Source organism: Ambystoma mexicanum, chromosome 11, assembly GCF_040938575.1.
Source record: "Ambystoma mexicanum isolate Mex_15411 chromosome 11, UKY_AmexF1_1, whole genome shotgun sequence".
Lineage (NCBI taxonomy): Eukaryota > Metazoa > Chordata > Amphibia > Caudata > Ambystomatidae > Ambystoma > Ambystoma mexicanum.
In genome coordinates this window covers 486772046-486844134 of record NC_090934.1, presented here as the reverse complement: position 1 = coordinate 486844134, position 72089 = coordinate 486772046, and positions in this window count along the sequence as shown.

Sequence of the window (72089 nt, the reverse complement as noted above, 5' to 3'; positions counted from 1 at the left end):
ATGGACAATACGGACAGCGTCCTCAGGACACCCCCATTTTGTTTCTTTACGAACATTTCAGGACACCGCGTGTGTTCTTAGAACAGTTTCAACTTGCCTGTGAACAATACGGACAGGCATAGCATCCTCAGGACACACCCATTTTGTTTACTTACGAACATTTCAGGACACTGCGTGTGTTCTTAAAACAGTTTCAACTTGCCTGCGAACAATACGGACAGTCATAGCGACCTCAGGAGACCCCCATTTTGTTTATTTATGAACATCCCAGGACACTTGATGTGTTCTTAGAACAGTTTCAACTTGCCTACGAACCATACGTGCAGGCGTAGTGTCCTCAGGACACCCCCAGGGGTGCCTGCCACCTAAATAAATACAACATTTACCCATCTCTTACTCCCCCACCCTCCCCAAAAAGTCTTACACGCCAACACACTTTATTAAATAGTATTTTTCCACCAAGTTTCACTGCGCTGTCCGCAGATGTCTGCGAATCCAAGATGGCGGGCATTTCCAAAAATCTGATGCACTTCACGCTCTTCACCATCCAATCACCGAACATGTTGCATGCCCGCGGACATGACACAAACCGATTAGCCAATCAGGACACTGTCCGCGGACCGAACATAGATATCATGAATTTTTTGTGACCTACTTTTTGCTCATTTTAAAAAAAACTACTGGATGGATTTTCACCAAATTTGCACGCTTTTGGGACCAAGCCGCTGCTCTTGGTCCAAATTTGGTGAAAATCCGTCCAGCGATTTGGGCTGTAGGCGTGAGCAAACAAATTCAGAGTGACCCATATACTATTTTTGCCAAGTTTAGTGAGGATTCGTCCAGGGAGAGTTATAAGCCACCCAAAAAGGGCTCTTCCTATGGAAACAGCAACTTAACCATAACTACACAGCCACTACTGTGGCTGTGTAATATGTATATATATATATATATATATATATATATATATATATATATATATATATATATATTATATATGTCTTTTCACGCCATGCCATAGCAGCCGTGTAGTTATGGTTAAGCTGCTCAACTCATAGAAAGAGCATTTTTTTGGGTGGCTTGCAACTTCTCCCCTCTGGATGAATCACCACAGAACTTTGCATAAAAAGTATATGGCCCCCTCAGAACTATTCTGTGAAGTTTAGTGCAGTGTCGTCATGGGGAGGCAAAGTTATAGGGGGACCCACGATTTTTTGAAATCCTCATCGACGGAATGTAAAAACAATTTGCTCATGACTACAGCCCAAACCGCTGGACGGATCAGTCCAGTCGTTTTTTTTAAATGCCAAAAAATAAGTAAAAGCAATGTGTGATATCTAGGTCCGGTCTGCAGACTCACTTCCTTATTCGGTACACGGACACTCCCCTGGGCCAATCAGGGCCCGGCGTGATGTCCGCAGATATTGGATGGACCTGCTGATTGGATGGCCAGAAGCGTGAGGTGCGTCATATTTTTTTAAACGGTCCCCATGCTGGATGCCTTCGTCCGCGGATAGTGCAGTGGGAGAAAAAGTCTGGAAAACACATTTGTGGTTATTTGGTGGTCGAAAGAGGGACTGGAAAGGGTGGGGGACTGGAATAAAGATGATAAGGGGCTGTTTTTCTATGTGAAAAAAGTGGGCGTGGGTGCTGCTCGCTCTGCAAAAGCTGCGTTAGTTCGTGGACAGTGACTTGAACAAACAGCTTGGGAAACACATTTGGGGTTATTTGATGGCCAAAAGAGGGTGTGGAAAGGGTAGAGGAGTGGAATGAAGATGAAATGGAGCTGTTTGTCTAGGTGAAAAAGGGTGTGCAGGTGCCGCTTAGTCCGCGATTAGTTTTGGTGTCCGTGGATATCATTTGGATTGCAGTGGGTTTAGGGCGGATTTTGTTATTTTAAGGTGTATTGTACGTACTTGCTATATGGTTTAATTCTATTGTGGTGGTTGTGGCCAGTGGCCAGATTTCTGGGTCCATGGACCTAGGTCATGGCCACAAGAATCTGGCCACTGGCCACAAACACAATAGTGATATGTGTATAGTAATTGTAGATAATGTAGTGGGAGTATACAGTATTTGTAATATGGTGGAATTATAGCATTAAAGTGTATATGGTACGTATGATTGAAGTCCTATTGTGGACAGTGCTCCATGATGTCTCCTCCACCTTTCAAACAATGTATCCTCATTAAACGGTTAGAGGATACCATTAGCATAGACTGGCTGATTTGTTTTCCTCACTAACCACCCTTACCAGCTGCAACTGGGCTGTTTGTACTCCACCACCTCACTATGTACCTGCATAGTACACCGGGGTTTTATCCTATGATTATGGCTCATCCACACCTATTTCGTCCCTTTGGCTCACCTGATGTCTTTCTTTTTTTTCATTTCCAGTGTTATGTTAATGACACACAGGTTTCCTTAAACCTCCCTGAACTAATTTGTTGTCCTTGTTTTTTATCTATAATTGTCTGACTGCCATCGCGGCATTGGGTGCGGCTAACAATCTGTGTCTTAAGGCCAGTAAAATGGAGATCTTTCTTACTGTGACACCTGTGTCCTGTTTTTCACCTACCCTCTGGCCACTGTCTTTGGGCTCTCTACTCTCACCATCCTATGAGGTCAAAAACCTTGGGCTTATCTTTAAGTCCTCTCTCTCCTTTATTCCTTACATTTTGGAGCTTTTACAGAAAGCCCATTCTTTCAACTTGACCTCCTTACAGGCATTGTACCATTCCTCACCTTCCCCCACAAGCTGAACATCTGTAGAGCCCTGGTCCTGTGTAGGCTGGACTACTACAACAGCCTCTTCCTTAACCTCCCCTTTGTTGTCCATGCCCACTTCAGCTAATCTAAACTAGGGCTGCAAGACTATCCTTGGCCTCAAGCCCAGGGATCGTATTGCTGCAGCCCTAAAACTTGTATGTTGGCTCCTTCTAATTGCAAAGACTACAATATGTTCAAGTTTGTTTCGTTAAATACTGCCCTGCTAGAGCACTCCATTGCTGAAACTCCAATACTCTGCTTGTGAAACGCATTTTGAAACAGAGAGCGGGAGGCATGTGTCTGTCTTCGGCCGGTGCCTGTCTTTGGAACAGTCTTCCTACTCCTCATATACTTCAGCTGGACTTCCTTAAGTTCTGGAAACTTCTGAAAACTCTACTTTTGTGTTCCTATTTTACTTAATCCCTTCCCTGCTAACTCATACTATTGCCACTAGGACTGGTGGCCTGGTCCCTTATGAACCTCACAGGTTCCAGGACCTATATCGAGTTGACACCAGTACACGCCTGCACCCCTTCAGCACTGCCCTGTGTGTCTGGAATCTGGCGGATGGGTGCCATACCCTTGGAACTGCTCTGCCCCAGCAGGTAGCGAGTGGCCTCCCAGTTTGGCATGCCTTGGCACTTTCATTCTGGGCTTGTATGAGCACTTGGTAATCCTTACTCCTCTTTCCATTCATGCACCTCTTTTACTGCACAATGCATATGTGCATTTATAGCAACAGTGTGTACAATTATATTGGGATAAGCAAGTGAAATGCATATGCAAATGATTTGTTGAACATTTTTAAGTGGCAGTTGGTGTGTGGAAGTTTAATATATTGATGGGGTTATATGTAGAGAGTTTTTTTATTGGTGGATACATGTATGACTGTTTGAAAGCAGGCAATGAGGGAGTGCTACAAACATAACAATAAAAAGGGTAAAAGGGCTGTCTTGTGTGATGGTGTGCACGTGCAATCTGGGTTTTTTAATAATGCATGGCATGGAGAGGGGACTTCAGAGACAGCGGATAGTCGTGAAGGGTCATGGATTATGGTCTTTATTGTATGACAGCGAAAAGTATTTGGGATTTTAAGGATTTCAATCAGGCGATACACCCTGGTTGCAGCCTAGTATGCAGCGCACAACGGAAATGCTTATTTTGTTATATGTAGGTTCAAAATTTGAGAGATACACCACTCATATCACACCCCCTTTTCAAATACCCCGGGTCACAATGGACCAGGAACCAGGCTGGTTGGTAAAGATAATATTTATTTACTTATTTAGAAATTCAAGAAAATCACATACCTTTTAATATATGGGGCATCAATCACCTATGGGGTGATAATAAAAAATAGCAACACAGATAGAAAACACCACAGAATAGAGATACTTTTGAATTGCGAGAAAGATAGCACTCAAGTTAGGATTTCCCCGTGCAATATTCCTCAACCCACAAATAATCAAATCTAAATAGATGTAAGGAAGCAGCTGGTAATCAGGAATGAGGAATAAGAAACAGAATTCGAATCCGACCTTCTCTCCCCAAACAAGAGAGAAAAACGGATTTGAACCTTTGCAATCTTAAAGTGACACTCGGAAATGGCTGAATAAAACAATGAATGTGTGAAAAAATCCTTAAATAAGTACAATTCTCTACGGGAGCAACACTGGAAAGTTACAAACAATCATAAGCAATAGATTGAGCAAAAGCATACAATTCTAAAATGAATGCAAGTTTTAAAACAATTGATAGTAAAAATAACACAGGTAAAACCTTTCAAAAATGCTAATTCCCGCATGAAATTAACCAAACGGTTTGTAATAAAAACTGGTGAAATGTATTAAATCTGGATGTGGGGGGGGTTGGGTTGGGGGTAGCTATAGGTCTTAGGTACAATCTGAAAATGAAATAAGGTCTCTAGCTGTTAAATTGAGTGAGTTATGCAAGATCTAGTGAGGTGCGTTTTGGAAAATAAGTGCGCAAAAAAGGAACATAAATCAATTTTTACAAGAACGGTTTTACTTTACACTAGGGCATTGAGGCTTAGGCTACCAATTTGAGACACAGTAATCTCTGGAGTTGATCCACGGGACCAACCCTAGCACCTCCGCACCCGCCCTGGCGGGCCCAGTCCGATTGCCCGAGGGAGGATTAAGGGTTTAGGATTTCACAAGACAAAATTATTAAAGATATTGGCGCTAGAACCAGGAATCAAAAGAAGGGTTTCAGGAATGATTGTGACAATATTACAGTTATCAGGATGAGGATTGGAAGACTTAGAGATTGGAATGGAACAAAGCAAGGCAAGGTTTACTACGTTTCTATGGTTCCTATTGATACTCACAGTCCACTTTTGGTTTGGATTTTAGACAGTCAGCGCTCTGGATCACCACCCGGATCTGGTCTTACACAGGGCAGCCGGACAAACTCAGGGGGCAGAATCAGCTGGGCAGGGACTGGATACCAAAGGATAGTTCTTCTGGACTGGAAGTTCTGGTTACTGGATACTATAGGGCATCAGGATAGCAGGATATCAGGATAGCAGTGAGTGGCAGCAAGCCAGGTAAATTCAGAATGCTTCCCCAAAACACCACAGCGCTTCGCTTGGTTTATGGCGATTATTTCAGAGTTGAGGCCTAGCTGAAGCAGGATCAGCAATTGCTTGGCCTTGCGGTTGAGATCTGGAGTTTAGATGGATAGATGCAAGATGAAGACACAAACATACAGGAACAGGACACTGGCGTAGGAATCAGGAATCAGTGTGTGTGTTGAGTACTAGTCAGGGGCCCTATTTATAATGTCAGATGACATCATTACAGTATATGACAGGAGCAGGATTCACTACCCCCGCCCCTCACAATATGATTGGGCAAGGGCATAGTCTCTGCCTTGCTCACAATTGGCTGGATATCAGAAAAGTGATGTCATGTTTATGAGGTGATTTTTACTGTATCTAGAAACTCCCACATTTCCTTTACTGCAAATCCGATTTTGCCAAAAACAGATATTTATGCAGTTGCCACCTCTTAGTAAATCAGATACACAGGTTACATATTTGGAGTAGCACAGATTAGTCCAAACCTCCAGTCTGTGCGACCTTGCTTCACCTTTCTGACACAAATTTGGTTAATATTACACCTTAAAGACTTTGCCCACGATTCCTCAATTTTATACACAGATGCAAATTGTCCCCAGGGATGTATGTACAAAATTTGACATTTGCAACATGGATGCTTTTCTGGTAATACAACATATGTCACCGTTTCTGTCCAGATTGTGTCACGACATTCTACCAAGGTTTCAAACACAGCCCACAATTCCACTTTTGCACTTGGAAAATCCCACAACTGAGATATGTCTTTCAAGGTTCTTTCTAAAATAGTCTTAAGACAAATGGGAGTCATTGTCCGTCATTTATTTTTCCAAGCTAACACCAACTGGCAGTTTCTTTAAAGCAGGATGGGGGCCTCTCTCTTAATTGAAGGTTTTATTGCCATTCACACTTGACAGGGCAGTGTCCCAGAACTGCTATTGTCCTAGCCTGGAGCAAAAACAAATGTCTGATGAGCATGTGAAATCCCTTTGTCATGGTCCATTCAAAGTCTTTCAGGCTGGCAATTAGTGCTTTCCTGTGCCAGGAGTTTATAGTGTGCCTCTCTTCCTGAAGGAAATTACAGGGCTGTAACTTGAAGAGCAGGTTTCTTTTAATATAGCTTGCCAACTTAGTTTATGAGTTTTAGTCTACATTCTCTCATTTTAAATCTTGACTTAAACAAAATCTGTGGAATCAAAATAGCTCATATGTGTACTTTTACCAGCAAAAAGTCCTTTATATTGCTAAATAAGCAAGCCTTCACCCAACAATTTACTTTTAAATAGGCCAATTTTTCTCCAAACAACAAAAGCACATTTTACCACATGTATTAACAACTAATAACATTTCTTTCTTTTTAAATTCGACTTGGCAGTTTCTGCCTTTGCAAACACTGCCTTTTCCTGGAAGCATGAGTTTTATCAGCACAATGATACATGACACTAACCAGGTGCAGATAGTTAGAAGTTATTTGAAGACAACTGATGTTTGATACATTGTAGAAAAATATGTGCGCCTTTCCGTGCAAGTTAAAGCAGAGTCTTTGGTTGATTTTTAAAAGTTGCTTTTAACTGGAGCTGTCATTCAAATGAGGCCTGGTTCCTCTGAGACATAATGAATGATCCTAGACATGGCAGGGTTTTTTCAATCACAGTAGTTTCATGTGAAATTGATGAATTTAGCGCCAAGTAGCACTTTTAAGGTTGAAAAAGGTGTCATTTTTAAATGGGAATTTTGAGATTTCCAGCAAGGCAAAGCTGCCTCTTTCACTTAATTTGCTGAAAAATATTGCAGAGAACACTGGCACACTCTTGCGGTGTGTACTCTGTTCCTCCTCACCTGAAATGTGTGTGGCAGGGTGATGCAGCCATTATTTTGGTGGTTATAAAAACACCATTTTGAAATCCTGGCATGCACAGGAGTTAGCGCAGCCATTTTGCTGTTTCTTGCACCATTGCAGCAAGTGATGTGGTAAGGCACATCTAAGTGGGTGAATATATCCCACAGATTCCCCCCCAACTTTGTCTGGACTTCCAGTCGTGGGGGAGTCCGGCACGTGGGATTTTTTTTTCTTGAAAAAGTAGGTTCCGTCGGATATGAGTCCTTCTTCCATCAACGAACGATGCAATACGCTCCCCTCGTTGCCTCTGGTTGGAATGTGGAACGATACCCACAGCCTTCTCTCAGGTTTTCTTTTCTGGTGTGGAGCAACACCACAGATTTCCTTGGGATTCTCCTTTCGGGTCCCAGAGGTGGTCCTCCTTGGTAAGGTCGGTGCAACCAGTACGAATCTACAAAAGAGAACAGAAACCGGTTACGTCAATTTTCCACTAACTGTCCTCCAATCGGGATAGCAGCAGTGGAATACGCATGCATTAAGTGACAATTGAAATATTCCTATGCTTCAGATGTATTGTATCCCCCACTGGGTTTTCTATGGACTCCTCTATTTGTTGCAATTTGTGCCTGGGGTGGCAACTCTTTAACTGAGTGAAGTGGACCCACTTCTCTTCTGTCAAGTCACCTTTGGGGATGCAGATTCTGTAGGCGACAGGTGAGATTTTGTCTACAATTTCAAAAGGTCCCCGCCCGTTAGGCAAAAATGTGCGCACTTTGGTCTGGTTCCTTTAGAAATTGTACAAGTAGACCCTGTCTCCTACTTGGTACTCCTTTTTGGTGGTTTTTAGATCATATTGAGTCTTCATGCTGTCTGCAGATCTTTCTAGATTCCACTCAGATTCAGTCTGATCCTTACTGTCTCCACCAACCCCCTCCTCACCTGAAGTCTTTATGGCTGAAGTACCGTCTGAATCAGAGTCCCAGGATTCATCCGTTGGTATCTCCTTTCTTCTCTGTCTCCAAAATTCGTTGGGCTTCTTGTGCGTCCTTACCCCTGGTTTGGTGCGATGGGAATGAGCTCCACTAGAGGCCACTTTGCCAGAGATGCAATTTGCCTGGCAGCGGGGACCCCAGGGAGCCCACCCCAGACCAGGGAAAAAGCCTTGCCGAAAAAACCCTGGTAGGTTATGATTTCTTGCTGGGACAACAAGTCCCAGAATGCACTTGAGAAACTGAAGTATCCGAAAGCTCCACAGAATCCTCGAGAGAGCAGCAGCAGAAGTGCCGGGAGTCAGGTGGGGCAAGGTAGCAGAAGAGTAGTAGGTGCCTCGCAAGGACTGTGAGCAAGGGAAGAGAGAGGGTACCCAAGAGGGTAAGTAATAAACAGCAAAACAGAGGAACAGCCGTCTGAGAACGGCAGAAACTGCAGAGCAAGGCCGTTCGGAAAGCGGCCAGAAGGGAAAAGTAGAAATACACGTGAGCGTTGGATAACACTGTCCAAAACACTGGAAGTTGCAACGCGAGTGCGTTAGCGACTTCCGGAAATATAAAGTCCAAAGACTAGAATGCGCCTTGCGATTCCTGGAATTGAGTCCTTCTTCTATCTCCTTTTTAGTCTCCATCTTAGGTATAGTTTCCAAGGCAGGCGAGTTGTGACAGTATGACCCCTTCTCAGGCCTCCACCTCCTGGCTTTCCGGGGTGAAGGCGATGGAATCTCCGTAGTAAACGAGGAGCAGAAATGTTCTTAACAGGTTCCCATGTGCACTCAGACCTTGGGTATCCCTTCCACAACACCAAGTATTGCAGTACACCTCTTTTGTATCTGGAGTCCAAAATGTTGGAAACTTCGTATTCCTCAGTGGTATTTGTGGTCTTTTGAGGAGGTCCTTTTGTCTTTCGGGAATGAGGGTCCTCAATATATGGTTTAAGGAGTGAGGTATGAAAGACAGGATGAATTCTTTTGAGAATCGGGGGAAGATCCAGTCTATAAGCCACAGGATTGATCTGGGCTGTAATACGAAAGGGCCCAAGATACCTGGGTGCAAACTTTCCTGGATGAACCCATCTGGGTAAGTACTTGGTGGATAACCATACCTGCCTTCCTACCCCCCACTGAGGATTTGGACTTCTCTTTTGATCCGCCCATCTTTTACAGTCTTGTCGTGCTCTTGCGAGATTGGATTCTGATACTCGATGCATCCTCTGTATGGTATCCAGTAGATGATCCACTGAAGGTGTGTTTGTAGGAGGGATACCAAAGAGGGGTATATGCTTTGGGTCATAACCATAGGTACACTTGAACGGACTCATTCCTAGGGAGGTATGTCTTGTGTTGTTATAAGAGAACTCTGCCATGGGCAGAAGATGGAACCAGTCGTCTTGTTCTTGGTTACAAAAACATCGTATGTACTGTTCAAGAGTGGCGTTTAAGCGTTCAGTTTGCCCATTGCTTTCAGGGTGAAACCCCGAGGAAAGAGATCTCTTGATTCCTAATGTTCTGCACAGAACTGTCCAGAATTTGGACGTAAATTGAGTGCCTCTATCAGAGACTATATTGACAGGTATCCCATGAAGCCTGACTATATCCTTCAAAAAGATTTCAGCAGTCTTGCTGGCCGTGGGAAGTCCTTTAAGAGGAGAGAAGTGAGCCAGCTTGCTAAAGGAATCGATTGTAACCATTATGGCGGTGTGTCCACAGGATTCCGGCAGCTCCACTATGAAATCCGTGGATATCTGTTGCCACGGTCCTTCGGGTTGTCTTTCTTGTTGAAGAAGTCCTAGGGGTTTGTGGTAATCGTACTTGTTTTGAGCACACACGGGACAGGCCTTTACATACTCCTTCACATCCTTAGCCATGGACGGCTACCAAAATTGACGAGATGTTAGCTCTAGCGTGGCTCTTTGACCCTTGTGTCCAGCAGAAGGAATATCATGGCACCAGGACATTGCTTGTACTTGGAGTTCTCGGTTTGGTACATACAAAGCTTCCTTTTTAAAGAGAAAATTACCCTTCCCCTTCAAGTCCAATTTTGAACTCTTGTGGTTCTGTTGTTCTGCCTTTACCCGTTGCAAAAATGTGTTTATGGTGGCGATGAATGACTTTCCTGCTAACATGAGTTCCTGTTCGGGTAGATCTCCTGAATCTTCACTCATACTCCGAGAAAGAGCGTCTGCTAGAGTGTTGTCCTTTCCGGGAAGATAGGTAATCACAAAGTCAAATTGTGAGAAGAAGTACGCCCACCTGGCATGTCGTGAATTGCGGCATTCCATCTTTTGAAGGACTTTAAGGTTTTTATGATCCGTACGGACCAAAAACGGTACTACAGAGCCTTGTAGCAGATGCCTCCATTCCTCGCATGCTTGTCGGATGGCCAGGAGTTCCTTTTCTAACACGGAATAGTTGCGTTCACTAGTGGTCAACGTGCGTGAAAAATAAGAGACAGGATGTTCTAAACCGTCTTCCTCCTCTTGTAATAATGCTGCCCCAATGGCACCGAGGGAAGCATCGGTTTCCACTATGAACTGGCAGGTTTGATCTGGTTGTCTTAGGATCGGAGCTGTTACAAAGGATTGTTTCAAAGTTTGGAAGGCTTGTTCTGTGTTGGAATCCCAGAGAAATTTCACCCCCTTCTTTAGAAGATTGGTGATAGGAAGAATAATCTCTGAGAAATTTGGGATAAACTTTCTATAGAAGTTCGCTAGTCCTAAGAATCGTTGGATTCCCTTGACATTAGAGGGTACAGGCCAATTTGTGATGGCATCAGTCTTGGCTGGATCCATCTGTATGTTATCTGCAGACAATATAAAACCCAAATATGGTACTGTGGATGCCTCAAATATGCATTTTTCAGGTTTAGCTAGTAGACTGTTTCTCCTTAAACGCTGTAAGACTTCTGTTACCAATACCCGATGTTCAGCCAAGGTGGCGGAAAAGACAAGAATGTCGTCTAGGTAAACAACCACTGAGGAGTATAGCATATCCGAAAACACATTGTCCATAAATCGTTGGAATTGTGCCGGTGCATTGACTAGTCCAAAAGGCATTACTCTATATTCGTAATGTCCTAGAGGTGTCCGAAAAGCCGTCTTCCATTCATCCCCTTCGCGGAGTCTTAAAAGGTGATAAGCTCCTCTCAAATCCAGCTTGGTGAAGATTTGGGCACCCTGGACAGCTTCAATAATGTCCTTCATCAATGGCATAGGATATCTGTCTCGCACCGTAAGACTATTCAGACCTCTGTAATCTATGCATGGGCGTAGTTCTGTTGTTCCTTTTTTGGGAATAAAAAATAGAGACGCTCCTGCTGAGGAAGATGACTCTCTAATAAGGCCGTTCTCTAGGTTGGTGGCAAGGTACTCTTTCAGAGCCTTCTTTTCAGGTAGTGACAACGGGAACATTCTCCCGCAAGGTACGACTGCTTCCGGTGTCAGATCAATCTTACAGTCTTCTCTGCGATGTGGTGGTAGAAGACGAGGCTGTGTATCTGTGAATACATCTATAAATTCCTGATAAGGAGCTGGTATCATGTTGACACTGAAGGAAGGATGCAGTGTTGCTTGAATAATCGGGGTGTTTTCAGTGGTTAAACAATGTTGATCGCAGTATTGCGATTTGAAGTCAACTGTATTCAAACTCCAATCAATGTGGGGATTATGTTTTCTCAACCAAGGGATTCCCAGTATGACCGGAAAATGTGCCGCCCTGATCAGATCGAATGAGAGGTATTCCTGATGATTAGCCATCTTTACTTTCAACTCCTGTGTTTCGTGACTAATGGGACCTGATGTTAGTGGGGTACCATCGACTCCTTCCACCGGAATAGATTTGATCTTCGGTCGTCTTGGTAAGAGAAGTTCCTTGGCCCACTTGTCGTCCACAAAGTTGCCCGCCGCTCCACAGTCCAACATGGCGATGCACTCCACGGACCCTGTCGGTTCCCACTCTATTATTATCTTGATTACCATAAGACTGTTACAGTCCAACGCCAAAGATTGTGCTAAGTGACAGGGATTTATGGTGTTCACCCCTTCCCTTTCCCTGTTTAAGGTTGGGGTCCTTCGTTTCCCTGTCTTCTGGAGGGAATTTCAGGGCAATCTCTTAATAGATGACTGTTTGACCCACAATACATACACAAGCCAAGGTCCCTTCTTCTCTTACGTTCGCTAGTAGATAGAGGACCTCGGGTAGTTCCGATTTGCATAGGTTCCTCCATAGATCTTTTTTCAGGTATCGAAGAGGGGTTTGGTCCTAATACAGAACTGCGTGGTCTTCTTCTTTCTGCCTTCCTTTCTGCCATACGGAACTCTACTTGTAAGACTAAGGAGACCAGGTCTTGGAAAGAATTAGGCCTAGCTACTCTCGCCAGTTCGTCCTTAATATCTTCGTGGAGTCCTCTTCGGAATATCGTCTGTTGGGCAGTTTCAGGCCATCCTGCTTCTGCTGCTATCCTTTGAAATCTCGCTAGGTACGTTTGGACATCCGATGACCCTTGTCGTATGTCGAGTAGATCTTCAAAGGCGGTATACAAAACCTCCTGTCTTTCAAACCTTTCTTTTAGTCGTTGTATGAATAGACCGTAATCCCTGAGAATCGGATCTGAAGTGGTAACAAAAGGCGTAGCCCATGCCAAAGCGTTGCCTGTCAGATTGGATATTAAGAACCCAATCTTGGTTCTGTCTAACTCGTAAGTTCTGGGGCGAAAGGTGAATTGGATTGTGCAGGCATCCAAGAATACTTTTAATTTCTTCGGGTCCCCATCATATTTCCCACACGACAGGGGAAGGGGAGGTAATTCTCCTCTGTTATCATCCCGTTGAGGTACTTGTTGTCCCAGCTGTTGGACCTGTTGCTGTAATGCCGAGTTGTCAGCTCTTAGGGACTGCACTTCAGCTGTTAGAGCCTGAATGGCGTTTACCATTTCCTGATATTGTTCTAGAGAGGCCATCTTTTCTGGGCGTTGCAATCTCTCAGATTCAGTCTGATCCTTACTGTCTCCACCAACCCCCTCCTCACCTGAAGTCTTTATGGCTGAAGTACCGTCTGAATCAGAGTCCCAGGATTCATCCGTTGGTATCTCCTTTCTTCTCTGTCTCCAAAATTCGTTGGGCTTCTTGTGCGTCCTTACCCCTGGTTTGGTGCGATGGGAATGAGCTCCACTAGAGGCCACTTTGCCAGAGATGCAATTTGCCTGGCAGCGGGGACCCCAGGGAGCCCACCCCAGACCAGGGAAAAAGCCTTGCCGAAAAAACCCTGGTAGGTTATGATTTCTTGCTGGGACAACAAGTCCCAGAATGCACTTGAGAAACTGAAGTATCCGAAAGCTCCACAGAATCCTCGAGAGAGCAGCAGCAGAAGTGCCGGGAGTCAGGTGGGGCAAGGTAGCAGAAGAGTAGTAGGTGCCTCGCAAGGACTGTGAGCAAGGGAAGAGAGAGGGTACCCAAGAGGGTAAGTAATAAACAGCAAAACAGAGGAACAGCCGTCTGAGAACGGCAGAAACTGCAGAGCAAGGCCGTTCGGAAAGCGGCCAGAAGGGAAAAGTAGAAATACACGTGAGCGTTGGATAACACTGTCCAAAACACTGGAAGTTGCAACGCGAGTGCGTTAGCGACTTCCGGAAATATAAAGTCCAAAGACTAGAATGCGCCTTGCGATTCCTGGAATTGAGTCCTTCTTCTATCTCCTTTTTAGTCTCCATCTTAGGTATAGTTTCCAAGGCAGGCGAGTTGTGACAATTCCGCTGAGCATACACAAAAGCATGTTGAAGGTGTTTTCTTAGATTCTCAATTTACCCATGAGTTGTGGAGGCATTGATCAGTGTCTGCTCTTGTGTTCTATAGAGCAGATGCTGAGGAAGCACCATCCTTCGTCCAGTCATCAGCTCAAATGGAGACATCTTAGTTACAGAAGAAGTTGTAGATCTGATGGCCATCAGGACAAGCAGTAATTGGATGTCCCAACTTGGCCCACAGTCTGCCACAAACTTTTTTAGTATGCTCACAATTGTTTTATTGTACCTCTCAACTCCATCACTAGAGGACTGGGGTAGGCAATGTGTAGTTTCCTTTTTACCCCAAGTATCTCCCACATCTTTGTCATCACTTCGCTGCTGAAGTGACTACCTCGGTCTGACTCAATCCTTTGGGGTAGTCTAAAACATGAGAAGATGTGATTGATCATCAGGGCAGTTGCTGTTTCTGCCTTGCAATTTGGGGCTGGGAGACATTCCACCCATTTAGTAAACAACATGTAACTGTTAACATATACTTGTTCCCCCAAGAGATGCGAATCATGGGCCCAATGAAATCTACTTGTAAATCTGACCAAGGTAGTGTCACCCCCCTCATTTGGAGGGGAGCTCGGTGTGAGTGATGTTGGCTGAAATTGTGCACACACAAGACACCCCTTCAAGTATTGGTAGAGGTCCTGCCCCATGTGTGGCCAGTATGCAACCCCTCGCAAGATTTCTAATGTAGTATGAAACCCCTGATGACCGGTTGTGGCCGCATCATGGGTGTGACTTAGCATCAGACTTCGGAATGAGGTAGGCCCACTGGTCAGAGCCAGATATTGATCTTCTTACCAACAAACCGTCTTGGATTCGGAACATTTTTGGACATTTCATCAACACCCTGAGGTCCTCTTTCCCAATGCAATCGGTATCCGTCAGGGGAAAGTTCTGTGTTGATAAAACTTACCAATGATTGGATCCCCTTTTTGAGCCATGATTAAATCAGCATCTGGGGTCCCCTTACTCCACTGGACAGTTGAGAGTTCATTGTGAGCATTTTTCTGGTTCCTAGTGATAGCAGTGACCTGGATTTCCCCCAACAGGGACTCAATCTCAAGGAGATCCCCTTGGATGGCTCCGGTTTTGGCCAGTTGATCAGCTAGGTCATTTCCAGTTTTGTCTGGTCCCTCTATACTGGAATGACCCTTGATCTTTTTCCAATAGATGGTCATCCCGCTAGAGGTGACCAGATCATCAATATTTTGTATTAGCTTGCCATGTTTAAGCGGTTTGTTATTAGCACATAGTATGCCTCTGGTTTTCCAATTAACCAGGTGCTCCACGAACCTGTTCCGTACATAATCTGAATCAGTGATTATTACCAGCACGTGGAGTTGGTGTTGGACGGCAGTGAGGATGGCTTGATGAACTGCCATCAACTCTACCACCTGACTACTATGGGAACCGATTTTGTACCCAACGGAGGGTTGCGGGGCATCATTCACCCAAGCATTCCCCACAACGGCCATCAGTTCCTTTTCCCCATTGTTGTATACATGGTAGGAGCACCCGTCCACATAAACTCTGGACATTCCCTCACACTTGTCTTCTTCATAGACTTTGTGCGGGGAATTCAGGTACGCCTCCATGTTGTCCTGGGTTTTAAGACTCTCGTCCTCGAGACAGTTTTCTCTGACACAATCATGCAAGTCAGCCAGACCTTGCGCGAGGGGACTCTTCTTGTTTTGGCCATATCTGACCTCCACAGGAAAGACTTGCATTGACAGAATCCAGGAAGTAATTCGGGAATTACTCACATTTCCGGCCCAAATTCTGTCACTTTGGAGATATTGCAAAGGCTGGTGTGGAGTCTCCACTATGATGTGTTCCCCCTGGATGAACAGGCAATAATGTTTCAATGCCCACACCGTTGCCAGGAGTGCCTTCTCACAATCATTGAAATTTTCCTCCACAGAGGATAAAGTCGTGCTTGCATAGGAGATTACTTTATTGACCTTGTCATGCTTTTGATATAATACTGCTGTCAAGCATGTATTCGAGAAACCTGTCTCCAGGAAGAACTCCTTGTTTTTGACAGGGTAAGCTAGACAAGGTGCTTGTGAGAGGCTTCTTGTGAGTTGCTTTACTGCCTTGGTTTGTTCTGGACCCCACTCCCACCTGACCCCCCCCTTCAACAGGTGGATCAGCGTAATTGGTCAGTCCAAGGAGGCTCCTTAGCTCACACAGACTTGTGGGGTCTTTTAGTTTCAGGAGTGCTATCACTTTCTTTTCCTGGGGACAGAGACCCTCAGGAGTTATCTCATGTCCCAGGAAATTGACACGGGTCCTGCACCACTGTGCCTTCTGGAAAGATAGTTTTGCTACGGCAACCACAACTGGATAAGAACATAACAGATTTCTGCTATATGTTCTGCCACAGTTGAGCTTTTGATCAGGACCTCATCTACATAGGCCAGGTTACCCCTTTCACCCAAGTCGGGCATGACCTTGTGTAAGAAGATGTTAAATTTGTTGCCGGAGTTGATGTATCCGAATGGAGTCCTGGTCCATGTGTACTGCTGCCACCCCGAAGGTAAAGGCCAGCTTGTATTGGTCCTCCCTACTGACAGGTACGGTCCAGTACCCATTGGTCAGGTCAATGGCAGTGTATACCTTTGACCCTGGTTCTGAGCGCTGAGTCTCCACTGGCCGTTCAGTTTTAAATTCCCCAGCACCGGATTATTAAAGGTGCTGTGGACTGGACAAATTATCCCACGGAACTCAAGGCTTTTGATAATTTCCGTCAGGGACTCCACGGATGCGAGAGGCAAGCGGTGTTGCTTCACAAATACTGGAGTCATACCAGGGTCCGTGGGAATTGTTGTTGTGTGGATTTCGGTGTGACCACAGTCATATGAGTCCACCGCAAAGAGATCTTGAAAATCTAAGAAAACATTTTTCAACTTTTGCTTTTGCTCCAGAGTCTCACAGGCATCATCTAGGTTGACTCTCTCTTCAACCATTTGCCTGAAGCCTGGAAAGACTTCCGGTTTGGCTATTTCAGCGGACTCCTCCAGCTGGGTGGAGAAGTCCCTGATTAAAGTATTGACCCGGACAGAAGGTTTCAGGTGGAGGAGGCAGTCCCTGTGGACCTGGAAGATCACCTCATTCCTCCTGATGTCACAGGTCACCCCTTCCTCACCATAAGGGCAGGAAGAGTACACCAGGAAATTCCCCCCATGCTGGGTGAAGATCATGTCTGGTGTTATGTCATTGTCACTTCAACTGTATACTGCAGCACTTGGGCTGACCGAAATGCTTTTTCTGAATCATCAAAGTCCATGGGATTGCGCCCTAATCAGGACCAGGCTTTGTAATTTATCAGATCCAAATGAATGGCAAAATGATTGAGAATGTCACTGCCTAAATAGAATGCAGCAGGGACATCTCGCATGACCCAACAATTATGTACTATGCTTTTGTTACCTATAGAAATGTTGAGCATACACCTGATAGGCAGGAGATGTTTGTAATTGGGAGTTTCCAGGTCCATTTCCCATTTATCAATCATTTTAAATGTGGGAATGGCTGGATCTTTTGGGAGTTTTTGGAACATGGCTTCGCTGATGAAGCTCTTACCATGGTTCACGCACACTCGGGCGAGAACAGATTCCTTCCCCTCATTTAACTGAATAGGGATGAATAACTGTTCTCTAATTTTCTGAATGTCAGCTAAACTTTTAACTGATTTCTCATCATTTTTGACTATGGAATTGGGATTTTCAGATTGTGAATTGGTATAGAATTCAAAAGTAGGTTGATTGTCAGAAATGGAGAGGAGTTCCCATCACCAGTTTGTTGTCCTACAGCAATTACTGTCACGCCAGGTACTTGGTTGTTCTGAAAATGGAAGTCAATATGATCTGGTTTTTGTTCAACCATGTGGCATGTGCCATTTAAACTAACATGGTTGACACTAAGTTTTAATTTTATCTGTCTGTTATTCTGGGTCCAGAGGACCTTGTTCACACAGTCTATTAGGGGGGACAACCTATGCAGGATGTCATTCCCCAGTAGACAGGGTGGGCCCTCCGGAGTCACGACTATGAGCGGGTGTTTCACCTTTTGTTTCCAAATCCGCAGTCCCCTCGACATTAATTTCATTCCCATCGAAGTTCTGAAGTTGTCCAGGAAGAGGGGTGAGAGGGACTTGATATCTCTCCCCCCTTCCTGAATTCAGCTGATCAAAGGCCCTCTTTGACAGAAAAGTGGCTTAGGATCCAGTGTTCACCAGTGCCGAAAATGTACATTGCCCTTGCACTTGGACTGGGGCATAAAATCGACCCTCCTTCTACTCCAGTGGGCAAAGGTAATGGGCATTCTGGGCAAGTTTGGTGGTCAATTTCCTTATTTTTGACTCTGATACAGGGGTGGCTTGGTCATGATTCGGTGTTGGAGTTTGGGGATCTAAAAGGAGAACTTGAAATAAGGATATGTGGGCAGTTTTGGGCTACCCTTCTTCTGATTTTGGGCCGCCCCCCCTTTTTGGAGGCAGTCCCCGGACTTGGTTTGGACAGTGTGGTTTCCGGGATGCTCATTCTGGGGTTCAGTGATGGGCGATTTTGACTCAGTCCTCACCTTCCCACAGTCTTCATTTGGATCTCTTGGGACCCATTTTTCTCTGGGAGGAGTTCCCCGTCCCTGAAGGAGAAGATTTTTTTCCCAGAATCCTCTGAGGATTCCTCTCCTTCAAATTGGAGGACACTAACCTCCTTCACAAAATGGGTCTTTTTGGGTTCTTTATTTCTCCTACCCGCCCTCTGTTCCTTGGGTGGCAGGTTTTTGGGGGCAGGAGATTTTGGTTCCAGTTCCTGGGTGTCCAGGAGCTTTTTACGGTTAAGGAAGGAAGCTTCCTCCAGGGATTTATACCTCCCTTCCCCAGTGCCCCCTCCTCTGGAACCGGTGCATTGTCGGGGCGTCATGTTCATCTGAGGGTTCTGTTGAGCCCTCAACATGCGACTCCGATCCTGGGACAGGTCTGGACCTGGCGCTCCAGTTGAGACACCCGTTCTGGCTGGTCAACCATAGGTGAGTCACGGGAAGGGTAACTATCTCTTCTCCCATAGTACCCTGGGTTTGGAGAATTTTGGTAACCCTCCACCCTTGGCCTCCCCTCTCCCAGACTGAGCTGTCTGGGCTCCTGAAAGCAGGGAAAGAATGGAGGGTTGTCCTGCAGGTTGGGTTTTGTGGGTACCGGAGAAAGAAACTCAACCCGGCATTTGGGGGATTACTGCCCTCCTGGGGAAAGTTAGGAGGGAAGTTTCCTGGGGTGGTACCTACCTTGTTGTATCCCCCCTTGGGCTGGGGGAGTCCACACATACCCCAGGATGGGTCTGTTACCCTTGTATCGGGGGCTAATATAATCAGGGGAGTTAGAGGTCCCATTTGTGGGATTACCTCCCTGACTACCACCTGTCTGGGATTCGCCCGAGAGCCTTCTGGGTCTTTGATTGGATGGATTTGGTACAGGTATATTTTTAGGCCCACCCCCATTTCCAGATCTAGAATGGGGGCAACCTTCACCTCTGCCACCTTAGCAGCAGCAGGGGTGTTGGCTGGTTTGGGGTTTTTGTTTGTGTTTTTGTTATCTGCAGGTTTTTGTACCTCATAAATGTGGGTCGCCTCTTCTATGACCCAGTCCAGTGATCTTTTCTCATGAAAGTCCCTCACCTGCTGTGTCATTATATATTTTGGGAGGGCATGAAAGAAGGTAGTAATAAACTCCCGACTATCTGTTTGCACCCTCCTGGTGGTCTGTGCAAAGGCGCATTTGAGCTCCTGCACAAATTCGTGTGGGGCCTGATCTTCCCCACACTGCAGATTGTATGCCGAGTTGCGGGCCTCTAGGGGGTTTCTGTGAGCAGAGAAATATTTTAAGATGGCCGCCTGTAGCTGGGCCATCTGGAGTGGTTCTGGTCCTCCAGTCCCACAAAGAAACTGAAGTATTCAGGCGAGAATGTCCATTTCACAAACTGTATGCAATTCTGGCTGTCCTTCATATTAAAATTATCCATCAATTGTTCATATAATTCTAGGTGTTCCCAGACAGAATACTTGGCATTTTTATCATATGGAGTTATCACACTTCAAACGGGCCTGGATCTGCCTAATGGGATCTTTTTGCATAGCTCTCTTAATGTTGTTTGCCTTCTTGGTTCTAGTCACCCGAGTCCAATCATCCTCAGACTCAGATGCGCTTCTACTCGAGGTGCCTTCTTGATCCTCTAGGCACTCCCGGAATTCTCTGAGCTTGAGAAGGGCTCGCAGAATGTTGGGGCCTTGTTTTCCTACTCCTGGGGTGCCGAGAAGAGTGTTCTGACTCTTCCCTGCTCCCAGGATTGGCGGAGTATCCCGCCACTGGGGTCTTCAGGATACTATTTTTGTGCTTTATTTCCTTGCGTGCCCCACCAAATTTCACAAACTGGTCCCTTGGAAGTTGGTATTTTAGTGGATCTAATTCCCTGACCCTCCCCTCATAGGAGTCTACATTGTCCAGATATCGGTCCTAACATTTGGGTATCTGTACAGGGACGCCCGTCCATCAATTTCTGGGGGGCACAGATCTGTCAGTCCCATCTTATCAACCCTATTTAATTATGCCATTCCCATGGCCCCTGGTTCATATGAGCCTATAGACATGAAGCTGGCAGTCTTCATGGTGTTGAAGGTGCTTGAGTCCCTGAGTACAGGGGTCATGATACTATGATCATGGGTTACCCTGTCCCTCTCTATCTGTTCAGGGTCTCTAAAGTTAGAATTCAGTCTATCACCCTCTTTCTCCAATCTTGCTACCTTTTCTTTTTCAGTCCGTATTTCCTGGTGAGTAGCAAAAATCTGAGCCTTTTGTTCATCTATCAAGGCCTTACTGGTCTCAATGATTCGCTCTTGCACTGCCACTTGTTGGTGGAGTCCATCAATCTTTTCATAGAGAGCCTCATTGTCCCTCTGCGCTTCCTGCATGTTTTGGGAGTACTGGATCATTCTCTGTTGCAAGTGATTTATCTCCTGGGTTTATGTGTCTTTGGCTTGGGTGTTTTCTTTCAGAGCACCTTCTACCCATCTGGTGTGCTCTAGCAGCTTCTCATGCTCAGTTCTTAGTTCTTTTAACTCCTGCAGGGCCAACTTACTTTCCTGTAACTCGGTTTGTAACTGGCTTATTTCTTGGTCTAGGGTGTCTTTCTCTTGATTTAGGGTGCCCCTCTGCTCCGCCTGTTCATACCTTTGTTTTTTGATGGCATTGGATTTCTGGTGCTCCTCATCAAATTCTGTCTGAGTGTAGGTCTCTCATAATTAATTGGTTATTTTCCTCTTCCAATTTCTTTATCTGACCTTGTAGAGTTACTATCTGCTCTGCGCAGACCCTATTATATTTTATCTGTTGATTTAACTTCTGGTGACTCGCTTGCAGAGAGTCAACCTTTTCCCTACACTCCTCTTTCAATGCCTGTACTTGGGTGTCTTACTCTGCATTATCCTGCTGTTGGCGAGCCAACTCCTCTTTTAATTTTGTGACATAATCTCTAGATTCTGCCTCTAATGCTTGGCTCTTCTGTAGCCTTTGTTCTGCTGAGTCTAGATCATTCTGCATTTGTTCTTAATAACTCAATTTGATTCTGTGCCAGAACTGTATTTTCAGCATACTTTTCCCGTATCACTCCTAGGTGGAGGTATAGGTAGGCCGCAATTCTGGCAATTTTGCTTTGCTCCTCTTTACCTTTTGGGGCCATGTATGATTCACTCAGAGCTTGGTGTAACAGGCCATTGTCCTGCCATGTATCCATGTTCATGGCAGTGACCTGTTGTGTGATTTCCTGTAGCCAGACCTGTTCATCCTGTTCTGGCCACTCACCTCTGACAAAAAGCTTGTGCATGCGGTGCTCCCTAGCCATACTTATTTCTACTGGCACAGCCATTTTGGAGATGTTTTTTATGTATTAATTATTTCAGGGTTGATTTAATTTTACTTTTACAGACAGGCCTGGTTTGAGAGTATTTGTTTTGTGAGGTGCTTGTACAGTGTACCACAGTATTCCAACCACACAAAGTATTACAACCTTGCAGGTTAGTCTGCTGTGTTAGACTGGCACGGGTGGCAACCAAACTCAATCCCGGATGAGCCCCAAATCTGTTAAGGATTTCAATCAGGCGATACACCCTGGTCTCAGCCTAGTATGCAGCGCACAAAGGAAATGCTTATTTTGTTATATATAGGTTCAATATTTGAGAGATACACCACTCATATCACACCCAATTTTCAAATACCCCGGGTCACAATAGACCAGGAACCAGGCTGGTTGGTAAAGGTAATATTTATTTATTTATTTAGAAATTCAAGAAAATCACATACTTTTTAATATATGGGGCAGCAACCACCAATGGGGTGATAATAACAAATAGGAATTTTAACAATGCTTTTAAATTAACCCTTTAGCAACACAGACACAAGACACCAGAGAATAGAGATACTTTTGAATTTGGAAAGATAGCACTCAAGTTAGGATTTCCCCATGCAATATTCCTCAACCCACAAATAATCAATTCTAAATAGATGTAAGGAAGCAGCAGGTAATCAGGAATGAGGAATAAGAAACAGAATTTGAATCCCACCTTCCCTCCCCAAGCAAGAGAGAAAAATGGATTTCAACCATTGCAATCTTAAAGTGACACTCGGAAATGGCTGAATAAAACAATGAATGTGTGCAAAAATCTTTAAATAAGTACAATTCTCTACGTGAGCTACACTGGAAAGATACAAGCAATCAAAAGCAATAGATTGAGCAAAATCATACAATTCTAAAATGAATGAAAGGTTTAAAACAATTGATAGTAAAAATAACATGTGTAAAAGTTGCAAAAATGCTCATTCCCGCATAAAAAAAAGGTGAAATGTAGTAAATCTGGATGCGGTTTTTGGGTTGGGGGTAGCTATAGGTCTTAGGTACAATATGAAAATGAAATGAGGTATCTAGCTGTTAAATCGAGTGAGTTATGCAAGATCTAGTGAGGTGCGTTTTTGGAAAATAAAGGCGCGAAAAAGGAACAGAAATCAATTTTTACAAGGACGGTTTTACTTTACTCTAGGGCACTCAGGTTTAGGCTACCAGTTTGAGACACAGTAAGCTCTGGAGTTGATCCTCGGGACCAACCCTAGCACCTCCGCGCCCCGATTACCCGAGGGAAGATTAAGGGTTTAGGATTTCACAAGACAAAATTATCAAAGATATTGGCGCTAGCACAAGGAATCAAAAGCAGGGTTTCAGGAATGATTGTGACAATATTACAGTTATCAGGATGAGGATTGGAAGACTTAGAGATTGGGATGGAACAAAGCAAGGCAAGGTTTACTATGTTTCTATGGTTCCTATTGATACTCACAGTCCACTTTTGGTTTGGATTTTAGACAGTCAGCGCTCTGGATCACCACCCGCATCTGGTCTAACACAGGGCAGCCGGACAAACTCAGGGGGCAGAATCAGCTGGGCAGGGACTGGATACCAAAGGACAGTCCTCTTCTGGACTGGAAGTTCTGGTTACTGGATACTATAGGGCATCAGGATAGCAGGATATCAGGAAAGCAGTGAGTGGCAGCAAGCCAGGTAAATTCAGGATGCTTCCCCAAAACACCACAGCGCTTCCCTTGGTTTATGGGAATTATTTTAGGATTGAGGCCTAGCTGAAACAGGATCAGCAATTGCTTGGCCTTGTGGTTGGGATATGGATTTTAGATGGATAGATGCAAGATGAAGACAGGAACAGACAGGAACAGACAGGAACAGGACGCCGGCGTAGGAATCGGGAATCAGTGTGTGTGTGTGTTGAGTGGTAGTCAGGGGTCCTTATTTATAATGCCAGATGACATAATTACAGTATATAACAGGAGCAGGATTCACTACCCCCGCCCCTCACAATAGGATTGGGCAAGGGCAAAGTCTCCGTCTTACTCACAATTGGTTAGATATCAGAAAAGTTATGTCATGTTTATGAGGTGATTTTTACTGTATCTAGAAACTTCCACATTTCTTTTACTGCAAACCCGATTTTGGCAAAAACAGATATTTATGCAGTTTCCACCTCTTAGTAAATCAGATACACAGGTTACATATTTGGAGCAGCACAGATTAGCACAGATTAGTCCAAACCTCCAGTCTGTGTGACCTTGCTTTGCCTTTCTGACACATTTTGGTAATTTTACACCTTAAAGATTTGGCCCACGATTCACCAATTGTATACAAAGATGCAAATTGTCCCCAGGGATGTATGTAAAAAATGTGACATTTGCAAAATGGATGCTTTTCTGGTACTAGAACTTATATCACTGTTTCTGTCCAGAGTGTGTCACGACATCCTACCAAGTTTTCAAACACCGCCCACAATTTCACTTTTGCGCTGGGAAAATTCCACATTTTTACCAATTTTGACAGCTGAGATATAAGTCTTTTTAATGTTCTTTCCAAAATATTCTTAAGACAAATGGGAGTCATTGTCTTTCATTTTTTTCCCCAGCTAACACCAACTGGCATTTTCATTCAAGCAGGATGGGGGCCTCTCTCTTAATTGAAGGTTGTATTGCCCTTCACGCTTGACAGGGGAGAATCCCAGGACTGCTATTGTCCTAGCCTGGAGCAAAGACGAATGTCTGATGAGCATGTGAAATCCCTTTGTCATGGTCCATTCAAAGTCTTTTAAGCTGGCAATTAGTGCTTTTCTGTGCCAGGAGTTTATAGTGTTCTTCTCTTCCTGAAGGAAGTTACAGGGCTGTAACTTGAAGAGCAGTTTTTTTTTATAGCTTTCCAATTTAGCCTATGAGTTTTAGCCTTCATTCTCTCATTTTAAATATTGACTTAAACAAAATCTGTGGAATCAAAACAGCTCATAGGTGTACTTTTACCAGCAACAAATCCTTTACATTGCTACGTAAGCAGGCTTTCACCCAACAATTTACTTTTAAATAGGCCAATTATTCTTCAATCAAGCAAAAGCATATTTTACCACATGTATTAACAACTAATAACATTTCTTTCCTTATAAATTCAACTTGGCAGTTTCTGCCTTTGCAAGCACTGCCTTTTCCTGGAAGCATGAGTTTTATCAGCACAATGATACATGACACTAACCAGGCGCAGACAGTTAGAAGTTCTTTGAAGACAGCTGATGTTTTATAAATTGTAGAAAAATATGTGCGCTTTTCAGTGCGAGTGAAAGCAGAGTCTTTGGTTGATTTTTCAAAGTTGCTTTTGACTGGAGCTGTCATTCAAATGAGGCCTGGTTCCTCTGAGACATAATGAATCATACTGGACATGGCAGGGCTTTTTCGATCACTGTAGTTTCATGAGAAATTGATGAATTTAGCGCCAAGCAGCACTTTTAATGTTGAAAAAGGTGTCATTGATGCGTGCCCGATGCATGCGGACGTGATCGCCTCGGCTCCCGGCGGCCGCTACAATTATCTTGCAAGAACTCCCGTTAAAGTGTATTATTCCCACCCCGGCTGTGCCCCGGGGGTAGGGGATGCAGTAGAGAACCAGTGCCCGCAACCCCGAAGAAAATCGGAGTAGGAGACGTGAGATCCTTCCAGAAATCGGCAGACGGACGAGGCGCGGCAGTTGAGGCCCTGATGCAGCGCCCGCCCCCTCCACGACACAGCGTGCGCGGGGAACCCTCCTTGAGAAGGCACACAGAGACAACCCGACTCCAAGAACCAGCGCCCTGTAGATACCGTTGGAGACCCACGGCGATCTCCTCTGTCGACCCGACACTGGCAGTGGGCGAATCCTCAAGGCGCTTCTCCTGGCCCGTCGGCGAGGTGAGCAGGTGAGGCTCCGCGGCGGACTGCCTGTGGCTCGGGCCTACGCTGCCGGTCTTTTCCCCTCTCCCCCCAATCAGCAGGACAGCGGCACCGGGGTCGAGCTGCAGCAGGACAAGGGGAATCGGGGGCTGCGCTCCCCCGTGGCCAGAGATACGCTGCCAACAAACTATATTAAGGCGCAGCCAGCATACGGACACACGATGGGCCCCTGCGCTGCTTGAGCGCACCCGCTTGCATACACTAGCCCTTTTCGAAACCCTACACCCACCCCTTGGGTGAACACTTGAAGCAGCTGTACCCACACGGCTCGGGGCTGATCAACCGCGACATGGGGAAGAAAAAGACCAAGCAACAAACACTGCAAAGCAAAATGGACCTCTACACCGTGGAGGCCCCTCAACGCCGTGGACCTCGGCCCCCAGAAGACGAAGGGGCCGGCGATGAGCCTCAGGACCCCCCAATTTCCTTGAAGGACCTCATGAGAGCGATTGGGGAATCAAGGACATCACTGGAACTTAAAATAGGTGGCATATCCACCGAGGTGTCCCTCATACGCCAAGACCTCCGCAATCTATCGGCCAGGGTTGGTGAGGCGGAACAGAGAGTGTCGGACACAGAAGACACAGTGCACCGCTTGGAGCAACAACTTGCCGCGATCACCCCAAAAATTGCCCAACTGGAATACCGTGCTGAGGACAGCGAAGGGAGAGCGCGGCGCAATAACCTTAGAATCCTCGGAATACCGGAGAAGGAGGAAGGCCCCAGCGCTGAACTGTTCCTGGAGGATTGGCTGACTTATGTCTTCGACCCCAAAAAACTGTCAAAATTCTTCTCCATAGAAAGGGCGCACAGAGTCCCCACCGGCCCACCTACTCCAGGCGCCCCGCCTAGAACGATAATCGCACGCCTGCTGAACTACCGTGATCGAGATGGGATCCTACAAATGGCAAGGGCCTCCGGCCCGATCACATACAACCGCTATAGGGTCGGGTTCTACCCCGACTACACCAAGGAAGTCCAACAGGCCCGCCAATCTTTTGACTCGGTCAAGAAGAAACTTCAGTCGCTTTCTATCAAATATGCTTTATTTTTCCCAGCATCGCACAAAGTCCACCATGAGGGCACCACTCATCTATTTTACACTCCAAAAGAAGCATGGGACTGGCTGGAAACCCAAGTTCTCTCGGATTCCAGAACAAGGCGCACACCACCGGGCCCACCCACACAGAGGCCCCGACCCGAGCGGCTCTCGCCCCCTCGATCTCCGGCCAACGCAGACAACGACATGACGGGGACCCCCATGGAAAAAGGGGTAAGGCCCATGCAGTGGGGGAGACTAGCTGCTACGTATTAACATGGAAGTGCTCACCTAGCGGCCGCTGCTCCTAATGTGACGCGGGCGCTATCGCAGTCAGGGTTATCCCGAGGAAGTTTACCAAGTTATAAGTTTAATGTTTGGGCGACAGGTGCTCCCAGTTGGGGGGGAAGTACAAGGTGGGGGGCGTTTGGGGGACCTAAGGAACAATGGGACAAACATAGGCAAGGAAAACAAACACTCTCTTTGGCCAGGACCGTGGACACCATTATCAGCCACTCAGCAGGCACCTCAATGCGAGGCAACCCTCGGATGTCTCCTTTGGAAGGAAACTGCCATATGTCCCCAGAAAAAGCGCAATTGCCACTGATCCTTCTAGATGTCCCAACAAGAAGACTCACGCAGATAGATTGAACTCCAACAAGGTAACCATACTGTCCTGGAACGTCAATGGACTTGGCTCCAGCATAAAGCGAAGATTGGTGCTCCAGTACCTAAACCGACACTCGCCAGACATTGCCCTCCTAAATGAAACGCACTTGATAGGCACAAATGCCAACTTTTTCAAAAGGTCCAATTATCCGCATACCTACCATGCCGGATTCACGAAAGGTGCCAGGGGCACGATGATACTCGTTCACAAACGAGTTCCCCTCCAGGTAAGGAAGATCAAGACCGACCCCCGAGGCCGATATGTACTGTTGCTAGCAGATATCTGGGGTGAGAAATGGGGCCTCGCAGCAATCTATGCCCCCCCCACGCTGGCGAAAGAACTACTCTCCGAACTACAGAGCTTGCTCCTGGAAGAAGAGGCCGATACTTGGGTGATTGGGGGGGACTTTAATGAATTAATGGACACCACAGTCGATAGATCCTATAGGAGACCTGGAACCCGCCCCACCTCCACACCGCTCGCCGCGTTCGCCGAGGCCTTGGGACTGACGGACACATGGCGTTCGCTTCATAATAACGAGGCTGGCTTTTCCTTCTATTCGGGCGTCCACAAATCGTTCTCCAGGATCGATTATGCCTTTATCCCCCGCAACATAAATCACAGGCTTCTCGACGCTGAATTCCTTGCAAGAGGAATTTCGGACCACTCTCCGCTCCTCCTAACCATGAAAAACTCCTGCACCACCCAGACCGTAACTGGCGCCTAAACGCATACCATCTCCGCCTCCCTGAAATTGCTGAGGAGCTTGAAAAAAAGACAACGGAATATTTCGAACTCAATAAAGGCTCCGTGGACTGCCCGATCTCGATCTGGGAGGCGTACAAGACGGTCCTCCGGGGGAAGCTATCTCAGCGGTTTCCGCCTATCAACAACGTCAAGTCCAGAAGGTCAGAGAAGCGGAAACACGAGTCCTGGAGTGTGAACAGCAAGTCCTAGTACACAGCACCGAAGAAGCAAAAGAGGCGATTCTCACGGCGCAAGACGCCCTTAGCAACATATCTCTAGATAATGCACGAACGGCCCACCAATTAGTTTGAAGCCAAATATATGAATGGGGCGACAAAGCTAACAAGACTCTGGCCTGGTTAGAGAGACGCGAACAAAGCAGGGGACATGTACGGGCCATTAGATCTCCAGATGGAATACTGCTGACAGAAGACTCTGACATTGTCGAGGCATTCGCCGACTACTACAAAAATCTCTACACCCCACCCACTGAGAACCCTCCAGTTGAACCCTCACGCTACCTTGACCGAATCGAGGTTCCGATACTCCCACAGCACCAATCAGATCTCCTGAATGCTGACATCACCGACACCGAGGTGCAAGAGGCGCTGGCACAGCTCCAGTCCGGGAAAACTCCAGGCCCCAACGGGTTCCCAACGGAAATGTGGAAATGCCTCGGTGGCACACTATCTACCCACATGCACCGCATGTTCCTACACAGCAGAGAGCTAGGAGCACTCCCCCCAGACCTCAGGAAGACATACATTGTAGTCATACACAAGCCTGGAAAACCCCCAGAGGAATGTGCCTCCTACCGCCCGATATCCCTGATCAATGGCGAGGCCAAGGTCCTCGCCAGAACAATTGCCAATAGACTACTGCAGGTGATTGAGACCCTCGTCCACCCCGACCAATGTGGATTCATGCCCAATAAATTAACTCGAATGAACTTACGTAGAGTCCAACTGGCGCTGAGCAGAGCGAAAGAAATACCAGCTCCACTCGCCCTCCTGGCGGTGGACTTTGAAAAGGCATTTGACTCCGTGGGGTGGGATGCTCTGTGGGCGATCATGGCTAGGATGAACCTGGGGCAGACATTTATATCATGGGTAAAACTTCTTTATGCATCCACGGAAGCCACGGTGAGGGTGAATGGCAGGTCTTCCAAATCATTCCCCTTGGGTAGGGGCACGAGGCAGGGGTGCCCGCTACCCCCACTCCTCTTCCTCCTGGCCATTGAACCGCTAGCAATTGAGCTTAGAGCCAATACCAACTGGACCGGTTTCGTTTGGCCGGAAGGGGGAAGAGGACCGCCTTTCACTCTATGCGGATGACCTTCTCATATACCTCAGTAACCCATGCATCTCATGCCCGGCTGTCTCCCTCATTCTCAGGGAATATCAGAATTTTGCGGGCCTAAAGGTTAATGAAGCCAAAACCATCTTCTTCCCGATTCAGGGGGGCGGGCCTGCGATCCCGGAGACCTGCCCATACCATGTCTCTATTAAGGAATTTAAATACCTGGGTATACGGCTTGACCCGACTCTTGAGGAGTATTCCTGACTTAATCTACAACCAGTAATTGAGCGGTTCACCAGAGACACCCCCCATTGGCAATCACTTCCCCTATCGCTAATGGGTAGAGCCGCGCTATTCAAAATGATGACCCTCCCCAGGCTGTTGTATGTCCTTCAGAACGCCCCATTCCTCATCCCCCGAGAAACCTTTGCATTCATTAACAAGTACCTACGCACACTGCTATGGGGCGGGAAACAATCCCGGATCGCCCTTGACACGCTCCAGAGATCAGTATGGGAGGGAGGCATCGGTTTACCCTGCATACGCACCTATTACCTTGCGACACAGATAGGAGTGGTAAGCGACTGGATGCACGCAGACCCCACATTGCCACACATCCGTATCGAACTGGAGATCATGGCCCCGTTGACACCACTGCAAATCCTGTATGCCACCCATGCCCAACTCCTGGCGCTGCCCAAAATGACCCACCATATACGTCGCGCCTGGCGAGACGCACACAAACTAATCGGCTGGAAAGGACAGCCAACGCTATCACAACCCATATGGCACAATGCGCTCCTCCCGGAAATAGTGAGAATGGGCTCCTTTGGCCACTGGCATGCAAAAGGAATACACACACTAGCACAGGTGATACAAGGGGGTTGCCTCCTGGGCTTTGAGACCATCCGAGAACAATTCAACCTGGCACCCATTGACCGATTTCGGCACGCGCAACTAGCCCATGCTATCCGCACCCAATTTCCTGATACGACCATCATACCCCCCTGCTCCCCCATCGAGACCAATATCCTCCCGTAACGCATCTCCTCTAAGGTCACCTCCACTCTTTACCAGGCCCTCAACTCCTTCGGAGCTACACAGCTAGACGGGCTCAAAGCAAAGTGGGAAAGGGACGTAGGTCACCTCGAACCTGAAGATTGGGTTGATGCATTAATGTCTCCTAGAGAAATTGGTATGGAATCCAAGCTTAGGCTAATACAGTTGAGAATCCTCCATCGCTCATACCACTCACGTGCTGTAATGGCCAGATGGGGTGGACTAGAAGACGGGACATGCGTTCGATGCAAAAATGAACCTGCCACCTTCTACCACATGATATGTGACTGTCAGGTGTTACACGCCTTCTGGGAGGACTGTATTAGTACAATCGCTGCTGCCCTGGTGACACCAATCCCCAGGGATCCCAAAATGGTTCTCTTACGCATCTGGGGTGAAGTAGACCTGTCAGAATATGGGAAAAGGTTTCTGGGAATCGCATTGGGGGCAGGCAAAAGACTTATTGCAGCTAATTGGGGGATCTGCCGACCCACTGTGCCTGAACCGTTGGAGTAACGAGCTGGACAGGTGCGCAGTTTCAGAGCGCCGGATTTATAACGCACGGGGCTGCCCCCGTAAATTTGAAAAAATATGGGGTAAATGGCTAGATGCTCACTGAGATCCGCTGGTGTGGATAGATTAATATCACTGTTAGCATTGGTTACCTGCCTTGTTTTGTTATTGTCGCACGGTCCTCGGCCTTATGGGCTTCTTCTAACTGTTATTAATGCTATGCTGCCTTCATCCTATGTATGCCGATGATCCATGTTTGTTTCTCTATGTTGTGTTGTTCAAATTCAATAAACAGAGTTTTCATTTTTAAATGGGAATTTTGAAATTTCCAGCATAGCAATGCTGCCTCTTTCACTTAATTCGTAGAAAAATATTGCAGAGCACACTGGCACACTCCTGTGGTGTGTACTCTGTTCCTCCCCACCTGAAATGTGTGTGGCAGGGTGATGCAGCCATTATTTTGGTGCTTGTAAAAACGCCATTTTGAGATCCTGGCACACACAGGAGTTAGCGCAGCCATTTTGCTGTTTCTTGCACCAATGCAGCAAGTGGTGTGGTAAAGAACATCTGAGTTGGTCAATATATCCCACAGGGACAGAAAATTGTTTCCGTGCTTTTTTCTTTTTCTATACTATACATTTGTCCATTATTTAGCATAGCATTAAATGCGAATGGGAATGTTGTTGAATCGTATATAACTATTTTACTGAAAAATGTAAAGAAGATAGACTCCATAAGCTTATTTTTTTACTTCTATTTTTAAACTGTGAAAGGTGGATCCTAAAGAAACTTTGTTTGTGTTTTGATTTTGTACTTGTAAGTAAGGTGGGGGAGAGAAATAAGGGAAGGGCCGACAACCACAGACATAGAGGACCAGGTGAACATGGTAAGATGTAGGGTGTGAATTCATTTTAAGGTAGGGGGAAGTGTTTCTCGTGCTCATTGATCACAGCCTTGAAAGCACTTTAAAACTGCTCCAGCCTGCAGAGTGGTGTGTTGCAGTATGAACAAGTTACTTACCATATCTGGTAACGTTCTTTCGATGGGATGTTACTCCAACGTATTCCACATCTATGACAGGTAATGTCCACAGCTGTGCTGCTTCTGAACATTTTTCGGTAGAGGGCGTCCTGCATTGATGGCATCGATCTGTTGTCCCTCGAGGGCCTCCGTCGAGGGTCGAAGTCACCGGATATTATATATAGGACGCCCGGCGCCCGTAGCCTCAGTTATAGTTTTTTTCCCAGAACGTGTGCCACCAATCTCCTGCCAGTACGACTGCAGAAAGCCTTGCGGAAACATAAGCTGCAATCGCATAAGAAATTCAGTAGAGGGACAGGCTAGGAGGGCAATGTGGAATACGTCGGAGTAACATCCCATCGAAAGAACGTTAACAGATATGGTAAGTAACTTGTTCTTTGAGAGGATTGTGTCCTCCAACGTATTCCACATCTATGACAGATTCCCAAAGCAGTACCAACTTATGGAGGTGGGAAAAGAATTTACAATTTTAGAATTTTAGAATGCCCAATCAAATGGCTGAATAGAGGACTGCCTTACCAAAAGCCAAATCCTGCCCATGGATGGAGTCCAAGGAATACTGTCTCACAAAAGTATGGACAGAGGCCCATGTGGCTGCTTCCCAAATATTGCGAATAGGAACGCCCCTCTGTAGAGCAGTGGAGGCAGCCACACCCCTAGTAGAGTGAGCCCGTAAGTCTGCTGGAGGGTTCTTTCCTACCAAACGGTAACACTCAGAGATCGTCAAAATGATCCATCTAGACAAGGTCTGTTTGGAAACAGCCTGTCCCACGCGCCTTCCAGCATAACCAACAAAGAGCTGATCGTCCACTCTGACCCGGGACATCCGTTAGCGATAGAAACTCAAAGCTCTTGTAGGATCCAACCTATGGAGCCTCTCCTCTTCCTTACCGGGATGTGCAAGTTGATAAAACACGCGGAAGAATCACCTTCTGGCTCAAATGGAATTCCGACACAACCTTTGGAAGAAAAGAAGGCTGCACCCGCAGGACAACCCTGTCCTTATGGAAAACAGTAAAGGGTGGCTTGGCAGAAAGTGCCTGCAACTCACTTACTCTGCGTGCAGAAGTAACCGCAACTAAAAACACAGTTTTAAAGGATAACAGTCGCAACGGACAAGAATGTAAGGGCTCAAACGGAGCTCCCATTAGGAACTTTAAAACCAAATTCAAAGCCCATCCCGGCACCTGGAAAGGCAACGGTGGAAACACATTAGTTAGCCCTTTTAGAGACTGAGAAATCAAAGAGATCTTAAAATAAGAACATTCCTCAGACGATCGCTTAAATAATGACAGCGCCGCCATGTAACCCTTAATGGTTCCCACTTGCAGGCCTTTGTGGGCTAAAGAAAGCAAAAAAGACAAAACCAAAGGAATGGAACATTGGAAAGGAACCACATTCTGTACCCCGAACCAGTCACAGAACTTTCTCCAATGGCAACGGTACAGGGATTTCATTGCGGGCCGTCTGGCTGAAAGCAACACCTCCATAACGTCTTCGGGGAGGCCCCAATCCTTATACATCAACCTTTCAGATACCAAGCATGAAGGCTGAGAGACTTGACCTCTGGATGGAGAACCTGTCCCCCCTCCCGTGAGAGCAGATCGTCTCGGTAGGGAAGATGGCGTGGAGGGCAGATGGACATGTCTAGAAGGTCCGGATACCATGCTCTCCAGGCCCACACTGGAGCAATGAGAATCATTCGGGAACCGAACCTCCGTAACCTCTGCAATACTTGCGGAATGACGAGGACTGGAGGAAACGTGTACAGCAGTGGGAAGGACCAATCCACTACAAATGTGTCCCCTAAGGCTCCTCTTGGAGGAAATTCCCTCAAGCAGAATCTTTCGCACTTCGTTGACACTGGTGGTGAAGAGATCCACTTGTGGGGTTCCCCAAAGGGCGAAGATCTCCAAAAGAACTTCCTGAACCAGCTCCCACTCATGAGAGACCGTGCTCTGCCTGCTCAGAGTGTCCGCCGCCGCATTTTCATCTCCGGCCAGATGAACTGCCGAGATCGAAACTTCCTGCTGGATGGCCCAGAACGAGAGCTGCATCGCCTCCCTGCACAATGAGAGTGATCGTGCTCCCCCTTTTTTGTTGAGGTAGTGCATGGCCAGTGTATTGTTCATCATAATCAGGACATATTTCCCCTGCACAGATGGCGGAAAAGCCTTTAGGGCTAGCCTGAGGCCCTCAGCTCTAACAGGTTGATGAGGAGTCTGGACTCCGACGGAGACCAACGTCCGCTGGCTGTCAACTCGTTGGCATGAGCGCCCCAACCTGTGAGGGATGCGTCCGTCACCTCCGGCCATGGTTGCCAAAATGGTGCTCCCTTCATCAGATTGCCTTTGTTGGCCCACCATGGAAGATCCTGGGCGACCGAGGTCAGAATCTGAACGGAATCCGGCATCCTGCCGGAGAACTGCAACCACAGCATCTTGAGAGCACTCTGCAGGGATCTCATCTGCAGCCTGGCCTCTGGCACCAGGAAATTGCAGGATGCCATGGGGCCGAGCAACCTCAAGAATTCGAATGCCGGGAGACTCTGGGCACGTTGAAACTTGTCCACCAACTGCAAAATGTGATGCGCCCTCACTTGGGGAGGCGAAGACTGCCCCAGGGATGTGTCGGGCACTGCTACGATATATTGGAGCCGCTGGGTAGGTGTCAAATGTGACTGTGAAGTGAGTGGCAGATGATGGACAGATGATCCAGGGCTTGCTCGGCAGAGCGCGCCCTGATCAACCAATCGTCCAGGTAGGGGTAGATGTGAATCCCTTTCCTGAGATATGCTGACACCACTATCATCAGCTTGGTGAAGACCCTCGGGGCAGAGGTCAATCTGAATGGCAGGACCCGAAACTGAAAGTGCGAGTCGCCAACCACGAACCTCAGGCACTTCATGTGGTTGGGATGAATCGGCACATGAAAGTAAGCATCCTTGAGGTCTAGAGACACCAACCAATCCTGAAGTTGCAGGGCCTGGAGGACTTGAGAAAGAGTTACCATCTTGGACTTGTCCTTCCTGAGGAGCTTGTTCAACCAATGCAAGTCCAAGATGGGTCTCAATCCCCTGTCTTTTTATGGGATAAAAAAATAAGGGGAATACCATCCCTTGTTCTTCTCCGCAACAAGCACCAGTTCTATGGTACCTTTCTCCAGCAGGGTTAGGATTTCCTGCGCAAGGAGCGGATCCGGACGCTTCAAAGAGAGCTTCCCCAGTGGATTGTCGTGAGGCCTCTGCCCGAAGGGAAGACAGTAGCCGTGAGCTATGATCTCCAGAGCCCACACATCTGAAGTAATGGCCTGCCATTCTCCAAGATGCTGCACAAGTCTGCCCCCAACTGGCGAGTCATGGGACATGGCCTCATGACTGAGTGGACGCGGCTGCGGCTGTGCCTGAGGGCAAAGAGGCAACTGTCCGAGTGGCTTTGGTACCCCGAGTACCTTGCTTTCCACCCCTGGTACTCCTACGGTGGCCCCTTTGACTAGCTGCTCCTCTCGATCTACCAAAGAAAGAGTAGTACCAAAAGGAACCTCCCCTCCATTGCTGTCCCCCAGGACGAAAAGGCGGAGGTTAACAGACTGCAGCGCTCAAAGACTTTGCTGCAGCTTTGGAGGTCTGCAACCTCTCAAGGCTCTCGTCAGCCTTGCTGCCAAACAGATGAACACCATCAAAGGGCATGGTCAGAAGACGGGATTGCACATCAGGAGCAAACCCCGACTTCCACAACCACGCAAACCAGCGTTTCATGGTGCTCACAGCCATGGACTGGCTGACACAGTCTGCCGTGTCCAAACCCAACTGAACGGACTTGCACATGGCATCCTTGCTGTCTTGCACGAGGGCTAGAAAACCATCCGTTCCTCCTCTTCAGGAATATGCTCAGCCACCAAAGACGCACAGTTCCGCAGAGTGTGTGTAAATCTCGCTATGGCACAAGTGGAGTTGGCCACCTTCAATGCAATACACCCAGCCGAAAACACCTTCCTCGCCCAACCATCAAAGCGCTTATCGTCCCTATCAGGAGGGATGGTAGGGTACACAGCCTGCTTCGAGGAGGCCATAGCCGCCTGCACCACCAAACACTCTGGAGTAAGGTGCGTTGATAAGTAGCAGGGGTCACTACTGGATGGGCAGTATTTTTTTGGAAGTGTTTATTAACTGCCGGTAGACTCTCCAGAGCAGTCCAAGCAGCCTCCACCCTCCTTTGCAAAGCCATGTGAAATAGCAATACCGGGTCAGTTGGTGGACCTTGATGCAGGATGTCCGTCAAATCATCCTGAGTAAAATCAATGGGGCCCAATGGGGCTCGAATGGGAATGGGGAGGCCGGATGCACGGCACCTTTCGTGAATGGTGCCGGTGCATCCGACATGGTCTGCTCGTGGGGGCCAGTCTGCCCGCCAGTTCAGACCTGGTGGGTGAAAAGGCACCGCGAGCAGACCTCGTAGTTTGCCGGTCCAGTAACAACGGTACCAGCAAGCTTACCAGTATCGTTGCTACCAGACCGGCAACCTCATAATGAAGCCCAATGTTTTTAATCTGGTAATTTTGAATAGTAAAATAATGAATGGTACCTTGTCAGATTTTTATGTAATTTTAAATATGGAATTAATAGCTAACAATTCAAGACTACTACACACTTGTGTTAGTACAAACAATACATATGAAGACCCACAATGCATACAAATAGGAGGCACATACAGGGAAACTAAATAAAGAAAGAAAGAAACAACATCATCAGAAAATGTCAATAACATTAAAGTTAATTTTCGTGTATACAAATTAATTGTGTCTTTAAGCCCGCTTATTGCCCAATGCGTGAGCACCATGAACTGAGAGCAAACCCTAAGCAAAGTACTTTAAGAACATACGACAACGTTAACATTTAGATATATAGCACCTTTTGAATTTTCATATTCTGACTGTCAGTGACCAAAAACACCTGACCTAAATATGTCAGTGAAGAAAAAAAAGTGCCCTAGATATGTGATGTCATCAGTGATGTCATATATGACATTGGTGATGCCAGCTTTGATGTCCTAGGTGTTAGTCTTAGCAGTGGACCATGGTGGCACGAGTTATGGTTGCTTAGCTTATCATAGCTGGCGAATTTCTGGGGGGGTTCAGTTTCACTTGTAACCATAATGTCCCTTTAACAATGTTTTCTCACTGAATTTCATAGGTTTTTATCAGTGCAACTTAACCATAACGTCCCTTTAACAAAGTTAGTTAAGGGGACGTTATGGTTAAGTTGCACTAATAAAACTTATGAAATTCATTTGAAAAACATTGTTACAGGGACATTATGGTTCAAGGGTTTTTCGGTTTTACTTGTAACTATAACGTCCCGTTAACAAAGTTTTTTCATTGAATATATTTATATATATATATATATCACTACAAAAAAAACTTTGTTAAGGGGACGTTATGGTTAAGTTGACCTACCAAAAACTTGTGCACTTCACTAGAAAACCTTTTCCAGTCTGCCATTACGGTGCACATTACAACCTAAAAACCCCTGAAATTCACCAGTTATGGTAGGCTAAGCACCCACTCCTGCCATTAGCACTGTGCACTGCTACCACTATCCCCCAGAACATGAAGGATGCCATTCCAAATGTCATTGATGACACCACTGACGACATGACATGTTTCGCCCCTTTGTTTTTCTTCATTGCCATATATATATATTCACTACAAAAAAACTTTGTTGAGGGTATGTTATGGTTAAGTTGCCCTACAAAAAAACCTGTGTACTTCATTAAAAAAAAAAATCCAACCTCCCCATTATGGTTCAAATTAAAACCGAAAAACCCCTGAAATTCGCCAGTTATGGTAAACTAAGCCCCAATACCTGCCATCACCACTGTGCACTGCTAACACCAACACCCAGAACATGAAAGATGGCATCACAAATGTTATTGATGACATCACTGATGACATCACATGTTCAGCCCCTTTGTTTTCGTTGCCTGCCACATATATTTATGTACATTCAGTAAAGAAACTTTGTTAAAGGGATGTTATACTTCACAGTGAAACCAAAAAACACTGCACATTCCCCCATTATGGTAAGCTCAGCAACCATAACTCGCAGCATCTACGTGCATTGCTAAGACTAACACCCAGGTATGTGGTGCAGAAATAATAATTTCTTTCTGTTGTTTTGACTCAGAAATGGCTAGTACTTTGGAGTGGCTGGAGGAGTATTTTCTGCATGGGGAAATGTCTGAAGACAGCGACAATAATGGTACACATTGCTCTGCATATGCAAAATAATGACCAGTATTTTATAGGCATTTAACATATATATATTCTTTGTGAACAGACCAGGAAAGAAAAGTAGAAAGGGCAATAAACGAGACAGAAGAAGATAGGATAAAAAGGATTGAGCGAGAAAATGGACATATTGAACGAGAATTTTAAAAGTTTACGGGATTTTGTGGAGGGTTGTGTGAGAGGAAAAGTGTGTTACCATTGCCCCACCTGTACCTGCCCCGCTTCTCCATTCCGTAGTGAACCTTCCCTAAACCTTGAAGAGGAAAATAAACGTTTTGACGAAATATCCATCCCTTCTTCCCCACACAAATCTTATCATAACCAGCCCGTGTTGAATCCTAATTCCCCCATATTTGTGTCAGTGTCCGCTCCCCCCGCTATGTCTTTGGATTGAAGTGTGTGGGTGTGTGTTTGGAATGTTTTTGTACAGTAGCTGTAGTGAAAGAGTATGAGTAAAAAAATGTTTTTTTAAAAGACATACAATGTTCGCGAACAGCGCGCCTGTTCGACCTATCCGTAAGGAATGGAATGTGGGTGGTGTAAAGGCAGTATACCTACCCTTACTAATGTCAAGTAAGATGGACTTGATGTTTGACCGTACCAACTGTTGAAGTTGTGCGTACATAAACAGAAAGGGGCATCCTAAGGACATTATACCTCGCCGTACCGCTTGTAAACGAGATGAAGCATGTTCGTAGAACACACCAGATGTCCGGGATGGCTGTAAATGAGCAAAATGGGAGTGTGTGAAGGACAGTATACCTGTTCAATATCGGGCGCAGCCAAAATGGTGCCGTCCGTAGAACAGGCGCAGTGGCCGGCAAGTTCGTAGGCAAACAAAATGGAGTTGTCCTAAGGACACTGGAACTGTCCGTACAGTGAACATATCATGTATGCACATGAGCAGTACAACCGTAAGTATAGCGAACATCGCGCCTGTCCCTAACTGTCCGTCTCACTTGTGTCACACTTTGAATTAGTTTGAGAACCCGAAAACACTGTCCGTAGGACAGTTGCGCGCATGCGCAGGTTTGGTACTCTGCATTTGCTGTCCAGCAGACTCCCATTTCTGGCGCGGATGTGTTCAGGATGTCATCATGTGACTGCACCCACGCTGAGCGTGTGGACTAATTTGTGCAGTTTGTGTGCTTCCGCAACAGTCCAAAAGAACTTGTAGAAACAAGGCAAAGTATTGTAGAGTGTAAAAATATAATTTCACATATCCCAGACAATATGAGGACTTGGTGTGTAAAATGTTTGTACCGCTTTGCAGTGATGAAGACGGTCACGAGGCACACCCCTCCACCCCTACAAATGGCCACACCCCCGAGCGCATCTTCATTGTCCTTCTAACTATAGCAGATTGAGGTGTACTGCCTTTACTGCTGTAGTGACCAAAAGGAAACTAATCGGTATGGCTTCCTTGGCTGCTGTTGGTTCATAAGCCTTTGCACCACCTCCAAATCCGCCACCACCACCACCTCCCCAAGGGCCTGCAGAGAGATATATGGGTGAGGATGTAGAGAGCGAGGAAGAAGAGGAGGAAGAGAATGAAGTGGAGGAACTCGGCACTAGGAGCACTCGCCATACCAAAAGCATGTGCGAACCTGGTGAAGTGTAACCAGTGCGAGGTGGTGCTGAGTCGCGGGAGACTTGGTTCGTACAGCTTTGGTACGACAACCATGAAGCAACACCTCACTTCGTTCCACACTGTGGACATTCACAAGGTGGTGCCATGTGAAGAGCGTAGTCGATTGAGTTCCTCCACAGCATCCTCTGTGTCTGATCCTCCCACCACAAAAGACACTCCTGTGGGGGAGCGCCTCCCTCCAGCTGCCTCACAAGCCATTCGCAATGCTGTTGACCCTTACCTTTCAAAGGTGACAATAGTGTGTAAGTATTGTGACACAGTACTCTGCAGGGGGGAGAGTTTTCTAAGTGCTTTTGATGCTATGGTCACAGAGCACCAGAAGAGCTGCTCCTTACCTAAATAAAGCTCACCCTACATCTTTCTCTGTTCACTTGGCCTTTCTTATCACCTTGGCTGCTATCTCTACCTTACCCTCCTTTGGCCTCTTCTCCTAGTGTGTCCTGTGTTGTGAAGCAATAAATAGAACTATGAAGTAATGGTCGTAGACCCCCACGGACAGCCGTAGGGGAAAAAAGGGAGGGTGCAAGCGGAGCAAACACAATGAAGTGTACGCTGGAGTAAGTGATGGCTCTGAAAACAGCCTTTCAGTGGTGTGTTGTGTGGGTCAAAAACTGTGGATTGGAGAAAATGGATTGTCAGAATTCAAAATTGTCAGATAGTGTGAATTTAAAAGAAGTCGCAATGCATTTTGTACATTGCAAAGAAAAATCTGATTGCCAGCATATGTGAGGTGGACTCCATCTCTGCGGAAAATGAAAGAGCTGCAAAACAAAATGTTTTCATTGTGGAAGGAGGACATGCCAACATCTCTTAAAAAGGCACAAACAGCCTTATTCACATTGCATCTCGCTTTCTCCATTTTTGGACCAAAAGCAGAAGAACGCAGCCATATTTGTCTTTGTGCAATACGGGAAAAAAGTATTTGACAATTTGGAAACATGTCCATGAGCTTCGCAAGCCCTTCCTTCATTGCAAATTGCAAAGAAATTCCAGAGACATGGCCTAAACGGTTTCCTCCGCAATGAATGATAAGTATATCTGGAGGATGCTCTGTCAGTAAAGGAACACAGAGTGGTACCAGGTCCAGCTATCTCATGCCACGCACGCCATGCCAGTGCACTTCCACATGAGGAAATCCGAGATCTGCAGCTAAACTGCAGATTTCTGCATGCACCTTAAACCAATGTATCCATGAGTCTCCCAAAATCCAGATAATCTGTTTTTGAGCATGGAAAGCCATGGCTGTGTGGTCTCCTGTCATGGAGAAGTAGATCCTTCTAAAGTGTGCCGTTCAGAACACGCCTACTGAACTTTATGGACCAATCCCTAGCTCCGCTCATTCTCATTTGCATGCGTCTCCACCCCTGAATCCCTGTTGGTGATATGCGCTGGCTGTAAAGTACCGCCATGTTCGCGGACATGTATAGGATCAGAGCGTGATGATGGTACATTAAAGTGTTAATCCCCTTTTTCCCCTTTTTCCCCTTTTGGGTGGGCTATTTTTGGCCAGATACCGTACAGACATCTGGTATTTTATTTATTTGTTTGTATTTTATGTTCTTGCTCCTACAACCATTACAGAACCTTCTCTAAAGCAAGCCTTACATTCCAAAAGAACATCGCATTTCCCAAAGAAGATAGCACAACACCATCTGCTTCAAAATAATCCGCATTGCTTGAAGCAATGTTATCGTGGCTGCAGAAAACCATACCAGCTCGTAACATGAAGGCACGCATGCCGCGACTGATGATACACCTTCCAATACTTTGATCAGGACAGAAAACAGAATTGTTGTCCCATTTTACTCTAGGGAGTAAAGCAAAACAAATTACTTTCATTGTTGGGAAGATGGTCATGAGTGCTTCAACCAACTGTGCCAAATCTGCCATCAAAGTACGTGAACTCACGTATCCCAAATGGGAAGCACCGTAGTGCAAAATTACCACATGAGGAGTGGTCATTGTACGCATGTCTCTGCAAACTTGCAGAATTGCTGCAGCATTGGCATCAGTGTCAGCGCTCCACACCACCTCCACTCCTCTCACATCGAAATGGTGTGCCATATGCCTACTCTTGGCATAATGTTGTAAGCCATGCACAAAAATGTCTCCAAGCACCAAAACCCTGACCCTCTCCACCTCTGCCATCTTCAGTGTATGCACCGTCTTTCAACACAAAAGAGTAATATGAACATCTGATTGGCTGATGCCTACAGTCCCCTTTCCATGCAGGATTTGCTGTAGAAACCCGTATGTGAAAGCCCTACCTGCGGACAAGCGTTGCCTACGTGTGGCACGTAACTCTTACCCAGTCCTTCCACCCTTTCCACAACGGTAGCAAGTCGAGTCCCTCATTGGACACAACTAAGCAGTCACACAACCATCCACCAATCACATTGAACATCGCTAATTCTAACTCCGTCATCAACATTGCGCACTTCAAAATTACTGTTGATGAATCTGAATGGAAGTCGCATATCATTGCAAAGCCCCTACTTCACAAGCTACTGTGCAAGTATTGTGAATTTCTACGTACAGCTCCATGCATGCGCACATGCATGAGTATAGAATACAGGTATGTATATTGTAATCAGAGAACATGTGCAACCCTTATGATTTAATTTAGACAAATTAATGCTGCTAAATGTGCATAGGCAATACATACCAAGGCTTCCCCTTTTAAGTGCAAGATGTCAGATTTATCATTGACAAACCGCACGACTGCTTACTGTCTTCCGCATAAACTATACATACGTTGCAAGCATGCTTATTTAGGGCAGAACTCAATTTTGTATGTGAAAATGTCAGAGTTGTGTACTGTGTACGGGCTGCAGTAATGGTACTTGCAATGTAATTATATGAGAAAAGTAAGCGCTCCCGATTGCTGTGGTGACATCTCCCTCTGAGGGTCTCCCGATTTCTCGGCATCGTGCTTTGAATTTGCAAGTAGAACATACAAACCTCTCTCCTATACATAGTACACCGTGTAAAAAACAAGGCATTTCCATACATTTTAAATTGATAGCAATTTTGAAGGACTTTCAAGAACCATATTGCAAATACCATGCAAAGACTGCACAGAGTGAAGTGAAATGCACACATGCACTGGGTTGAATTATGAAAGTAGAATGATGTGACGAAAGAAGCACAATTAATGTGTGCAGTATCATCACTGCTGTAAACACACAAAGTAATTGATTTTGTTTTTTTGCACCACAGTGAAGACTACTCTCCTGAGAATCAACAGCATCTACACTGTAGACGACATATCCGAAGAAACCTGGTTATTTTGCAAAAAAAAGTAAGTACAGTACTACCTTTATATTGTAACTACTCCTCAAAGAGGCTGTGTGGGTTATTTGTTTATTTTGGGCGCCAAAGCAAACATCGATTTCTAAACCATTCTACCTACAAATATCCATTTATTGAACAAAGAATAATAGGCAGAATGGCTCACAAATCCCTGTGTGTTTGGAACTCAAATAACATACGTAATCCTTAGAAGGTTAGATTTGGAAAAGAAGTTGCAGTTGCAAGTTTATGGCATTTCGTTTACTAATAATGGTTCTCGTCACAAGTAGCCCACTTTGTACTCTCATCTGAAGCACATTGTAGTAGTATACAAACAATAAAGTAGCCTTACCAAATCATTGTAAGAGACCAATGCACATCGACACACCATGACAAAGAGCTTCCCCGTCAGACTCATGCACACATGCACACAGCACACAGACATTGGACAACAGACCAAAGTATACCTTTTTTTTCAACAGACACCAAAGAATGCCTACCAAAAAGCAACTCCGTAGAAAGGAACGCAAAAGTAGAGCAAATAAAAATAAAAGTGCCCAATGTAAGCATCCACCTGCTGTAGAGTTTGTAGAGAATGTTGGAACCAACCAGCCAATGCAGTTGGTAATCAAATCAAAGGAAGTCTCAACTACCAAAACTTTACCTCCTCCATCAAAATGTGTCACAAAACACAAAAATGTTGTCAAAAAAATGACTACCAGTACAGCTAACAATGCTCATAATAATCCTGATACTGTAACAAGAACGCATAGTAAAAAAAAGTATTTTATCAAAAATGTTTTGTCACAGTGTCCTTCAGAATCTACTAAGAAGAGGACTGAAATTATCCTCACCCCTTAAAACCTACCGTAGAAAGTTAATCCTACAAGCTCTTGTGGACAGTGCAATCCTTCTCAAAAGGAAGTTGTTTATAGTAGTGTTAAATAGGATGAAAGCACTAACAAAACTAAGTACTAAACTACAAAAGAAACTCAGCAATAAACGGAATGTGAACACAAATAATTTCTTATATGTTTGTGGTGGTGGATGGAGTCACACAACAACCACAGAACCATATTTTAATGAAGAAGCATACAAACAAAATCAAACAAACACAATTGCCATCCATAGCAGTGGACGAGGGTATGAGAAAATCAATACTATCATCATGGAACAAGAAACACTGCTTACAAATGCATTCCCTGAAAACTCAGAATTACCTCTCGATTCAGCAGAACCACACCGTCCAGTATACAAATGGCAGTGCACATCAATGTGCACCATTCCAAACAAAGCGTTCAAATCTTTACGTCAGTTCCTCAATCAATATGTAAAAGGTAAAGAGAAAAGTAAAATGAAAGTGCTGCAAAATATGGATATTTGTCCATTGCGGAAATACACAGGACTGAAAGGACATTCATTAGCCTGCATTTCTTGGCCTGTAATGGCTTGGCAGGCGAAGAACGATGGTCTGGAGGGTTGCCCAGAGCAATGCCAGAGGTCAAGATTTATTCTAAACCTTCCAGCCATCAACTCTTTTGTTTTGCTATTGTCACCCCGAGTGGGAAGGGTATGCCCAGACGTGGGTCCCTTGCCTGCTGGGCCTTGAGACCTAAGCTACTCCTCACTGATGACGCCCAACAAGGCTGAAACATGTCTGGGGATGCTTGTGGTCTCGTGCAAAAGGGATGTGACCTAGCAGTTCGGGCTGGACTACCCCTTGGGGGTGGGGCCAAGCCTGATTTGCATATGGTCTTTCCCCTATTGTAATGGCTTGGCAGGCAAAGAACGATGGTCTGGAGGGTTGCCCAGAGCAATGCCAGAGGTCAAGATTTATTCTAAACCTTCCAGCCATCAACTCTTTTGTTTTCCTATTTCCTATTTGCAAAAGCACCTTCCATGATATCAAAAGGATATCAATACATCATTCCAATGTAAGAAATCTAGTGTATAAAATATAATATGCAAAATGTCCAGCTTCAGAATTAGGCAACTTAAATACCACTCTTCTGCATGGTACACCCAAATAATTACAAGAAGAAATTGACAGTTTTAGAACATAGTAGCAACAATTCTGCACACAGCAACCTTCTATTACACACATACAGAAAAGAAATAGTAACATTTAAAAGGTCATCGGCTGAAGTACCAAACCATGTGTGTGTGTGTTGCCACAGAACGTTTTACAAAACGAACACAAACAATGTGGACATAGCATACAAAATAGAAGACAATGAAGATTCTAAATGGTTTGAATTAGCTCTCTACCTTTTATCAGAAAACAAATATGAACTAACTGAACGCCTAATATGTTGCAGTAACTGTGCTACAAAATTAGACAACAACCACACTCCTTCACGTGCTATTACAAATAATTTGGAATTGTTTCCATTACCAAAAATCCTGCAACAGCTCAATTTGTATGAGTGCATAATAATTCAAACAGTTCACCCATTTCAAGCAATTCTACGCCTTCATCCAAAAACAGCAAAATTACCTTCCTCTGAATTTGTGAAAGGCATTCGTGGCAAAGTAGTTTATTTGCCATTAGATCTAACAAAAAATGTGCACACTCTAGGAGTGGAACGTTCAATAGAGCATTCTTTAATAGTCTTGGTAAATGGAGTACCAACAAAGGACAAAATAATTTGGCACCAATTAGTGGACTTACACAAAGTAAGACAAGCATTGCAATATCTAAAAGACAATAATGAGTACTACAAGGAAATAAATATTGATGAAAGCTTAAGGGAAACAACTGAAATAATTCAAGATCCATCAGAAACTGGCCAATTCGAATTTCTGGATCCTGCTACAGTATCCACTCTTTTGGACCATTACACAATTCATCCATTGCATTCCAATGAAAGCATAGATGATGCACTAGAAACTTACCAAATGTGACAAACCAAAGGGTCACCAATGAGTATATGGGAAAAAAGTATAGAAGCATGTGCTTTTCCACTGCTATTTCCTACTGGCAAAGGTGGAAGATACGATGATAGACCCACTCAGATTGGGGCATCAGAATACCGTTCATTACGAATGTATTCGCAAGATCCCAGATTTAGACAAAATGTGGAATACATATTCCACCTACTCTATGAAAGTGAATTAGCAACACTATGTTACGGAGTTGCACACATTCTTAAATATGGTACCCACTTTCAAAATATGTCAGCTACGCGGTTAATACAAAAATTACAGGAAAAAGATGAGGTTTTACAATCAAGTATAACAAATTTGTTTGCAAACTTGCGTGGTACAAAGGAATACTGGTTCCGACGGCACGGAGACGTGCGTTGTATGATCAGAAACCTTGGACCACCGACTTGGTTTGTTACGCTAAATTGTGCCGAATATACATGGGAAGATTTACATGAGTTTCTACGCATAGCAAACAGCAACAAAAACAACATAGATATATGAACACCTGGATAACTTTGCTCTCTAGATCCAGTTAATGTGTCAAGATATTTCCATCATCGTTTAATTGCCATGCTACACTTTATTTGCAATAAAACTGTTCCTCCCCTTGGAGAAGTGCAACACTTCTTTTTGAGAAAAGAATATCAAGCGAGAGGAGCTCCACATATTCACATGCTGTTATGGATCAAAGGTGCACCGAAATTTGTGTCACGACAGTGACAGCACTGTTTTGCAGTTTATCCAATAATTTGTCACTTGTGAAATCCCTTCTCAACAGACACATAGTGAGCTGCATGGGCAGATTTTACAATTTCAAAGACACAAATGTGGCAAATATTGTTGGCGCAAATATAAAAACAAAGGTAAATACTACACCAAATGCCGCTTTGGTTTCCCTAGACCAGTTACAGAAACAGGTGAAGTAAACAACTTCATGTCTTCAGTTCGACATAGTGTTGATGGTAAATCACCTAAGAACACATATTACATAAAAAGAAGGGAAGAATCAAAGTATATCAATGATTACAATGCAATCATTGCCCTCTTATGGAATGCAAACATAGATGTGCAGTACATTGCAGACAATTCCACTGCTGTTGCACAATATGTTACAGCCTACTTAACAAAAGCAGAAAAAACGGAGCTTCAAGACCTCTGGGATGACCTAGCATCAGACAAAACATTATCACAGAAATTGTACAGCCTAGGCATAAAAATGCTCTCTCATAGAGAATGTGGTGCCTATGAAGCAGCAGATCGTTTAACCGGTACTGCTCGTTTAACCGGTACTGCTTTGTATGGAAAATCAGACAACATAGTATGGCTCAGTCTTGGTCCTGCAAAACCTAGAAAAAGAGTGCTAAAATCATTTGAGGACATAGAAACAATTGCCAGAAATTATCCCAACAGCCAAGACATTCTAAAAAACAATTTACTGGGCACATACTATCTGAACAGGAGTAGCACTCTGGAAAGCATGTGTCTATAGCACATAGCTCAAAACTTTGCATACAAAAATAATGTAAAACCCGATGAAAGCAAACGTAGATATAGGGTGACCGATTGTGAAGGGAGCTTAGTTAAACACACCAAACGAAGCTTAATTAATCATGTAAAATTGTCATTAAAAACTCCTCAATAGAAAGAACTACATTACATGTCTCTGTTACAACTTTTCAAACCATGGAGAAAAGAGGAAGACATACTAGATAACTATTAATGCTATGAAGATGCTTTCAAAGCAAATGAAAGCGCTATCACTGATGTGAACTTTACACAGTACAAAAGAATGTTACACAATGAGCAGCAACAGGAAGATCTTCAGGCCCAACTAGATAAGGACTCTTCCGACAGTAGTCAACCTTCTGTAACAGGAAGTCAAGAACAACCAGGGCAACCACTAATAGCAAATGAGGCTGAAGTAGCTATGGCAGAAGTAGAAAACACCATGAATCAGTATCAAGAAGATACAGAAGAGTTAACTGTACAGCATGCAAAACTTAACAACGATCAGCGCACCATTTTTGAAGACGTAACAAAACAAATTGTACATGGTGTACAACACGAAAATAAAGAATGTACCTGCCAAAATTACAAACCTACACTGCTGTACGTCAGTGGTGAAGCTGGATCAGGGGAAACATTCTTAATCAAAATCATCAGCAGGTTCCTTCAACAATTGACAAACAACAAACTGTCAGCTGTTGTAATGGCCCCCACAGCTTTAGCTGCCTACAACATAGGCGGTGTCACTTTACACCAATTACTACTGCTTCCTGTAGAGCATCAAAATAAATTAGACTACTACAAACTTTCTGCAGAAGCTGCAATGGAATTACGCAGAGTATTGAAACAAATGAAAATGCTACTAATAGATGAAGTGAGCATGGTCTCCAACCTAATGTTGGCTTTGATTCATCTCAGATTGCAAGAAGTACTTAAAAGTAACAACGAAGAACTCTTTGCAGGGAAAAATATTATCGTTTTCGGAGATCTTCTACAATTGACACCAGTGAAAGTTGAACCGATCTTTAAAACCTTAGGCCACAAACTCTGCCGGAAAACGGTTGGTAGCACAGGTAATGTTAACCTTTGGCAACATTTCCAATATAGAGAATTAACTGAGAACATGCGGCAATCTGCAGATCTCACTTATGTCAACATCTTAAAAAATATTAGAGTTGGTGTATTATCACAGAAGCACAAGTTGTATTGAAAACCCGGCACATACATGCACTTTATGGTGACAATGCATGTGCAACTAATGTTATGGAACAAATAGCGCACAAAGATGTCAATTGTATGGCCTTAATGCCAACTCTTTCAAGCTGTTTCAAATTCAATGAAACAATGTTAAATAAAGAAATGCAACCAATAGTGGAAATTAGCGCCACAGACAAACTAGACGTACATGGTATGACAGTACCCATGTGTGAGAAAGCCACAACAAGACTAAATAGTTTAGAAAATTCAATCTCCAACACAGCTGAGTTGGAAAAAATATTGAAATTATCCTTAAATTGTAGAGTAATGCTTAAACGTAACCTTGACGTAGAGCAAGGGCTAGTTAATGGAGCACTGGGCACAGTTGTTGGCTTTCAATCATACCCATGTGATAGCAAAATTCAGTTTGTCAATATTCGCTTTGATAAAGTTTCAGAAGTGAAAAGGATAGGACGCTCAATTGCTCGATTCCTTCTCTTCAAAGACATGTATGTACGTAGAAAGAAATTTTCTCTAACTCTTGCATATGCAGTTACCATTCATAAATCCCAAGGTCTTACCCTAGACAAAGCATTGATAGATATAGGAAACACACAGGCCGATTCATGGAATAATTAGCGCGGCGCAAGTGGGCAAAAACGTGCGAATCGCAGTGGAAAAGCGAAAATCGCAGTGCAATTGCGAAAATCGCACGAAAAGCAGCGCACGTCGATTCATGGAAGGCCGTGCGCGAGAAAACCAGCGGATATGCGATAAAAAAGTGCGCCGCGCACGTTGGCGCACTGGCCATCTAACAGCGTGCGCCAGGTCACAGCGAAAATCGCACAGGCCACAGCGAAATTCGCACATAGCGCGGCGCACGCAACAAAAGTAGGCGGAACACGGGCGTAACACTCGGAATGGGGAACAACTTGCAAAAACGTGGGCGTCACGGGGGAAGTACAGGGCACAAGTGCGCGGAACGCCCACACGCTCGCCTACAACACGTATTCATGGAATAGAATAGGGCAAAAAAGCGCACCCTCAAACCAGCGCACAGGCACAAACACGACCGCCACAAGAAAGCAGGCGGTAGCGTCTCTGCGGCTGTAAGAAATGTGCGCCAAAAGGTGCGCCAACAAATAGCACCTATATACTGCCATGATGAATGTCCTATACTGTGGCCCTCCAGGACAAATGACGTGCAAAGGGGTACCCACAAACACGGACACCCGCTGACAAAAAATACGTGTGTGTGTATACCGGGGTGCGCGGGAAGTCTCACACGCGATTTCAGCAGGGTACAACTTCACGCGATCGGGCCTGGGGGAGCGGGCTACGTGTATTTCAGGGGTTCGCGTGAAGTTTTTCACGCGATTGGGCCTGGGGGAGCGGGCTATGTGTATTACAGGGGTTCGCGTGAAGTTTTTCACGCGATCGGGCCTGGGGGAGCGGGCTACGTGTATTACAGGGGTTCGCGTGAAGTTTCTCAGGCGATCGGGCCTGGGGGAGCGGGCTACGTGTATTACAGGGGTTCGCGTGAAGTTTTTCACGCGATCGGGCCTGGGGGAGCGGGCTACGTGTATTACAGGGGTTCGCGTGAAGTTTCTCACGCGATCGGGCCTGGGGGAGCGGGCTACGTGTATTTCAGGGGTTCGCGTGAAGTTTTTCACGCGATTATCCAGGGTACGTGTATTCCAGGGGTGCGCGGGAGGTTCCACACGCGAATATACTGGGCGCGTGTATTTCAGGGGTGCGCGGGAAGTTCCACACGCGATTCCATCCGGGTAGGTGTATTTCAGGGGTGCGCGGGAAGTTCCACACGCGATTCCATCAGGGTACGTGTATTTCAGGGGTGTGCGGGAAGTCCCACACGCGATTACAGCAGGGTACGTGTATTTCAGGGGTGCGCGGGAAGTTCCACACGTAAATAGCCTGGGCGCGTGTATTTCAGGGGTGCGCGGGAAGTTCCACACGCGAATAGCCTGGGCGCGTGTATTTCAGGGGTGCGCGGGAAGTTGCACACGCGAATAGCCTGGGCGCGTGTATTTCAGGGGTGCGCGGGAATTTCCACACGCGAATAGCCTGGGCGCGTGTATTTCAGGGGTGCGCGGGAATTATCACACGCGATTTGGCTTGGTACGTGTATTACAGGGGTGCGTGGGAAGTTACACACGCGATTAGGCTGGGTGGGTCCTCACAGGTGTTCCCTGTACACCCTCCACGGCCCCTGCAGGCAGCCCACAAAACAGGGGACTACCCTGTACACCTGCTCATGTCTCCCACCACCCCCACCCCCCACCATCCAGGGGCACCCTCCACCAGGACCCACTCATGTCTCCCACCACCCCCACCCCCACAGTCACCAGGGGCAGCCTCCACCAGGCCCCCACTCATGTCTCCCACCACCCCCACCCCCCAGCAGTGCAGGGGCAGCCTCCACCAGGCCCCCACCCATGTCTCCTATCACCCCCACCCCCCGCCACCAGGGGCACCCTCCACCAGGCCCCCACTCATGTCTCCCACCACCCCCACCCCCCAGCAGTGCAGGGGCAGCCTCCACCAGGCACCCACTCATGTCCCCTATCACCCCCACCCCCCCGCCACCAGGGGCACCCTCCACCAGGCCCCCACTCATGTCTCCCACCACCCCCACCCCCCAGCAGTGCAGGGGCAGCCTCTACCAGGCCCCCACCCATGTCTCCCACCACCCCGACCCCCCAGCCACCAGGGGCACCCTCCACCAGGCCCCCACCCATGTCCCCATTCACCCCCACCCCCCAGCAGTGCAGGGGCACCCTCCACCAGGCCCCCACTCATGTCTCCCACCACCCCCACCCCCCAGCCACCAGGGGCACCCTCCACCAGGCCCCCACCCATGTCCCCTATCACCCCCACCCCCCAGCAGTGCAGGGGCACCCTCCACCAGGCCCCCACTCATGTCTCCCACCACCCCCACCCCCCAGCCACCAGGGGCACCCTCCACCAGGCCCCCACTCATGTCCCCTATCACCCCCCCAGTCACCAGGGGCACCCTCCACCAGGCCCCCACTCATGTCTCCCACCACCCCCACCCCCCCGCCACCAGGGGCACCCTCCACCAGGCCCCCACTCATGTCTCCCACCACCCCCACCCCCCCGCCACCAGGGGCACCCTCCACCAGGCCCCCACTCATGTCTCCCACCACCCCCACCCCCCAGCCACCAGGGGCACCCTCCACCAGGCCCCCACCCATGTCCCCTATCACCCCCACCCCCCAGCAGTGCAGGGGCACCCTCCACCAGGCCCCCACTCATGTCTCCCACCACCCCCACCCCCCAGCCACCAGGGGCACCCTCCACCAGGCCCCCACTCATGTCCCCTATCACCCCCACCCCCCCAGTCACCAGGGGCACCCTCCACCAGGCCCCCACCCACGTCCCCTATCACCCCCACCCCCCAGCAGTGCAGGGGCACCCTCCACCAGGCCCCCACTCATGTCTCCCACCACCCCCACCCCCCAGCCACCAGGGGCACCCTCCACCAGGCCCCCACCCATGTCTCCCACCACCCCCACCCCCCAGCAGTGCAGGGGCACCCTCCACCAGGCCCCCACTCATGTCTCCCACCACCCCCACCCCCCAGCCACCAGGGGCACCCTCCACCAGGCCCCCACCCATGTCCCCTATCACCCCCACCCCCCAGCAGTGCAGGGGCACCCTCCACCAGGCCCCCACTCATGTCTCCCACCACCCCCACCCCCCAGCCACCGGGGGCACCCTCCACCAGGCCCCCACTCATGTCCCCTATCACCCCCACCCCCCCAGTCACCAGGGGCACCCTCCACCAGGCCCCCACCCATGTCCCCTATCACCCCCACCCCCCAGCAGTGCAGGGGCACCCTCCACCAGGCCCCCACTCATGTCTCCCACCACCCCCACCCCCCAGCCACCAGGGGCACCCTCCACCAGGCCCCCACCCATGTCTCCCACCACCCCCACCCCCCAGCAGTGCAGGGGCAGCCTCCACCAGGCACCCACTCATGTCTCCCACCACCCCCACCCCCCGGCCACCAGGGGCACCCTCCACCAGGCCCCCACCCATGTCCCCTATCACCCCCACCCCCCAGCAGTGCAGGGGCACCCTCCACCAGGCCCCCACTCATGTCTCCCACCACCCCCACCCCCCAGCCACCAGGGGCACCCTCCACCAGGCCCCCACTCATGTCCCCTATCACCCCCACCCCCCCAGTCACCAGGGGCACCCTCCACCAGGCCCCCACTCATGTCTCCCACAACCCCCACCCCCCCGCCACCAGGGGCACCCTCCACCAGGCCCCCACCCATGTCTCCCACCACCCCCACCCCCCAGCAATGCAGGGGCAGCCTCCACCAGGCACCCACTCATGTCCCCTATCACCCCCACCCCCCGCCACCAGGGGCACCCTCCACCAGGCCCCCACTCATGTCTCCCACCACCCCCACCCCCCCAGTCACCAGGGGCAGCCTCCACCAGGCCCCCACTCATGTCTCCCACCACCCCCACCCCCCAGCAGTGCAGGGGCAGCCTCCACCAGGCCCCCACCCATGTCTCCCACCACCCCCACCCCCCAGCAGTGCAGGGGCAGCCTCCACCAGGCACCCACTCATGTCCCCTATCACCCCCACCCCCCCGCCACCAGGGGCACCCTCCACCAGGCCCCCACTCATGTCTCCCACCACCCCCACCCCCCAGCAGTGCAGGGGCAGCCTCCACCAGGCCCCCACCCATGTCTCCCACCACCCCCACCCCCCAGCAGTGCAGGGGCAGCCTCCACCAGGCACCCACTCATGTCCCCTATCACCCCCACCCCCCCCCCGCCACCAGGGGCACCCTCCACCAGGCCCCCACTCATGTCCCCTATCACCCCCACCCCCCCAGTCACCAGGGGCACCCTCCACCAGGCCCCCACTCATGTCTCCCACCACCCCCACCCCCCAGCAGTGCAGGGGCAGCCTCCACCAGGCCCCCACTCATGTCTCCCACCACCCCCACCCCCCAGCCACCAGGGGCACCCTCCACCAGGCCCCCACTCATGTCTCCCACCACCCCCACCCCCCAGCAGTGCAGGGGAAGCCTCCACCAGGCCCCCACCCATGTCTCCCACCACCCCCACCCCCCAGCAGTGCAGGGGCAGCCTCCACCAGGCCCCCACTCATGTCTCCCACCACCCCCACCCCCCAGCCACCAGGGGCACCCTCCACCAGGCCCCCACTCATGTCCCCTATCACCCCCACCCCCCAGTCACCAGGGGCACCCTCCACCAGGCCCCCACTCATGTCTCCCACAACCCCCACCCCCCCGCCACCAGGGGCACCCTCCACCAGGCCCCCACCCATGTCTCCCACCACCCCCACCCCCCAGCAGTGCAGGGGCAGCCTCCACCAGGCACCCACTCATGTCCCCTATCACCCCCACCCCCCCGCCCCCAGGGGCACCCTCCACCAGGCCCCCACTCATGTCTCCCACCACCCCCACCCCCCAGTCACCAGGGGCAGCCTCCACCAGGCCCCCACTCATGTCTCCCACCACCCCCACCCCCCAGCAGTGCAGGGGCAGCCTCCACCAGGCCCCCACCCATGTCTCCCACCACCCCCACCCCCCAGCAGTGCAGGGGCAGCCTCCACCAGGCACCCACTAATGTCCCCTATCACCCCCACCCCCCCGCCACCAGGGGCACCCTCCACCAGGCCCCCACTCATGTCTCCCACCACCCCCACCCCCCAGCAGTGCAGGGGCAGCCTCCACCAGGCCCCCACCCATGTCTCCCACCACCCCCACCCCCCAGCAGTGCAGGGGCAGCCTCCACCAGGCACCCACTCATGTCCCCTATCACCCCCACCCCCCCGCCACCAGGGGCACCCTCCACCAGGCCCCCACTCATGTCCCCTATCACCCCCACCCCCCCAGTCACCAGGGGCACCCTCCACCAGGCCCCCACCCATGCCCCCTATCACCCCCACCCCCCAGCAGTGCAGGGGCACCCTCCACCAGGCCCCCACTCGTCTCCCACCACCCCCACCCCCCAGCCACCAGGGGCACCCTCCACCAGGCCCCCACCCATGTCCCCTATCACCCCCACCCGCCAGCAGTGCAGGGGCAGCCTCCACCAGGCCCCCACCCATGTCTCCCACCACCCCCACCCCCCAGCAGTGCAGGGGCAGCCTCCACCAGGCACCCACTCATGTCCCCTATCACCCCCACCCCCCCGCCACCAGGGGCACCCTCCACCAGGCCCCCACTCATGTCCCCTATCACCCCCACCCCCCAGTCACCAGGGGCACCCTCCACCAGGCCCCCACTCATGTCCCCTATCACCCCCACCCCCCAGCAGTGCAGGGGCACCCTCCACCAGGCCCCCACTCATGTCTCCCACCACCCCCACCCCCCAGCCACCAGGGGCACCCTCCACCAGGCCCCCACCCATGTCCCCTATCACCCCCACCCCCCCGCCACCAGGGGCACCCTCCACCAGGCCCCCACTCATGTCTCCCACCACCCCCACCCCCCAGCAGTGCAGGGGCAGCCTCCACCAGGCCCCCACTCATGTCCCCTATCACCCCCACACCCCCAGTCACCAGGGGCACCCTCCACCAGGCCCCCACTCATGTCTCCCACCACCCCCACCCCCCCGCCACCAGGGGCACCCTCCACCAGGCCCCCACTCATGTCCCCTATCACCCCCACCCCCCCAGTCACCAGGGGCACCCTCCACCAGGCCCCCACTCATGTCTCCCACCACCCCCACCCCCCAGCAGTGCAGGGGCAGCCTCCACCAGGCCCCCACCCATGTCTCCCACCACCCCCACCCCCCAGCAGTGCAGGGGCAGCCTCCACCAGGCCCCCACCCATGTCTCCCACCACCCCCACCCCCCAGCAGTGCAGGGGCAGCCTCCACCAGGCCCCCACCCATGTCCCCCTGCCCCCAGGTCCTGACGATACACAATCATGGCAGTAATGGCCAGCATACCCAGCACAAACACCCAGGCAAGGATTGCATCCACCCACATAGTGAATGCAATTACATGACACAACCCCAATGGCAAGTATGTAAATGAACACATGTCCGTCACACACACATACACAATGGCTGCAAGTGAATGTCAAAACCCATATCATGACATGTATGAAACCAAAGACAAAATAAGACAAGTGGAAGTAAAAATAAAAAATGTATTAAAGATTAAAAATAAGTAAACAAATCAAACATACAACTATGTGGATAATAAAATAAATGGTCCATGTTGGAGAACAAAAGTAAAAATCAAAAAACGAAAAAGGAATACAAAAACAAATGTTGACCAAAGCAATATCAAGTAGAAGCAAAATAATGAAAAACCATTTCCACATGGTGAACACAATAATGAAAAAAAGAAAATGTTCCTTCAAAAAACAAACTAAATACAGGAATGTACCAGGGTCCATGAGCCCAACACCATAAAGGAAACCTACTACTACCTAATGAAAAAAATATATACAAAAAAGTGGCCATTGTCCGAGCGATCCAAAATAATAAAAACAAATAAAGGAAACCTAACACTAACTAACTATATAACTATATACAAAGGCAGCGGGCAAGTCCTGCGGCTCACTTGTTGATGTTGCTGGCCAGGGCATCATCGAACTCCATGTCGATGTCCTGGAGGCGGGACTCTGTCCTGGCCCCTAGGTCTCGCAGGGATAACCCCATGTTCAGCTCAAACTCCCTGCGAGCTTCCTCGAGGCACTCAGCCCGCCTCAACGCCCGACGCATGGAGAACTCCGCCCTGACCATGGCGAGCCGCTCCTCTTCCGCCCGCTGCCGCTCCGCACCTATCCGCTGGACCAACTGCTCCCACACGGAAGACACCACCATCCCAGGGTTGCCCTGCCCTCCGGCCGATGCCTGCCCCTCTGATCTTGATGGCCCCGAGCCATGATGCCTCCCACGTCGAGCCCGCTGCTGCCTCCGATGCCACTGCCTCTGCCAGCACGACGGCATCCAGGCTGATGGAAACCACCGACGCCGTCGTGCACGTGCCCTGCCTGATGATGCTGTCACATCTTCCATCTGCTGGGGTCCAGTTGCTGTGTTGTCCACCCCTGCTGGACCTCCGACTGCCAACTGTGGCAGGGATGGGATCCCCACCGAGCTGGCTGCATTGGTCGGGGCAGGTCCACAGGGGGCCCTGGTGGCATCTGGGCTGGAAGACGGCAAGGAGAACGACTGGTGGATAGCCTGCACAGAGGAGGAGAGGGCCGCCACATTGGCCAACACATGCAGGAAACCCCCGAACATGGCCGATCCCAATTGGGCCACGTCGGCACGGTGCACTTCGTGATGACGTGCGTGCTCCTCCCGGGAAGCACGCACGGCATCACGAATCACAGCCGTGCGCATCGCGACCCCAATCAGGACCTTCTCCGCACGGCCAGGGGTTCCCACGTCCGCAGGTGGAGGGGAGTCAGGTGACATGGACATCCCCTCTACCTGCGGACGGGCCTGGGACGGGGCATCCCTGCTGGTGCATGGTGGTGCACTCACAGGGTCAGGGACAGCGACATGCACAGGCCCTTCCATGGTGACCTGTGCTGCCTCCTGCCCCTGGCCCTGGACTGCACCACTTGCACCAGCAGGGATGCCCCCACCAGGCCCCATGTGTGCCCCAGTGGCGGCCTCCTCCTCCTCTGTGCAAACCACCAACCTGGATGGCTCCTCACCGTCTCCCACCGTAGCAGGCCCCTGTGGGGGCTCATCCACCCCTTCCGCTGCAGCCGTGGGGGCATCCCCGCCGCCTTGCTCCACAGCGCCGTCTCCGCCCTCTTCTTCACTAGCCGCTGCGTAGAGGGAGACAAAGAACACAAGCATCAGGGCACTGTACAATGGTCCCCTAGACAGGAAGCAATAGCAGATGAGCACCACTGTCAAAGTACACTTCCATCATGTCCCTCCACAACACATGGGTCAGTCCAGGCGAAACACACACAGTAACAGGCATGGTGCATGTCATGGACATTTCCATGCATGTCCAATGGACTCTTGAAACATTCAATGTTATGTAACTCACATGCCTCATGGCTCATGCCTATCACATGCACACACTTCACCTCAGTCACATCCATCTGGCCCCAAACACACCAAACACAGCGGATACAAGGGTAATTTGGCTGCTTCACTGAATCTGTGCATTGTCACACACATGTGTCATGCATCCATGGCATGCACAAGTCACAGACACGCAGGTCAGGCACACAGACATGGCTACCATATATGTACCTGGCATCAGCACCCATCCCTCACCCCCACCCATGTCCAGGTACAGAGACTGGCATGCTCTCATGTTCAAAATCTGCATAGGGCTCCCCATGCGGCATTTGAACACATGCAACAACCATGTGGGTCACACATCACTGGTCGCACATGCATTACCATGATGTCCCTGCACACATACATGCATACATGGCCTATGGCACACATACAGGCAAGTATCATAGAACCAGCACACCGCAACATGCCCTGTCTCACACAGTAATGCTTGGACAATTACCGCTCAACTCCAGACGGGCCTCCCTCTCAAGGATCTGGGCGTGGAGTGCTGGGCGTACGTGTTCCAGGACCCTCATCTGGATGGAACTCATGCGGCCCCGGCCCCCCTCCACGAGGCGCCGGGCCTTCACAAGGGTCCTGGACCTCAAGTCCTCCCAGCGCTTCTTGATCTTCAGGACGTCGCGGGTTGCCACCCCCTCCGCGTTGATGGCAACCACACAGTCGGCCCAGATCCTCTGCCGTCCTTCCTTGCTGGCGCGGGACGATCCAAAGAGGGCATCATACTGCCCCAGGACATGCTCCACCAGGACACCAACTTCGGTGACAGTGAAGCTGGTGCCCCTCTGCCCCTCTGGCCTGGGGTTGCCACTGGTGCCAGATGTGGAAGTGCCCGACATGGCAACCCCAGAGGCAGGTGTGGGTGGGCAACTGGGTCCTGGGGCTGGGCTGTGGCGCGATGTAATCCCAGTCGGGAGTCTTCAGTTCCAGCAGGGGTGGACACAGCAACTGGACCCCTGCAGATGGCTGATGTGCAGGCACCAAATGGCAGGGCACGGTGGCAGCAGTCAGGCAGGCAGGCAGGCAGCAGCAGATGGCACGTGGGAGGCTGCTCGGGGCACTGGGGGGGCAGTAACTCGGCCTTCTGGGCAGGAGCATGGTCTTCCGTGTGTTTTCGCGTGGCCAGCTTGATACGGAGTGATTTGGCACGTGAAAATCCTGCACGTCAGCGTGAAATCCGAGGAAAGGCCCTTAGCGCGTAAGCGCGTCAGCACGCATACGCGATTCTATTGGACCAGAGTCCCTCAGCGCGTAAGCGCGTCTGTGACGTGACCCGCACGGGTGTTCCCCACTCAGCACGTGATGACGGGGCACACGTGGAAATACTGCACGTCAGAGTGTCATCGCGTGTAATTGGACAAAAGTGCGCGTACACGCGATTGGCCTATGTACGTGTATTTAATGGGTGCGCGGGCACTTACACACGCAAGTACGTCAGCGAACCTGTATCCCGTGGTGCGTGTGAATTTCCACACGCTATTGGACTGGGAACTGGATTCCAGGGGTGCGCGGGTCACACGCTGTATCCCGTGGTGCGTGTGAATTTCCACACGCTATTGGACTGGGAACTGGATTCCAGGGGTGCGCGGGTCACACGCTGTATCCCGTGGTGCGTGTGAATTTCCACACGCTATTGGACTGGGAACTGGATTCCAGGGGTGCGCGGGTCACATGCTCGCCTAGAACATGCGCAAAGCATAAATTTGCGCACTTTAACAATAACAAGCTCAGACGCCAGGATGAACATACCGTTCCTAGCAGCAGTGGCAGTGGGCTACCAAAGGAGGAGGAGGAGGATAGTCAGGGCCAGAATATTCACACCCAGAACCAGCCTTTTCGGGATGCCTGATGACCAGGTGTATGGGAGGTACAGGTTTCCACCACACATAATACTGGACCTGGTGAGTGAGTGGGAGGATGACCTCACATCACCCACCCTGTGCTCCCAAGCACTCAGCCCCCTGGAGAAGGTCCTCAATGTACTGCACTTCTTAGCCACTGGATCATTTCAGCGGACAAGTGCCATAGTGGGTGGGGTGTCACAGGCCACCCAGTCACGCTGCCTACACCAGGTCTTGAACATCATCACTGCACGCCCATCAGTCCGCAGGCACATATACCTGCCCAGAACACCTGCAGAAAGGCATGCTGCCGCCCTGGATTTTTACGGTGTGGCACGATTCCCCAAAGTGCTAGGTGCCATCGACTGCACCCATGTGGCTCTACGTCCCCCCAGAGCATCAGAGCACATCTATAGGAACCGCAAGCACTGGCATTCCATCAACGTGCAGGTAGTATGTAATGCCAAGGGAATCATCACCTCAGTATATGCCAACTATCCCGGCTCCACCCACGACAGCTTCATTTACCGAATGTCCACCCTAAGCCGGGACCTAGAAGCTGGGCGGCATGGCGATACATGGCTGCTTGGTGAGTATGTATGCCACTGCACATGCATGCATGTTGGATACTGAGCAAGGTCACAACCCCACCAATGATACCAATCACCATCTCCACAGGGGACAGTGCCTACCCTCTCAGCCCCCACATGATGACGCCAATTCGGAACCCCACCACGCCACCCGAGGTAAGATATAACACAGCCCACATTACGACCCGGGGCATAGTGGAGCGCACATTCGGAGTGCTAAAGTCACGCTTTCGCTCCCTTGACCGTTCTGGCGGGCAGCTGTTATACGCTCCCCCAGTAGTGTGCAGGATCATAGTGGCAGCATGTGTCCTGCACAACGTTGCAACACGCCGGGGCCTGGCCGTGGACATGGTGGTGGCCCCACATCCCCAACCACATGCACAGCCGCTGCACATGGGAGGGGAAAGGGCACGGGGGGGCAGCCCGTACACAGCTAGTGGCTAATTACTTCACATAGAAATCACACCCCTGTGGAGTGCACACTGCCCTGGCACATTCCATCTGACAATCAATGATGACTCAACATGACACTGATCCTGAATGTCTGGAGAATGAACCGTGAATACCATATCAGCCTGAGATTGTTCACCTGGAAGTGTCACAATGTGTGCATCCCTACCCACACAGACACCACCAATGCAGTTTTGTGAAGTTACACATTCAAGCAGCTAAAATGATTACCCACTTGCAAAATGCAACAAGAGGACAGTGCCATGTCAGCCAACCCAACCCCAGCACCGCCACACGACACACCGTGCCATGTCATGCTAATTGCAGGTAAACAAAGTAATCCCCACAACATGACACTAGTCTCACTATGTACAGTGTCCCTATTAGAAACCTGCAACACCTGAAATGCTCACAGCAATGCCGGACCAACAACATACTTGAGCACGTAGTACCATTAACATGACATCACAAATGTTACATATTAGTAGTCTCACCACCTGGAAATGCCTGCACTCCCACCACTACCAACTGTGCAGTGTTGGCGCCATGTAGAGTTGTAGGTGCACTGCTGCCAACATGGACCCCATCTCCAGACTAGAGGTCCTTGTGTAGACATGAGGAAGGGACCTGCAAATTGGGAGGTAGACACAGAAGATGAGTTACACATCAATGCAACATGCAGTGTACAACACAACAGCAATATGCACTAGGAATGTATACACAGTATTGACTACAGACTGCCCACACAGCTCATGGGAGTCCAACGTCACTGTGTAATTCACTGTCACTTGGGCACACCCTTTGCAAGCCCATGGAAACGGGAAGCAGGAGGGATGTGTGTGACTCAAACCCAAGCATCTGAACCAAATACATTACAAGCCTGCATGTGCCCAGCCACAATGCAGCGTATGCCCACAGGAACCACGGAAGCCAACAAATCATCCCAAAAAAATAGGGAATAAAAGAAATAACAATAAAAATAAAAATAAGAAACAATCAAAAATGGCCATTGATGGGCCCGGGGGGGTTGGGGAGGCCACCCAGGAGGTCCGAGGACAGGATGCACACCAGAACCCACCTGCGTGGATCCTGGGAAAATAAAACACCTCCATGGGCTCATGGCCCACACGGCTACCCTGTTGTGGGAGTATCACTGCTGTCGCTATTATCACCCTGTGCAGCTGCATCCGGAGGTGGTTGCACTATGGGAGGCAGCCCACGCAAGGCCCTAGTCTGCTCCTCCATGGCTGCAAGCATGCGGGTGTGGTAGGTCTGGTTCTGGAGGATGAGTGTGCGGAGGTCCCCATGCAACAACTCACGGGATGCCCGGACCTCCGCCCTCGTTGCCTGCATCTCAGCTGAGAGCGTACGGGTGAGACGCTCCAGCTGCTGTTCTGTCCTTTGGTGTGTTGAAGCCTCAAGCTCAACATGAGTCGTCCTGAGGTGAAGGAGCTCCTGCCTCAGGGCTTCCCTGTGGCCCTGGGACTCAATGGAGATGGCCTCCTGCAGAGTCGCCAGTGCCGCCCGCCTGTCCCTGTTGGACCCCAACATGTCCTCCCTGTGTGACTGGCAGATGGAGTCGGTTGCCTGCTCTAGTCGCTCCATCAGCCTTTCTGGGGGGACAATGGAAGTGGCCACCCTATCCATGGCCTGAGCCATCATCTCGGATGATGCAGCCTGTTGGGTTGCCATACCGTAAATGGATTGCTCCCATGCGGTATTGCCGGGTGGCGTACGGCCACCACGTCGGCGGGCACCACACCTGTCTGGGGCAAGGCGAACTGCGCCTTGCTGTGCCGGCACTGCCTGAGGCTGCAGGACTGCATTCCCCCTCTGATCTGCTGGCCCAGGAACAGGATCAGATGTCGCGGAGTGTGACCCTGCATCCGTAACCACCGAAGGCATAGCTGCCAACACTGACATCCCCATGGAGGGTTCTGACCCTGGTACAGGTGGGTGAGACAGAACAGAATCCCTCCCTGGAACACTCACCTGCGACGGCACGTAGGTCTCATCCGAATCAACACCTGAGTACAGCTCGGGGGAGGTGCAGCCAGAGACACCCCTTGAGAGCACGACCTGCAGCACTTGTGGGTTCTCCCCCACCACCACACCATGTCCCTCACTGGTGGTTGGTCGGCCCTCGGACCCCTCCTGGGTCTGCACCATCTCCACAACCCCAGCAGTATCAGGTGCGTCTTCCCCTGCAAAGACATGAAAACAAAGAAATGGAAACAGGCATTAGCACCATGGCACACAATGAGGGCTGAGAAGCAAGAGAACCAGTACTTGATTGACACATGTCCCACATGACTAATACCCTCCCATGCATGCACCCTCACTGCGTATGAAGTGCAGGCAAATGGCACACACTGATGACACCAAGATGGAAAATGAACACATTTTCTGCATGCTGCCTGGCAGTGGCATCACACATTGGCCTGTGATTGCCAGGTGAAACACACATGCCATCACGCAGATGGCATGTACCATTGCTATTGAGTGAAGATGGAGAGGAGGGCAGCACCTATTCATTCAGTCCAGTTCCCGCATGTAATTGCTTTTCTAATTCTAACAGGTCAGATTTTTCTCCTGGAGCTGCCAGTCTGAAATGGTCCAATTGCACAGGGACATGTGTGTACAAATGATATTCAGGTAACAAAGTCACTCCACTTCAACATTGCCATGTCAGACATGTGACTAGTGGACAGCGACATGGCTAGTAAAAGTGGGGGAATGCAAACAATCTGACTGAATGAACAGTGAAAAATAAGCAACAATGTTGTGGCAAGGTGACACTTCAAGGGCAACTGGCGTGCAGTTGGGCTAGATGTCTACTGTTGGCAGAAGGGATACTGCTATGGCTACGCAGGAAGTATTGCATGAAGTATTGCATGAAGCACATGGCTGACCCATACGACTCAGGCGCACACACTCTCACCTGGCACACAAACAGAAGCCCTCACACACACACCATGCACATGGATGACACACACATGCATGTGCACTCACCGGACAATGCCTCGTAATCAGCCAGATCTCCCACGCCTTGGATCTGTTCCTCCGTGACGTAGGTCCCAGCGACTGACTGACTCATGTGGAGTGAGTTCCATGTCTACTACTGGAGACCCACCTCCAGTCACTAGAGTTGCGGCATGACTTGAGGCCAGCTTACTCTTTGCCCTACGCTTTAGGTCATTCCAGCGCTTACAGCAATCATTGGCTGTGCGCCTCACGATTCCAAGGGCACTTACGATGTCCGCAACGGTCTGCCAGTGTGCCTGGCGTTGTGCAGGTGTGGTCTTGGATCCTGCAACAATGACCATCTCGTTGTCATGTCCGGACACATACTCGACAAGTGCATTCAGTTCGTCATCCGTGAAGCTGGGCTTCCTGGACGGGCCGGACTGTGTAGCCGTGTCTGGGGCATCAGCCTGTGCCGGACGAGCACTCTTCCTCTTCCGCTTGGAAGGTGGTGGTGATCCTGAGTGTCCTGCGCCACTCTGGACACTAGGGGCAGGAGCCCTGGTGGACTCTGTATCAGGAGTGTGGGATTGCACACTCAGCATGGGAGTTGGTGCAGGCATTGGCTCTAGTGTGATGGTGTCAGGGGGAATGTCAGCAGCATGGACTAGGACCGACACTGTCCTGGCTGGGTGTGTGAGGGCTGGGGTGGATGGATCCGCAGCTGCCCCTGCAGCCTCTCCGCCCTGCCTCCTTGGTGCAGCAGATGACCTTGCTGCCCCAGATCCACGTGGCATGATGGCATCAACGTGCACCAGCGCACGTGTCGTAGCCCTGCTGACCTGGAAGTCAGCCATGGAGTCAGCCAGGTCTGGTGCCACAATGGTCTGGTCCAACAAGGGCTGAGCATGGATGGTGTCAGCCACATCAGCCTCAACGGGAGGGGGGGGATTATGGGTGCCCGTGACTGGTCCTCCACACATGGGGGGACAGGCTCACCCTGCAAGTTACGACCACGTCCCCTACCGGATCCACCACGGCCACCACTTGTGGCTCTTCCACCTTTGCCACCCTTACGGAATCCTCGCCTCCCAGCCATGGCACTGATGTTAATGTGCGTATGGGAGTGGATGTAGACTATTGTCCTGGGCAATTGGGGGTCAAAGGGGTTGGGTACCAGATGGTAATTGTACCCTAGTGCTCTAGCAAGGCTGATTGTAACCCCTGGGGAAAGATGACAGGTCACGCAACGCACAGGAGGCCCAAAAAAGGGAGATGACGTGCACGCAACCCCTCCTAGACCACGTGTGCAGAAAGAAAAACCTGCACTACGCTGTGGCACCCAGTAACACAAGAATGAACGTATGCGTGTCACACGCAGCCTAGAAGGACCTCTGAAGGGGTAGGCTACACACGGGGCAAGCACAGATGTTAGATACGTGCGTGACTCACCGTCTGCCTGGTAAACGAGCGTGTAAAAGGAGCACGTTTGGTTGGCAACACCCCCGCCAAAAGAAGATTTGTACGCTGTCTGAGGAGACAGGACAACAGTAGAAGGGAACACTGTTTGAGGGAACAGGCCCAGGTAAACCAGTAAAAGAGAAAAAAGAGAAAAAGCTGTCAGAGGTAACAGGGAATACGAACTTGAAACGCCGTGAAGTAAATCGCGTGTGAAACGACAAGAAGTACAGAATTCACCCACTCGCTCTCCACGAAAAGCACGTACAAGGAAAACGTGTTCTACAAGTACCTTTTATACAGGCCCACACGTCCAGCGTCACTTACGCGGCGTGTACGCGCTAGGGCCATTTCCACCAATTACATGCTTTGTCACTTCTGCGTGTAGGGCCATTTCCACCAATCACACGCGATTACACTCTGACGTGCAGTCTTTCCACGTGTGCTCTGTCATCACGTGCTGTGTGGGAAACACCTGTGCGGGTCACGTCACAGACGTGCTTACGTGCTGAGGGGCTTTCCTCAGTTTTCACGCTGACGTGCAGGATTTTCACGTGCCAAATCACTCCGTACCAAGCTGGCCACGCGTACGCACACGGAATACCACGCTCCTGCCCGGAAGGCCGAACTACTGCCCCCCAGAGCCCGAGCACGCTCCCACCTGCTGCTGCCTGACTGCCTGCTGCCCCTGGACTGCTGGGGGGTGGGGGTGGTGGGTGACATGGGTGGGGGCCTGGTGGAGGGTGCCCCTGGTGCCTGGGGGGTGGGGGTGGTGGGAGACATGAGTGGGGGCCTGGTGGAGGGTGCCCCTGGTGGCGGGGAGGTGGGGGTGGTGGGAGACATGAGTGGGGGCCTGGTGGAGGGTGCCCCTGGTGACTGGGGGGTGGGGGTGAGAGGGGACATGGGTGGGGGCCTGGTGGAGGGTGCCCCTGGTGACTGGGGGGGTGGGGGTGATAGGGGACATGAGTGGGGGCCTGGTGGAGGGTGCCCCTGGTGGCTGGGGGTGGTGGGAGACATGAGTGGGGGCCTGGTGGAGGGTGCCCCTGGTGGCTGGGGGGTGGGGGTGGTGGGAGACATGAGTGGGGGCCTGGTGGAGGGTGCCCCTGCACTGCTGGGGGGTGGGGGTGATAGGGGACATGGGTGGGGGCCTGGTGGAGGGTGCCCCTGGTGGCTGGGGGGTGGGGGTGGTGGGAGACATGGGTGGGGGCCTGGTGGAGGCTGCCCCTGCACTGCTGGGGGGTGGGGGTGGTGGGAGACATGAGTGGGGGCCTGGTGGAGGGTGCCCCTGGTGGCGGGGGGGTGGGGGTGATAGGGGACATGAGTGGGTGCCTGGTGGAGGCTGCCCCTGCACTGCTGGGGGTGGGGGTGGTGGGAGACATGGGTGGGGACCTGGTGGAGGCTGCCCCTGCACTGCTGGGGGGTGGGGGTGGTGGGAGACATGAGTGGGGGCCTGGTGGAGGCTGCCCCTGGTGACTGGGGAGGTGGGGGTGGTGGGAGACATGAGTGGGGGCCTGGTGGAGGGTGCCCCTGGATGGTGGGGGGTGGGGGTGGTGGGAGACATGAGCAGGTGTACAGGGTAGTCCCCTGTTTTGTGGGCTGCCTGCAGGGGCCGTGGAGGGTGTACAGGGAACACCTGTGAGGACCCACCCAGCCTAATCGCGTGTGTAACTTCCCACGCACCCCTGTAATACACGTACCAAGCCAAATCGCGTGGAATAATTCCCGCGCACCCCTGAAATACACGCGCCCAGGCTATTCGCGTGTGGAAATTCCCGCGCACCCCTGAAATACACGCGCCCAGGCTATTCGCGTGTGGAACTTCCCGCGCACCCCTGAAATACACGCGCCCAGGCTATTCGCGTGTGGAACTTCCCGCGCACCCCTGAAATACACGCGCCCAGGCTATTCGCATGTGGAACTTCCCGCGCACCCCTGAAATACACGCGCCCAGGCTATTCGCGAGTGGAACTTCCCGCGCACCCCTGGAATACACGTAACACGCTGGGAGACATGAGTGGGGGCCTGGTGGAGGGTGCCCCTGGTGGCGGGGGGGGTGGGGGTGATAGGGGACATGAGTGGGTGCCTGGTGGAGGCTGCCCCTGCACTGCTGGGGGGTGGGGGTGGTGGGAGACATGGGTGGGGGCCTGGTGGAGGGTGCCCCTGGTGGCTGGGGGGTGGGGGTGGTGGGAGACATGAGTGGGGGCCTGGTGGAGGGTGCCCCTGCACTGCTGGGGGGTGGGGGTGATAGGGGACATGGGTGGGGGCCTGGTGGAGGGTGCCCCTGGTGACTGGGGGGGTGGGGGTGATAGGGGACATGAGTGGGGGTCTGGTGGAGGCTGCCCCTGCACTGCTGGGGGGTGGGGGTGATAGGGGACATGAGTGTGGGCCTGGTGGAGGATGCCCCTGCACTGCTGGGGGTTGGGGGTGGTGGGTGACATGAGTTGGGGCCTGCTGGCAGGTGCCCCACAGTGCTGAGGGGTGGGGGTGGTGGGAGACATGAGTCGGGCATGAGTTGGGGCCTGGTGGAGGCTGCCCCTGGTGGCTGGGGGGTGGGGGGTGGTGGGAGAAATGAGTGGGGGCCTGGTGGAGGCTGCCCCTGCACTGCTGGGGGGTGGGGGTGGTAGGAGACATGGGTGGGGGCCTGGTGGTGGGTGCCCCTGGTGGCTGGGGGGTGGGGGTGCAGGGGGACATGAGCAGGTGTGCAGGGTAGTCCCCTGTTTTGTGGGCTGCCTGCAGGGGCCGTGGAGGGTGTACAGGGAACACCTGTGAGGACCCACCCAGCCTAATCGCATGTGATAATTCCCACGCACCCCTGTAATACACGTACCCAGCAAAATGGCGTGTGATAATTCCCAGGCAACCCTGTAATTCATGTACCCTGCCAAATCGCGTGTGATAATTCCCGCGTACCCCTGTATTACACGTGCCCTGGCTAATCGCATGTAAGACTTCCCGCGTACCCCTGTAATACACGTTCCCTGGACAATCGCGTGTTGAACTTCCCGCGTACCCCTGTAATACACGTTCCCTGGACAATCGCGTGTTGAACTTCCCGCGTACCCCTGTAATACACGTTCCCTGGACTATCGCGTGTTGAACTTCCCGCGCACCCCTGAAATACACGTACCCTGGCACCCTGGCTAATCGCGTGTATAACTTCACGCGTACCCCTGATATGCACGTTACCCGCTTTGCGTTCCTTGTTTGGCAGCCCTGTAAACTGGTCCAGGGTTAGCGCAGCCCTTTGCAATGATTTAGCGATTTTGATGGCTTTTCCTTGCGCGAGGGCGTTCTTGGGGGCGTTACTGGCGCTGCTGCAGGGTCGCTGCGATACTCTGCGCCACGGCTGGTTTGGGAGCCTATAATCCATGAATACGCTGTGCGCGGAAATCGGTTTTAGCGCACGTGCCTGGCGCAGACAATCGCACACGGACACTCTGCGCCAGCCGCTTGCGACACTTTTCTGCGAAATTCTATGAATTACCCTGACAGTCTTTAAGGAAGGCATGAGCTACGTAGCATTATCACGCTTACGTACACTTGACGTTCTATTGCTAATGAACTTTGATGCAAGTAAAGTCAAAGCTGATATTCCTTGCATTCCAGAATACAATAGATTGCGTTGACTGTACACCCCTCATCTGAAACAATATCCTGCCCAGATAAAGTAAAACGTGGTAAAAGAAAACTAAATGAAACAGAAATGCAACAGAATCCAACAGCAAATGCCGGAAAGAAAAGAAAAGAAGCTAAAGTTTCATCAATTACCACAAACATCGAAGAACCTATTAGGGAATGTAAACCAGGGACGTCGGCAAAGAAGCAACAGAAATTCCGAAAAATGCACTCAGATACAGAACTTGCTGGACCATTCAAATTTGCAAATGAAAGTGGGGTAAGTTGCTATGCAAATGTAGCAATGAATATTCTATTTCAATTGCCACCAATTGTTAACAATATTTACCTGCACAGTACAGACCAATTGTGTTTGCAAATGTTAGTGCTGCATAGAAATGCAACAAGCAATCCTGACAACACATACAGTGTTCGTGGAGTAAGACAAAAATTGGACGACTATGCTAGAATGGTGAGATTCACTATGAACTCACAAGAAGATCCACAAAAATGTCTAATGTATATACTATTAGTATTGGAAAACAAAAGCATACCTGTAAATGAAATCTTCCAGATTTCGTACATGTGGAAACATACATGCACTCTCTGTAGCAAAGTGATACGGGAAGAAATCCCAAATGAGCAATTTGTGTATGTTTCCATACCAAATTGTGAGAGCATTCTATTTCAGCAACTTGTACAAAATGCAGACGATAGCAGATATGTACTATTTGCAATTCAGACAATCGCTCCACCTTATTGATACAATCACATAGTGCCTACATAATACTTATGCTTCTACGTTATAATGCAGATGGCACCAAAAACAACTGCAAACTAACTGGATTCACACACGGTCAAGTGTCACTTGGAAAGAGAACCTTTACAACAGTAGGTATAATCTACCATGCAGGAGCTACAACCAATGCAGGTTACTACACTGCATACATTAAAAAGAATTGTGGATGGTTTGAATGTAATGATAGCACCATTACTCTAAAGCAGAGATTGCCAGCTTATTTAATGTTCTTAAAGCCAAAATGTACGAAATAATGTACACTTCAAGATTTTTAAATAAATTATGTGAAAGACTACAAACAGTTAGAATATGCCAACAGGTATCTAACTACCCAAGAGGATGTAAGAATGACAAAAATAAATGAATATCACAGATCGTTGGGAACAAATGCACAGGTAGAATACGCCTACAGGTTTCTAACTGTTGTTAGAAATTGGCAGGAAGGCAACAAACATAACATTAATGGGAAAGATGAAGGAAGCAGGATGTAACAACGACACAAATTAATGAATATCACAAAGCTGTAGGAACAAATGCACAGTTAGAATACGCCTACAGGTATCTAACTGTTGGCAAAAATCGTCAGGAAGGCAACAAACATAACATTAATCAGAAAGATGAAGGAAACACTGAAAGGAAACAAGGAAGTATTAGTACCATAGTAAATTAAGGTTTTTTTTAATCCGACAAGGATTTTTTTTCCCCAGACCCAAGGATTAGAAAAGCAAACACAGAAACTGAGCGCAATGCACAGTACACTGGTTTGTAAACTAAATATGAGGGGGGAAAAAAGCTAAACTGTCTATTAAGCAATGTAGTAAATTTTCAAAAAATGCAAAGACTAACATACCTGTTTATTTTATCACAGAAATGGAAAAAGGGATACTTCGCCAAGCACGATAACCATTTACAAATTGTATGTGGATTCTGAACAAAGTAAGGAATAAGTATATTGGCAGTCATTTTCTACACATGCAAATCTACAAGTCTAATATATGGTACTAATATGCTGCAGTGCCTGTAGGCTGGCCCTTGCATCTTCGGTGTGTAACCTAACATCTACGCCTTACGACCAAGGTACAAGGAGTATAGATCCTAACCACAACCATCGCTGCATATCAAAACCATGGTCCTTGTAAATTAGCTACTTATCAATGTACTTTTCGGACCATCGTCTGCAGCCATGCAGGCAAGACAATAGGGCATCCACACAACTAGCGCATTACACCACACCCATATTCACTTCAGTCTTGGGTGCATGGCCTTTGGGCATGCAGTCAAGAGTCTGGATCCTGGCTAGAAACACCAAAGCATATCGGAACCATTGTGCCTTGTCATTTTACTATGTACAAACTTGGTCATGCTCCCAAAACGCTACGCCCTCCCCGCAACCATCTTAATGATGTTGCATAGTACAAGTATACCAATAGCTGTGATATGGTGCAGTAGTTTGTAGCCTCAGGCTACAGAGGTGAGTTTGAGGCCATAGCATTATGAATGTATGGATATACAGTATTTAAAATGCATAGTTACTTACAACTGCAGTGCTTATTACTTTGTTCAAATACTCTGCATCCTGGCCACTATTACCACACCATATGACATCCATTGTGGCATATAAGTACACTACGAACAAATGTACTTTTGGGGGCATAGCCCTCGGCCATGCACCCATTATTGCAGCCCCTCCCCAAAGCCGCCAGAGTGATGCACTACCACACCATATCGTACCCAATGTGCCTTGTAAGTACACTACATATAACTGTGCTGTTGGGTGCATGGCCTACGGCCATGCACTCATGACTGCAGACTCCCCCACAACCACCGCAGTGATGTGTGGTAGTGTTTTTTTTTCTATAGGTGTGGTATCCTTCAGTGCTTCTTGCCAGAGGCTTTACTCCTAGCTGTATGTCCATAGGTCTTACATGGGATGGGTGTGCAGTGGCTTCCACGTCTAGTACTTATAACTTTGTTATTGGGTGCAAGACTGCACGCACTCCCCACAACTTGCCAATCAAAACGCAATACCACAGGTGTATCCATGGGTGTGACATGCTGCGGTGGTTGTGGCTAGGGCCTACAGTCTTGGAAGTATTGGCCTTCGGCCGACGGCCATGCATCCAAGACTGTAGGCCCTGGCCACAACCACTATAGCATGTGACACCCATGGCGGCATACTAATGAATATAATAATAGCCATC